The 55868-nt window shown below is 49.3% G+C and overlaps 2 protein-coding genes across 4 annotated transcripts; both read left to right on the top strand.

The window, feature by feature from the left end:
• The first annotated feature begins 18374 nt into the window (after positions 1-18374).
• Positions 18375-26170, top strand: GCK (glucokinase). 3 transcript variants are annotated; one of them, XM_037837583.1, is made up of 9 exons: positions 18375-18573; positions 19148-19302; positions 19545-19664; positions 20711-20806; positions 20967-21066; positions 22785-22968; positions 24036-24191; positions 24452-24685; positions 25022-26170. In XM_037837583.1, the coding sequence occupies exons 1-9, from the start codon at positions 18465-18467 to the stop codon at positions 25164-25166; spliced, it is 1299 nt and encodes a 432-aa protein (XP_037693511.1). In that variant the 5' UTR covers positions 18375-18464; the 3' UTR covers positions 25167-26170. The 3 variants fall into 3 exon arrangements, with proteins under 3 accessions (XP_037693511.1, XP_037693513.1, XP_037693514.1); XM_037837585.1 differs by lacking the exon at positions 18375-18573 and adding an exon at positions 18885-18939 and having other exon boundaries at positions 25022-25166; XM_037837586.1 differs by lacking the exons at positions 18375-18573; positions 19148-19302; positions 19545-19664; positions 20711-20806; positions 20967-21066 and having other exon boundaries at positions 22842-22958.
• Positions 26171-42752: 16582 nt separating this feature from the next.
• MYL7 (myosin light chain 7) lies at positions 42753-44975 on the top strand. Its single transcript, XM_037837582.1, has 6 exons — positions 42753-42803; positions 43031-43106; positions 43493-43597; positions 43964-44042; positions 44296-44344; positions 44874-44975. The coding sequence occupies exons 1-6, from the start codon at positions 42768-42770 to the stop codon at positions 44973-44975; spliced, it is 447 nt and encodes a 148-aa protein (XP_037693510.1). The 5' UTR covers positions 42753-42767.
• Positions 44976-55868: the final 10893 nt, after the last annotated feature.

Below are 55868 nucleotides of genomic sequence, written 5' to 3'. Positions count from 1 at the left end.
GAAAGCAGAAAGAACATGGACCTGGAAATGGTACACATCCCTTCTGGGTAGAAGGCCACACCACCAAATTGTAACCTTTACCATGAGGAATGAGTCCCTTTCCTTAACTGAGATGCCCAAGTGGGCCTTCATCATACGAAACTTTCTTCAGTCTTCTGTGTGATTTTGGGGAGTCTGGAAGCGGTCTGCATCTCTGCTCCTGTTTACAGGCCCCATGCACAGTCTAGAGCTGTGCAAGGAACCTGCTGGAAAACGCTGTTGACTGAATGAATGAATCACAGGAGTGATCGGGTGGCAATTCCATTTGGGGAAGTAAGAACCTTGCTTTTACTGTGAAAATAGACCATCTTTTTAGTCATTCTCTCTTCCAACAAAAAGCTTCATTGATTGAGTATGGGACTGACTGCTTCCGAAAGGCCGTGTCTCCCCCTCTTCTCCTTAGAACATTCTAGAATAATCGACAGGTGCCATAGTGGGAGCAGGTGCTTCAGACCTGCCAGAGATCGAGAGCTTTGGTGCAGCTGGTGTTCTAAACTCTGACTAGAGACCAAGGCATTCTTTGTCAGCAACGATAGCTGCAATTATTCAACAGTGGGTACATACTAAGAGTCTTATCTGCATGTTCTCATTCAAGCTTCTCAATGGCCCTGTGATATAGGGAAGTTGTTACCCCCATTTTACAGATGATGAAACTGAGGCCCAGAAGCATGAAGGAACTTGCCAAGGTTAGCGAGTGGCAGGTTGGCACTCAGACTCGGGCTGGGGACTCCACATTGCTGAGCTACCCGGGGTTACCCTCCCTCTCCACAAGGGGCTCCGAGTGACCCCCCACCTGGCCCAGCCTCCCCGTCTCCAAGGCACAGGACCTCTCCCTGTCCCCCTCACCTCTCAGGTGCTGGCCTTTGTACTTCTGCTGCAAACACCGGCCCAAGCCTCCAACCCTGCCTCAGTTTCCCAGGGCTGCTATAACAAATACTACAGACTGGTTGGCTTAAACAACAAGAGTTTATTGTCTCAGAGCTTTGGAGGCTAGAAGTCCAGAATCAAAGCATTAGCAGGCTCATGCTTTCTCCAAAATCTGCAAGGTTCTGGTGGTGGCCTGCTGGCCATCCATGACTCAGTCTGTGCCTGCATCCCATGGCCGTCTGTCTAGTATATCAGACTATGCTAGATTTCTTCTGCTTAAAAGGACTCTAGTCGTATTGGAATGAGGCCCACCCTGATCTCCTTTGGCGTCACCTTAACTAATAGGGTCTTCCAAGATCTCATTCACAAATGAATTCATTCACAGGGCTGAGAATACGTCTTCTGGGGGACACGATTCAATCCAAAACAAACACCACCCGCCTTCAGTGGTGGACACTTGGCAAAGCCCTCTGTAACTGCAGCCGTTCCCTCCTCTGCCACCAGAAGTGAAAGCCTCTGAACATCTCCAACATGGAAGCAGTAATAACGGGCATTTCCTGACCCCCCCTAGGGGCTCAGCCCTCAAGCTGCTTTCAGGCTAGTCAAGGAAACCAAACCGGTGACAATCCCAGAGTCAGACTGACCTGGCTGTGGGTTCCAGCCAAGCCACTTACAGCCGTGGGGTCTTAGTAAGTCCCATGTAGAGTCCAATGGGCAGGTTGGTGTAATTCATGTGAAGTGTGGCATGTGGAGACCATTGAGCACACATTGGCTTTGTTATTGTGATCCCAGGCTCATCCCTGCTGTCCCCTGGCTCATTTCCCCCATGCCTTTCTATCCCTTTCTATCCCCCCATGCCTTTCTATCTACATCCTGGCTGCAGGAGAAGGATCACCCACCCACCCAGCCCCCACTGCCAGGCCCAACTCTGGCGTGCCTGACACCCACACCCTACCAGCCCCTGGCCCCACCCTTAGCACAAGGGCACAGCCGGCCTGCAGGCTGCCCAGCTGCAAGCAACAGCTGCAACACTGCCCTGAGCTCTGTGCCCTCGTTGCTTCAGTGAGGGGGAGCCCCAGGGGTCCAGCTGTGTTGAGGGGTGGTCAGAGCGCAGGCCGGTGGGGGGAAGGCTGGTGCTCTGGGCTCCCCCAGATTCCAAATGGGAACTCCCTGGCCTTCTCTCCTTTTCCTGCCCATGAGATTTAGTAATTTGGCCCATTTAAATGTCCTTTAGAGTCTGGGCCTTACAGCCTCTGTGCAAAAAATATCAGATAAGGCCCAACCTTTTTGGTTTCTGTTTTAAACTTGATTTTTAAAATATCTCTCCATTAATGTATATTCATTGTAGAAAAGCACAGGAAATACAGATAAACTAAAAGGAAAATAAATTAGAATCACTCTTCTTCCCTCCATGGAGATAATCACTCTTACCATTCTGCTGAATTTCCTCCCATACGAATATTTGCATTTGTGACCAAAAAATGGATCATACTATATTCTATAATATATAATATATAATATATAGTATATAATATAATATAATATATAATATATAACATATAACATAGAATATAGAATATAACATATCCCTCTGTGTTACTCACCTATTGCTGTGTAACAAGTTACCTCAAAACTTAGCAGCTTAAAACAGCCAGCAACATTTACAGTCTCGCCCAGTCTCCTTGGGGTGGGAATTCTGAAGGAGCTCAGCTGGCTCAGGGCCTCTCCAAGGCTGCAGACGAGGTATTTACTGGCGCTGTCATCTCATCTGAAGGCTCAGCTATGGCTGGAGGGTCTGATTTCAAGGTGACCACTCAGGTGCCTCCTGCCTGCGGGAGGCCTCAGCTCCTCTCTGTGGGCGTCTCTGTAGGCCATGAGTATCCCATGCATGGCGGTTGTCTTCCCCTGGAACAGTCCAAGGAAAGCAAGGCAATAGCTGCAGTGCCTCTTCTGGCCTGGACTCAGAAGTCAGATTTCACCATTTCTGCAATATCCTGTTAGTCACACAGGTCAGACTTACTCAGAGTGGGAGGGGATGGCACGAGGGTGGGGACACCAAAGGTGAGACACACTGGAAGCTCTCATCATGGGTGGCAACCACATTCCCTTTCCACAGTATGTCATGGACATCTTTCTATGCCCATGGAGTAGATCAATCCTACCATTTTTAATTACTGCCTATAGCTGTGGCATAGTTTATTTAACCAATCCCCTATAGTTGGATATCTAGGTTATGTCCCATGTTTTGATTCTAGGATGAATAACCTTGAACATCTATCACCTGACTTGTCAGATTATGGTCTTGGAATAAATGAAAACGAAAATCAGGTCATGCCTATGATCAGCTCCAACTTGAGCAACCAATGGCTGGGGATTGCTGACTGTGACATAGAGCAGGGGTCCCCATCCCTCCTGACTCTGCTCTTTCAAATGCCTCATCTCTTTCTCACCCCATTAACAGGGAGCTCACTGTCAACTGAGACATGCTAACCCATTGTTGGACAGCTCTGCTTTTTTAGAAAGTTCTAAACAGAGGCCATATCCATCCATCCGCCTTGGGACAGCCCTTGGTTATGGAAGACTGTCATTACATCCTGGGTACCCCTGATCCTTCAGCCACCCCTCGAGAGCCATCGTCTCTGAGGCCCTGTCCTTGCTGGCCCTCTCCTCTGTCCCTGGCTGGGTTGATCTCTGGCTCCAGCCCAGTGCCGACCCACTGGAGTGGATCCTTCACTGAGGAATGACAGGCAGGGGTGCCTGAGGTGTGAGCATCTGGATCTGGAGGATCAACTAGTGTGGGGACATGGGGGTGCAAGGCCCCTTCCTGCCCTCACAGGTACCTGTGACTGAGGGGAGTTGGTCCCCAGAATGCTTGATGCTCAGAGGAGCAAGCAGGAGGGGCCTGGATGTGCCGCCAGCCAGGAAGGGCCAGCTGCCTCTGCCCAGCCTTCGTCTACGCCCTCCACTCCCAGAGGACAGAGGGGTGACAGACGTTCTAGGGGCAGCCCGCAGGAGAATTTTGACCCTCCTCACATGTCTATGTGTCAGGAACAGAAGGGTGGGCCCCTTGGCCTGGCTAGGGTAGAGGAAGGTCCTCCACTCCAAACGGTGACTCCGGGCCAGGGGCTGGGCAGGTGGTGACCCTCAGTGACCTGGTGAAGCTGTCTTTGCTCTATTTTGGGAAAGAGATCGATTGTGTCAAGGGGTTCCTTGTGGCGGCCACACTGGCCACCGGTGGGAGAGGCTGGCATCCCTGACCGCTTGGGAGCCCCAGCTAATCTTAGCAGCATCTGACAGGGGCAGAAGGGTGCCCTGGGGCTGCGCCATCTCAGCATTCACCCCTCCCCACCTTCAACCCTGCAAAAGAGGCAGGTGCACAAGTTACTCAGGAAAAGAGTCCCGGCATTTGGGGATCCCCAAGGAGAGCGGGCTGAGGTCACCAAAGCTGGTGGCTGACCCTGTCTTTTGTGCAGGGGCTGAGGACAGACAGCCCCTGGTGAATCCCCAAGCCTCTGCTCCAGCCTTTCCTGACCCTGTGCCCTCCTGAGCACCCCAAACACACACACACACACACACACACACACACACACACACACACACACCCTGCACCCCTTAGCAACCCTTGTTTGCTGCAGGCCTCCCTGCCCCCATGAATCTCCCGGACTCCCCTTGTGCCCTCCATCCCTCCCACGGCCTCCTGTGCCACTTCATGCACCCTGTGCTCCCCTGCACCCCACTTCTCAAGCATAGCCTCGGTTCAGGGCTGCTTCGTGTCCTGCCTGAAAGTCAGCCACTGCCTGGGAACTGGACCCGCCTCCCCACCCAAGCTCCACTCAGGCCCCAGACTTTATAAACACGTTTGACCCTGATTAACAACCTCCTGGGGTCCCCATCGCCTCCAAGATCAAGTCCAAACAAAGACGGCGCAAAGCCTCCTTTCCGGCCCCCTCCCCTTTCCCCATCTATCGGGCATTTCTAAGCAGATGCCTTTGTCTGCCCCCAGGGCACCCTGGGAGCTCAGGGGCCCTGCATCTCAGAAGGGCCATGGGAAATGGTGGAAGGAGGTACCCGCCCAGCCTTGGAGAGTGGAAAGAAGCCCTGTTTCACCTCCCGCAGAACCTCTGGGCAGCAAATCCCACGCTCTGCTCCGGGCTCCCCTACATAAAAGGCACAGCAGGTCACTCAGGGTCCCTGACCTCCTGGCCCAAAGCAGCTACCTCTTCCCTCCCTGCCCCCCTTCCTGAGCCCCTGAGCCCAGGGCAATTAAAAGAGTATTTCAGCACCACCTCCTGCCTCCTCTGGGAGCAGAAGCCCCAGGGCTGCCTGCCACACCTGCCACAGGTGAGCTTAAGGCAGGGAGACCCTGGGGTGACTCCACCTTCCAAAACACCTGCCCCTCAGCCTCTCAGAGAGTTGGTGACGGCTCAGCCAGCCTTGAACCTGGTAAGGGCCCCCTCCAAAAACCTGGCCCTTTCCTTCCAAGGGAGCCTGAACTCAGCAGGACAGAAGGGTTGGGGGCCAAGGAGAGGTAGGATTCTTAGTAGCAGATGTTACCAGGGAACCCAAGGGGTGGTGGCGGCTGGGCCCCTTGGAAGGGAGCAGACGGGCCTCTGGAGGTGTGCTTGTCCCCAGCCCTCTCCCCACTGCCCTCTCCTTATTGCAACCCCCGGACAGGCACGGCTAGCTCAGAGCGGGCCGCTGTCTGTGCGTTCACACTGGCTGGCTCCCTTCAGTTCCCCATCTGTAAACAGAGGCACCAAAAGAAAACTTGGGGTCACGTTTGCAGACTACAGCATTTTATCCAAGACACCAAATTTTTGCTGCAGCAAGGAAGCTGGATCACTTGGAAAAACGGAAGCAGCTTTGAGCTTCTAGGGATGACAAGTGATGTTTATAGACATAAAAAGGAAGTCAGCCTGACTCTTATGGATGGGATGAGGAGTTGTCTGTCTTAAAGGGGTGGGTTTAGGGCAGATGGACTTTATTTTATATGGGGTCAAATGGAATGAACTAGGGGCCTGATAGGCTCTCTGGGTTGGCCACATTGGTGGGGATTTCAAATATCAAAGGATAAGGAGGAAATGCAAGACGGAATTCAAAGACGAAGAAGAGCACAGGTTTCCTGGCTCTGAGGTCCCCAGGGCTTTCTCTATATAACTTTTTTTTAATTTTTTAGTTTTTATTGAGATTGTTCACATAGCATACAACTATCCAAAGATCCAAAGTGTACAGTCAATTGTCCACGGTACCATCATACAGCTGTGCATCAATCACAATTACTTTTTTCAATATTTAGAACATTTTCATTACTTCAGCAAAGAAATAAAGACAAAAAAAGGAAACTCATATCCTCCCATACCCCTAACCACCCTCCCTCCCTTATTGATTCATAGTATTGGTACAGTACATTTGTTACTGTTGATGAAAGCATGTTAAAATACTACTAACTGTAGTATATAGTTTGCAATAGATATATATTTTTTTCCTATACGCATCTCTATTATTAACTTCTAGTTATGATGTTATACATTTGTTCTGGTTCATGGAAGAGTTTTCTAATATTTGTACAGTTAATCATGGACATTGTTCTCCCCAAGATCTACTGTTTTATACATTCCCATCTTTTAACTTCCAACTTTCCTTCTGGTGACATACATTGACTCTGAGCTTCCCCTTTCCACCTCATTCACACACTTCTCAGCACTGTTAGTTATTCTCACAACATACTACCATCACCCCTGTCCATTTCCAAATGTTAAGTTCACCCTAGTTGAATATTCTGCTCAAAATAAGCAACCGCTCCCCATTCTTTAGCCTCATTCTATAACCTGGTAACTTATATCACATGTCTATGAGTTTACATGTTATAATTAGTTCACATCAGTGAGACCCTGCAATATTTGTCTTTATGTGTCTGTCTTATGTCACTCAATATAGTGACCTCAAGTTTTCTTCATCAACCCATTTTTTTTAAGACGGTTTTGTTCACATAGCATAGATTCCATCCTAAGTAAACAATCACTGGTTCCTTGTACAGACATATTTATGCATTCAGCACCCTCACCACTATCTATATAAGGACATCTCCATTTCTTCCACAAAGAAGGAGGGAGAGTCAAAGAAGGCAGAGAGACAAATGAAAAAGAAAAAAGAAAGAGAGAAAAAAAAATGTGACAGCTAGAAAGCAACAAGAGGAAAGACAGTATTATACTAAAGTAGAATAAAGAGTCAGACGACATCACCAATGCCAGGAGTCCCATACCCTTCCCCTATGTCCCCCCTCATATGCATTTAACTTTGGTATATTGACTTTGTTATATTAAAGGAAGCATAATACAATGTTTCTATTAATTACAGTCTCTAGTTTGCATTGATTGTATTTTCCCCCCAATCCCACCCTATTTTTTAAATAATTATATTGAGATATATTCACATACCATACAGTCATACAAAGCACACAATCAATTGTTCACAGTACCACCATATAGTTGTGCGCCCATAACCAAAATTAATTTTTGAACATTTTCCTTACCACACACACAAAAGTAATAAGAATAAAAATTAAAGTGAAAAAGAACAATCAAAGTAAAAAAGATCACTGGGTGCTTTTTTTTTTGACCCCATTTTTCTACTCCTCCATCCATACACTGGACAAAGTGGAGTGTGGTCCATATGACTTTCCCAATCACATTGTCACCCCTCATATGCTACATTTTTATACAATCATCTTCAAGATTCTTGGGTTCTGGGTTGTAGTTTGATAGTTTCAGGTATTTACTGCTAGCTATGCCAATTCATCAGAGGCTAAAAAGGGTTGTCTATATTATACGTAAGAGTGCCCACCAGAGTGACCTCTTGCCTCATTTTGGAATCTCTCAGCCACTGAAACTTATTTCATTTCATTTCACATCCCCTTTTGGTCAAGAAGATGTTCTCCATCCCACGAAGCCAGGTCCAGATTCCTCCCCAGGAGTCATATTCTGCCTTGCCAGGGAGATTTACATCCCTGGGTGTCAGATCCCATGTAGGGAGGAGGGCAGTGATTTCATCTGCCAAGTTTGCTTAGCTAGAGAGAGAGGGCCACATCTGAGCAACAAAGAGGCATTCAGGAGGAGACTCTTAGGCATAACCACCCTATTTTTAACACCTTGCAATGTTGACATTCATTTGTTCTACCTCATGAAAAAACATATTTGTACCTTTTACTACAATCGTTGAGCACCCTAGGTTTCACTGAGTTATACAGTCCCAGTCTTTATCTTTTATCTTTTGTTCTGGTGTCCCACATGCTCCTAACCTTCCTCTTTCAACCATACTCACAGTCATCTTTGTTCACTGTACTCACATTGCTGTGTTACTATTTCCCCAAATTGTTTCCCACACCTCTCACTCCTGTCTTTTCCTTTCTGTCTGCAGTGCTTCCTTTAGTGTTTCCTGTAGAGCAGGTATCTTGTTCACAAACTCTGTCACTGTCTGTTTGTCAGAGAATATTTTAAGCTCTCCCTCATATTTGAAGGACAGTTTTGCCAGATATAGGATTCTTGGTTGGTGGTTTTTCTCTTTCAGTATCTTAAATATATCACTCCACTTCCTTCTTGCCTCCATGGTTTCTATTGAGAAATGTGCACATAGTCTTATCAAGCTTCAATTTTACATGATGGATCGCTTTTCTCTCACTGCTTTCAGGATTCTCTCTTTATCTTTGACGTTTGATAATCTGATTATTAAGTGTCTTGGTGTAGGCCTATTCAGATTTATTCTGTTTGGGGTACACTGCGCTTTTTGGATCTATGATTTTATGTCTTTCGTAAGAGATGGGAAATTTTCATTGATTATTTCCTGTATTATTGCTTCTGTCCCTTTTCCTTCTCTTCTCCTTGTGGGACACTAATGACACGTATATTCCTGCATTTTATTTTGTCCTTAAGTTCCCAGAGACATTGCTCATATTTTTCCATGCTTTTTGTTGTTTTGTATGTAGGCTTTCAGATGCTTGTTCTCCAGTTCCTGAGTGTTTTCTTCTGCCTCTTGAGATCTGCTGTTGTATGTTTCCATTGTGCCTTTCATCTCTTGTGTTGTGCCTTTTGTTTCCATAGATTCTGCCAGTTTTTTTCCTGAACTTTCAATTTCTACCTTATGTAAGCCCAGTGTTTTCATTATACACTTCATCTCTTTTGCCATATCTTCCCTAAACTTTCTGAATTGACTTGGTATTAGTTGTTTAAATTCCTGTATCTCAGTTGAAGTGTAAGTTTGTTCCTTTGACTGAGCCATAACTTCATTTTTCTTAGTGTAGGTTGTAGTTTTCTGTTGTCTAGGCATCTGATTACCTGGGTCACCCCAATCAGGTTTTCCCAGACCAGAATGGGCTCAGATCTCAGAAGGAGGCAATAGTATCATGTCTCCCTGAGGGTTTGTCTTAGAAGATTGGTGCACCCTGTGAGGCCTCAAGTCACTGTGCTTTTCCTCCCAGCAGGTGGCACCTGTCAGCCTGTAGGTCCAGACTGGTGTAAGGAGGTGTGGCCTGTGGCTGTTTTTCCCAGGCTCTGAGGTCTGGTTCTGAATGGAAGGCGGGTAGTAGAGTTTGGTACCACCTTCTTCCTCTTAGGGAAAATACATCCCCTAGGGCAAGATCATTTATATTTGAATAGACTCTCTGCCTGTGCTATCTCTACCCTTGTCTGGGTCAGAGAACTGGGAACTGAAAATGGCTGAGGCTTTCTCCACAGAGCCAAAAAAGGGACAGAAAGCCCCCTTCAGGGCCAGTCCGCAACCACCCTCCAGCTCTCCAGGGTCAGTCATCACCCAGAGCCTCTGTCTGCTTGTTGGGGATTCATAGCTTGTATTGAGCAGTCCACATTTGTTAATTAAACTCCCAGTTGGAGCTCAGCCGAGCTATATTCGCTTGCTCAGAGAGTGCTGCTCTCTAGCATTGCAAGGCTTTGCAGTTTGGGCCACGGGGGAAGGGGGCTCCCAGCTTGGATCTGCAGTTTTTACTTACAGATTTTATGCTCCTATCTCAGGCATTCCTCCCAATTCAGGTTGGTGTATGATGAGTGGACAGTCACGTTTGTCCCCCCGCAGTTATTCCAGATTATTTACTAGTTATTCCTGGTTGTTTATTAGTTGTTCCAGGGGGACAAACTAGCTTCCACTCCTCTCTATGCTGCCATCTTCTTCCTCAGTTTCTCTATATAATTTTATCAAAGGCGTCCTGCCGTCTGTCCCAGGTCCCGGAGGTGGTATAACAAGCTAAAGGGCAGTGGGGGCAGGGGGCGGGAAGGACTTGTGTGTGAAGGGGAACATTTGTTCTCTTGAAGTCCTGCCCTACCAGCCCCCTCCCTTCAAGCTCTGACCTCCACCCTCTCCTTGACCTGTGCTTGCCCCAGTGGCCTCATCTGCTCTCGGGGCCTTTGGAACTGCCTGCACACTGCTGGCTTCCAAATTTACACCATAGCCAGACCCTCCCTGAGCTCAGCCTCTTATGCCCACCTGCTGCTTGACACCTCACCCGGCCCACCACCGTCGTGACCTGCCTTGGCCACTCTCCTGGCATCCCCCATCCCAGCAGGCAGAACCCCTCCTTCCAGCTACTCTGGCCAAACCTGTGGAGTTGTCTGGGACTCTTGTCCTTCACTCGCCTTTGAAATACATCCAGAACTTTCCACCTTCACCGCCTCCCTACTTCTGCCCATCCGCACAGTCTGGTCTCACTCTGCGGTTCTGGTCCTGTTAAAGACTGGGTCCCGGGTCAGAACCTCCCTGGGGCTTCTCATCCCCCTCAGTCCGGAGCCAAGTCCAGCAGGGACCCCAGGGGGCCATATCCTCCTGCTCTGCTTTCTCAGTGTCTGATCAAGCCTGACCTTATCAGTGGGGTTCGCCCGGACCACATTTTATAAAACAGCAATTGCCCCGCCCTTACCTCGCCCTGTTTGATTTTCTTACCACCCTATCCATTACTTGTCTATCAGGTTATTTTCTGTGGCTCCCAGCATGGGTCCACTCCCCGGGGGGCAGGGACTTGTCCTGCTCTCCACCACCCTCCACATCCACATGTGGCAGCCAGCTGGCGCTCAGCAGCCACCCCTGACATGAGAGCACCCGCCCTCACGTGCAGCCAGGCAGCCGGCTCCCCAAGGAAGTTGCTCCCTCTCTCCCTGGGAGCAGAAAAAACCTGCTGTTTGGGTTGTGGCTGTGAGCTCCAGTGATGTGTCCTGTTTACCTCCTGAGTGACGTCAGCAAGAGGAACATCTGCGAGCTGGCCGGCCCCTGCCAACAGCAGCCCAATGTCTCTCAGAGGCCGCTAGCAGTGGGATGGGGGGGAAGACAGGGCTGGCAGAGCTTGTTTGTCTCCTGAGGCCTGGACTGGGGAGAGGGGGAGCGGTGGTGGAGGTGAGGGGTGTCTTGGAGTGACCAGCTGCTTGAGGGGGTCTCCTGCATTTCCTAGGTTGCTCAGACGAGCTGTGTAAAAAGCTGCCTGCACACACTCCCAGCTGGAGACTTGTTAGAGGGGCTTCCAGGAAGGCACAAGCCAGCTCCCGAAGTCGTGTGCCCCTGTTGAGCAGGAAGCAGCCCACGAAGTGGGGCAGGAGTGGGTTGCAGAGCCCAAGTGTGGAGCTGTGAGCCATGGAAAGCCTTCGGCCTCTCTGGGCCTCATGTGACCAAATGGACCTGAAGGAGCACCTGCACCCTGGGGCAAATGTCAGGACCCTGGGAGCGACCCAAGGGGAGCAAGGTGGAGCCTGGCCCATGGTAGGTGCAGCTGCAGCCTCAGCTGCTGCCTCTGTTTCTGGAAGGAGCCTCCAGAGCATCCCAAGGGGCCTACAGGCCCATGAGATTTAGAAGCTGCAGCCTCAGCCAGTGTGTGGAGCTTATAAAATGTTCTGAATGTCCATTCTGTCCCTGCCTGTGGTCACTGAGTGCGCACAGCCTTGAGGGGCACGGGGGTCCAAGGGAGGAGCCCACCCAGGGACTTCCCAGCTCCTCCTCTGCAGTGTCTACGTGCTCTGATAGAGCCCTGGGGTGCAGACCCAGGCATGCTTGGAGGACATCCTCATCCAGGGAGCTGACGTCTTCTGGGGGCCATGTCAGCCCGCAGACACCTGGAGTATCGGACCACGGACATGGAACCTTCCGGCACCCTCCCCTACCCTGTGCTCACCAGGAGTGTGAGCCCTGTGGAGGGCTCACAGGTGTGGGTGTCTCCCCTCAGACCCTGGAATGGACAGTGGAAGGTCCAGCAGCACTTGGGGGGCAAGGGGGGCTTTGCAGACACATCTCCTGCTGGCCCCACCACTGCTCAGCTCCAAGTCCCAAGGAGAGGCTCCCCCAAATTCACACCCCCTGCCCAAAGTGGGCAGCCTCCCTACACCCCAGTGAGAATGCAGACCAGAAAAAAAAAACAGAAATGCCAAGTTTTAGGTTAAAATGTCTCTATTGCAATATCGGCAGCAAATTTAAGCTTTTGAGAATATTGTGCCAGACAAAATAGATGCACAGGCTGGAAACAACTTTACTGACAGAGCTGGAACCACACGGTACCTAAGATTCCCCTCTGACTCTCATTTGCACCACAGACACACCTCAAAAAGACACCTACCAGTACTAACTCCCACCCCAGGAATGCAACCTGATTTGGAAATAGGATCTTTGAAAATAGGATTAGTTAAAATGAGGCCAACTGGACTGCAATGGACCCAAATCCAATGGGACAGGTGTCCTTACAAGAGGAGGAAATTCAGACACTGACGGAAACTGGGGAGGAGGTTGTGCGAGGCAGAGATTGACGTGGTGCAGCCACAAGCCAAGGAGAGCAGAGAGCCCCTGAAAGCCGCAGTAGGCCAGGTTGGAGAGTCCCCTGAGCTTCCAGAGGGAGCAGGGACCTACCCACACCTTGATCTTGGACTTGCAACCTCCAGTTGTTCAGAGAATCAATTTCAGTTGTTTTAAGGGACCCGGAGGTTTGTGACAGTTTGTTAAGTCAGCCTTTGGGAAACTAAGGTAAAAACTCCCAAGGTGCCCTCTGACCAGGTGGGATGCATTTGACTTGGTGTGACTGCCAGGATTCCAGAAGGAACGTTCTGGCCCAAGAGCCGGCAAAGTCAGGGCTTCTCTCCTCTGTTAGTGGCTGGCAGGTGAATATTGCAGGAGGTCTGGGGGCTGGGAGGGGAAAACCTCAGCCTCCAGGCACCCTGCCCGGGCCCTGCCAGCTCCTCCCACGACCACCCGAATAAAGAGAATAACCACACCAGTTTATCAAGCGCCAACTGTATGTGCCACTGAACTAGCAGGTGGCCTGCGGTCCCCAGACCCGTAATTCTCAAGACCAGCTCTGCAGTTCACAAATGGGGAGATGGCTTAGAGAGGGCCAGAGGCCTGGCCTGTGAGGTCCTGTAGCTGTGCCCCGACCCCCCATGCCCCACTTCTTGACCTCTGCAGTGGTGGCCCCACCTTATTCAGAGCCCATGGCCGCTCAATAACTGGATCCGTCTGAGCCATATCGGGACAGCCTTGCAAAGACCTGCTGGTGACATCGCACACAGATCTCTGCGCACTCTGGGCAGGCTGGCGTGTGCTGCACAGGGACTTCCACGAGCCTTCGGGCACCTGAATGACAGACAGGACTGGCTGTTGCTAAGAGAGAGGCAGCCCGGTGCAGCCCTGAGCACAGATGGTTGGGAGAAGCCAGCTAATGTTACACTGTTACTGTTAGGCCAAGCTTCAGGCATTTTTTAAAAATTATTTTTTAGGGGTGGTAACATAAAGATACCATACTTTTTGCCATTTTAATTATTTTTAAGTGTATGATTCAATGGCATTGATTACATGCACAAGGTTGTGCTCCCGCCATCACCATCCACTACCAAAAACAATTGCCATCCCTCCAAACAGAAACTCTGCACCCATTAAGCAGTAATTTCTCATCCTCCCATCCCCCAGCCCCTGGTAACCTCCAGTCTACTTTCTGTCTCTGTGAATTTGCCTATTCTAGACATTTCATGTGAGTGAAATCATGCGCTTGGTGTCCTTGTGTGCCTGGGTTATTTCATTTAGCCTAATGTCTCTGAGGTCCATCCGTGCTGTCACAGGTGTCAGTGCTTCATTCCTGGTCATGTCGACTGTGTGGCGAGACCACGTTTTGTGTCTCTTCTGGCATATTTCATGCATGAAAGAAGGATGGAGGAGACCAAAGGCTGCGGCTGTGGGCCTTTGAGAACAAGCCTGGATTGTTCCGCGGAGTGCCGAGGGTGTCCTCAGGAGTGGTGTATGACTTTTCTTGGGTTTCCATAACAAATTTTTGACAAACTTGTGGCTTAATGCAATGGAAATGTATTTTCTGACATTTTGAGTGTCGGCCAGGCCCTGTGCCCTCTGAAGACCCAGGGAGAGAATCTTTCCTTGCTTCTCCTAAGTTCCGGTGGCTCCTGGCGCTCCTTAGCTGGTGGCTGCCCCACTCCCATCCCTGCCTCCGTCACCACGTGGCCTTCTGCTCTGTGTCTGAGCCTCTCTTCTTCTTACAGGGACCCCAGCCATTGTTTTTACAGCCCACTATAATCCAGTATCACCTCATCTTAATGAATTAAATCTGCAAAAGACCCTGTTTCCAATAAGGTCACCTGAGTTTCCAGGTGGATGTGAATTTGGCAAGACACTATTCAACCCAGGACAGGTGTGTCCCTCAGGAAACAGCCTTGGGGTGGGCTGTACATGGAATCCTCAGTGCCCAGAGCTGCAGAACATGTCTGCTTAGACAACACAGACATTTGATTCTGTGTGTTTTGTCATAGTCCTTGTCAGCCCCATCCCTTTCCAGCCTTCCCTGGGTTCACATTATCAGTGGTTCTTAACTAGGAACCTGTATCCCTAAGGAATGCTTTGGGCTGCAGGAAACAGAAAGCCTGGCTCACTATGGTTTAAGCATGTGCATGTTCCCTAACCAGGCCATGGAGGTGGGTGGTCCTAGGGTTGGCTCAGCTAGATGCCACCAGGGGCCAGGCTCACTACCTCTCTCTTCTCCACCATCTGGAGGGTGGTAACAGCTTTGGCCCCTCAAGCCTGTCTCCTCATGGCTGCAGGATGGCTGCCACAGTGCCTGCCATCACACCCTGATACAGCTATGTTCATAAAGTTAAAGAGTCCCCTTTTTCCTGCTAAAATCAGGCTTCCCTTCACCAATCATTGGTTAGAACAGACCCAAGTCTGAACCAATCACCAGCAAAAAGGAATGAGATTGCTCTGCTTGGCTTAGACCATCAGACTCTGCAGGGACAGGGGAGGGACCCACCTTCCTTTAATGTGCTACCCCCTGACCAAATCTGGGTTCTGAAAATGAAGGAAGAAGGGGCAAATGTCTATGTTGGCTCCTGGCTAGAACTTAGAGCATCTCCAAACCCCCTGTTTTAGTTTCCTAGGCTGCTGAAGCAAATACCATGGAACGGGTCAACAAAAACAATGGGAATTCACTAGCTTACAGTTCTGAGGCTAAAAGAAAGTCCAAATCAAAGGTGTCATCAAGGTGGTGCTTTCTCCTGAAGACTGTGGCATTCTGGGACTGGCTGCTGGCGATCCTGGGCTCCTTAGCTTGTCACACAGCAAGGCACATGGTGGCATCTCCTGGTCTCTCCCTTCCCTTCCAGGTTCCGTTGATGTTCAGCTGCTGGCTGCTCCCCCTGTGGCTTTCTCTCTGTGTGTCTGAATTTCATTCTCTTAAAAAGGACTCCAGAAATAGAATTAAGACCCATCTTGAATGAGATGGGTCACACCTTAACTGAAGTAGCCTCACCCAAAGGTCCTACTTATGGTTTCACACCCACAGGAACGGATCACATTTTTTTTTTTTTTTTTTTTTAATCATCATTTTATTGAGATATATTCACATACCACGCAGTCATACAAAACAAATTGTACTTTCGATTGTTTACAGTACCATTACATAGTTGTACATTCATCACCTAAATCAATCCCTGACACCTTCATTAGCACACACACAAAAATAACAAGAATAATAATTAGAGTGAAAAAGAGCAATTGAAGTAAAAAAGAACACTGGGTACCTTTGTCTGTTTGTTTCCTTCCCCTACTTTTCTACACATCCATCCATAAACTAGACAAAGTGGTGTTTGGTCCTTATGGCTTTCCCAATCCCATTGTCACCCCTCATAAGCTACATTTTTATACAACTGTCTTCGAGATTCATGGGTTCTGGGTTGTAGTTTGATAGTTTCAGGTATCCACCACCAGCTACCCCAATTCTTTAGAACCTAAAAAGGGTTGTCTAAAGTGTGTATAAGAGTGCCCACCAGAGTGACCTCTCGGCTCCTTTTGGAATCTCTCTGCCACTGAAGCTTATTTCATTTCCTTTCACATCCCCCTTTTGGTCAAGAAGATGTTCTCCGTCCCACGGTGCCAGGTCTACATTCCTCCCTGGGAGTCATATTCCACGTTGCCAGGGAGATTCACTTCCCTGGGTGTCTGATCCCACGTAGGGGGGAGGGCAGTGATTTCACCTTTCAAGTTGGCTTAGCCAGAGAGAGAGGGCCACATCTGAGCAACAAAGAGGCATTCAGGAGGAGACTCTTAGGCACAAATACAGGGAGGCCTAGCCTCTCCTTTGCAGCAACCGTCTTCCCAAGGGTAAAACTTATGGTAGAGGGCTCAACCCATCAAACCATCAGTCCCCTATGTCTGTGGTCATGTTAGCAACCATGGAGGTGGGGTAGGCGAATACCCCTGCATTCTCCACAGGCTCCTCAAGGGGGCACTACATCTTTTTTTTTTTTTTTTTTTTTAACTTTCCCTTATTTTTTCAAATCACCTGTATGAAAAAAAAAGTTAAAAAGAAAACAAACATACAGTAAAAGAGCATTTCAAAGAGACCATAGCAAGGGAGTAAGAAAAAGACAACTAACCTAAGATAACTGCTTAACTTCCAACATGTTCCTACTTTACCCCAAGAAAGTTACATAATATAGCAACATTTCAGTGAACTTGTTCCTACTACAACCATCAGAAATTAACAGACCATAGTCATTTCTGGGCATCCCCAGAACGTTAAATAGCTTATCTGTTCTTCCTGGATTATTGTTCCCCCTTCCTTAATTGCTCTCTACTGCTAGTTCCCCTACATTCTACATTATAAACCATTTGTTTTACATTTTTCAAAGTTCACATTAGTGGTAGCATATAATATTTCTCTTTTTGTGCCTGGCTTATTTCGCTCAGCATTATGTCTTCTAGGTTCATCCATGTTGTCATATGTTTCACCAGATCGAGGAACGGATCACATTTAAGAACAGTTTTCTGGGGGTGAATACAGCTTCAAACCACCAAACCATACGACCTTGTACATGAAACCATGTGTGAGAGAATGTGAACTTTTCTGAGGAGTGGCTCCACTATTCTTATCAGAATACCTTTCCTTTTTCGTTGGAAATGAAAATATCTTTATGATTTGTTTCCTTAACTGCTGACCTGAGATTAGCAGTGTATCAACTTGACTTTTTCTCCATGAACACACGCCATAGTGACAGGGACACACACACACACACACACACACACACACAGCGTCGGAGCAGCTGGGGACCCTCGCAGAGCAGAGGCCATCCTCGTGCCATTGTGCGGACCCTCCACGCCGGTGTCTGCGTTCGCAGTAACTGCGGGCTGGGAACCCGGCTCATGTGAGCAGGCGGCCCTGCAGATCCCTTTCCCTAACATTAAGAACTTAACCAAAGCCTCTTCACAGACCAACCTTTCCATATACCTCGACTAATCCCATATGCACATTGGAGCACGCTGGCCCGAATACTTCCTTGAATAAATTCCTAAACACCCAATGACAGGGGTTTTGAGACAGGGATGCCCGCTGCCAGCCGCCCTCCAGGGAGGCCCTTCCGGCTGGGTCTCCACGGCTCCCCCTGGCGGCACCTCCTTCCTCCCTCCCCGTGTGGCCCCTCTTGGCCTGGGGCCTGAGGGAGGTCAAGGAGGGCACCGAAGGGAACTGCCGTGGGAATGTGCTCAGGGGATGAAAGCCAGCTTCCCTCTGCTGCTGGGCCCACCAGCATGCCCTCAGGCTCAGTTTATTTAGGAACTGGTCTTTAAACCCTGCTGTGTCCATTTGTCACCTGGCTTTAACTGTGGGAAATAGTCTGAAATCACACAAGTTTTAAAGGGTCTTCCTGGGCTTTGGGTCAGAAGACAACAGGGATACTGCTATGTTTGTAGGGACACGTGGCCACGGGTCCTGCCCCTGCGCTCCTCCTCCTCCCATGCTGCCCCCGCACTCCTCCCCCCACCTCTCTCCTCCCCATGCTCCTCCCCATGCTCCTCCTCCTGCGCTCTCCCCCTCCTCCACCCGCGCTTCCTATCTGCGCATCCCCCCACCCCCGCCCTTCTTCTCTCCCTCCTTCCGCCGCGCTTCCTCCCCTCTGCCCCCCGGGATTCGCTCCCATCCACCCCAAGCAGCCCCTCCCCCAGGCCGGGCCTCTCCCAATCCCATCCCTCGGCAGGCGGAGCAGATCCTGGCGGAGTTCCAGTTGCAGGAGGAGGACCTGAAGAAGGTGATGAGACGGATGCAGAAGGAGATGGACCGCGGCCTGAGGCTGGAGACGCACGAGGAGGCCAGCGTGAAGATGCTGCCCACCTACGTACGCTCCACCCCGGAAGGCTCAGGTACCGCGGGGCGGGGCGCAGGGATGGCGCTGCGTCCCGGAGGCAGCTGTCCCAGCCGGACCCCTGCAGGTGGAGGAGCCCTAGTGTCCCCCAGTAGCCCTGGGACAGGCTCTCCATAGGCGAGTAGTGAAGTCCCCAATGGCGTGGGCCCCGGAAGTGAGCAGACTCTCAACCTTGGCTCAGCTAATCCAAACCCGGGTCCTCAGACTCCCCTGGGGCACTCGAGCTTCAGTAAAACTGGCTTTTGTGCCCTCACTTAGGAAGGAGCAGCTCAGGGTGGAACCAGCTCAGCCTGCCATGTGGCTCTCACCGCCTCCTGTACCCATCCTGAGCCTGGGCCATTTCACCAGGTCTTCACTGGTCTCTGTGCGTGAGGAACTGCAGCCCACAGCCAGGCTTTTCCATGGACCATTCCCTAATCCTGCCTTTGACCCCATCACAGTTTTCCCAGGGGTCCCCCAGGTTCCTATGCAGCCCTCACCCAGCCCCTCCTGAGCCTTCCCCTCCTGTCTTTCTGGCCTTGGGGCTGCCGGTGGAGCCCACGAGGCCAACAAGCTTCTCCTTGTGGTTGCAGAAGTCGGGGACTTCCTCTCGCTGGATCTGGGCGGCACCAATTTCAGGGTGATGCTGGTGAAGGTGGGGGAAGGCGAGGTGGGGCAGTGGAGCGTCAAAACCAAGCACCAAATGTACTCCATACCCGAGGACGTGATGACGGGCACTGCTGAGATGGTCAGCATCTGGGTCGAACGGGGCGGTGGGGCAGGGGGTGTGCCAAGGGAGACCCTGGGGACCAGGGCAAAAACCGATGACATCATGGTCAGGGGTGCACCTCAGCCCCAAGCCTCCAGGGGAGGGGATGGGGGGGCCAGGCTTGAGGCCCAACCTTGCTGGGTGCAGCCAGGGGCCGGGCTGACTGCCCACCTGCCCGCCCTCTGAAGCAAGGGTGGCACACCTGGGTGTGCATCTTCCAGCTCTTTGACTACATCTCCGAGTGCATCTCCGACTTCCTGGACAAGCATCAGATGAAGCACAAGAAGCTGCCCCTGGGCTTCACCTTCTCCTTTCCTGTACGGCACGAAGACATCGACAAGGTGGGGCCAGCCTGCTGCATGGTGGGTCGGGGAGGACGTCCAGAGAAATGGGCCCCATGAAATCTGCTTCATTCTGCCTTTAAATGCAGCCCTGCCACATTGGGAGAAAGCCCGAAGCTCTGAAGGGGAAGTGCCAGATTCAAATTGTGGCTCTGTCACTTTAAGCCCCACCATTACCCTATGGGGCCTGTGCTATTATCACCCCCATTGCAGATGAGGAAACTGAAATTAAATAAGTTGGCTACGGTGAGAAGTGGCAGGGCTGGAACTCAACCCTCACCATTGGCTCCAGCAAGCATACACTTCATCTCTATGCGATACCGTGCCTCTTGTTAAATCGGGAGCTGCAGAGAGCCTGAGTTTATCCTACCCATAAGCTAACAAGTTAGCCTGCCATGGTTACACACACACACACACACACACACACACACACATACATACACAGATTGCAGATATAGACATGCAGATTATACATGCATACACACAGATTATACACACACACACACATACACACACATATATAAGACACAAGACCTTTGGGCCAGAGACAAAGAGAGTTTATTACTCACAGCCAAAGCAGCAGCCAGAGCAACATCTTGTGCTAGTCTCCCAAGCTCCAATACCCACAGAGAGACTTGGTGAGGACCATACAGTGGGGTGCATTCAGGAGAGGAACTCCAAATTAGAAAACTGATCATAGATAGAGCTGCTGCCCTCCAGACTCAGTCTTTATTCTGGAAGGATGTCTCTAAGCTTTTACTATATGAACATTCTTAAACTGGCTGGAACCCAGCCATGCAGAAATATGAGATATTTGTTGAGAATTGTCTCCCAACCCCTCTCAAAGTTATGGGACTGCTCAGAGCCTCACTTTCCTCAGCTGAGAAATGGAGCTGCATGTCCCTGTGATCAGAGTTAGCTCCCTGACCCTTCACCCCTGCCAGAGTGAGGTAAAGGGCCAGCCGTGGCTCCCTGCCCCCGTGCCCACCCTTCCCTCCCCCAGCATCCTTCTGCAGAAGCCACTGAGGACCTCCCTTTCCCCACAGGGTATCCTTCTCAACTGGACCAAAGGCTTCAAGGCCTCAGGAGCCGAAGGGAACAACATCGTCGGGCTCCTGCGAGACGCTATCAAGCGGAGAGGGGTGAGTTGGCACCTGCGCCTGCCCCGGGACTGCCCCCCCCCCAGGCGCTCCTGGCCTCCCTTGCTGGGCTGGATGGACCCCGAGCAGGCTGAGCCCTGAGCCCCCTTCCTGCCCCCAGCCTCGGGAGCCCCAGCATTGCCTCCTCTGTGCTTCTTGGCAGGACTTTGAAATGGACGTGGTTGCCATGGTGAACGACACCGTGGCTACGATGATCTCCTGTTACTATGAGGACCACCGGTGTGAGGTCGGCATGATTGTGGGTAAGAACCCCCCCCCTGCTTTCCAGGGCACCCCTCTCCTCCCAGAAGGCTGTGCCAAGGCCCCTGTGCATAGCAGGCTGCACAGAGCAGGGGGCTCCCAGTCGTCTGAGAGGCCCCGCAGGGGGCAGCAGCCAAGTCCAAGGACTTACCAAGTGACGGTGATCGGCAGGTTCCTGGGAGGAGAAGCTCTTGGGGAGGGGACAGGGTGTCTCCTGAACATGGGCGCTATTCTCTGGGGGAAGAAGCACTCCAAAAGGTAACAACTACTGCACCCTCAGGAGTTTCAATTAAAACACTCTATCTAGAAAATTGACTGAACTAGACGGATTTGTCCGAGTGGTCACCAAAAGTGACATCATCCCTTTCCTGGATGGTCTGACCATGGCTGGGGGGGCCTGGCCTGGCCTTGCCCGGCCTGAAGGTCAAACGGGTACCAGGATGAGTGTCGGTGCTGGCGCCACCAAGTGGCCTTCCACTCCAACTGCGGGCCTTTCCCAGGAGTTGCCGAGGTCATGCTCTCGCGCGTTCACTGAGGAGCTATAAGGGGAGATCAATTATTTGCTGGGAGCACAGAGGCCTGCGCTTGTTTTCTGGACTTTCTGGGCCCTGGACATCTGAAATCGGGGTTAAAGTTACCGGTTTCAACAGCCCTTCAGAGCCAACACTACAGAGCAATGTGCTTGTATTCTCAGGAACCTATCTCTATATTTGCCCTCCCCCAAATCATATATATACATATATATGCAGGTGTACATATATGTATATGTAGGTATATATGTGTATGTATATATGTGTCCACCTAGGTATGTATGTGTATACGATTTAAATGCTGACCTGACCTCACTTGGTCTCCCTTGTTTTTTTAAATATCTTTTACTTTCCTTCTACCATTGAGATGGAAAGTGGTCTTTAAGATCAACATCTAAACAGAGGCTCCAGAGTTCCTGGCTGTGGCCCCGGGGTCTCCTCTCCCAGGGCCTGGGGCCACCTAAACAGGGTGTGGCTGCCCAAGACACCCTGACTTACACCCTCACCAGGCCAGGCTATAGTTGGTCTGCCCAGGCAAACCCCTCCGAGGGCGGAGATGGTAAAGGGGTGACCACCTGAGCCTCTGACGTGTTCCCATGGCCCCTCTGGCTCTTGGGGGCAGTTGAGTTTGCAGCCCCAACCACCTCACAGGCACACAGCCCATGCAGTCTCACGGGCCTCACCCCCAGAAGGGCCTCAAGCTTGGCTTGATGTCCTGGTGTCATTATTTTGAAATTCTTATTAATTTGTGAACAAGGAGCCTCACATTTTCACTTTGCACTGGGCCCTGCAAATATCACACCTGGTGCAGCCTGCAGTTGTCCATGAGGGGCTCAGGAGATGAAGGGGTGGGGGGCATGCTTGTGTCCAGTCTGGAAAGGTGGGCAGGCTGCACTGAGCCCAGGTCTTTCCATTCCTCCAGGCATTGCAGGGAGGCCCTTTGCATAGTATGGTGGAAGGGGAGGCACAGAATAGGGGGGCTCAGAGGAGGCTAGGAGGACACAGGGCAAAGGGAACTTCCCTGCGGGTAGGAACGGGAGAGGCGGGGAGTTCCCCCACCCCACCCCAGGTGCCCTGCCCCTGCTCTACTTCCACACCATCCAGCAGCAGGGAAAGGGGGGGCAGCCACAGTAAGGTGAGGCCTGACACCACCCCCTCCACCACCGCCCCTCCCACCCCCACCGCCACAGGCACGGGCTGCAATGCCTGCTACATGGAGGAGATGCAGAACGTGGAGCTGGTGGAGGGGAACGAGGGCCGCATGTGCGTCAACACCGAGTGGGGCGCCTTCGGGGACTCTGGCGAGCTGGATGAGTTCCTGCTCGAGTACGACCGCGTGGTTGACGAGAACTCCATGAACCCGGGTCAGCAGCTGTAAGGACCTCCCCGCCCCGGCGCCCCTCCCCACTCTCCACCCCCGCGCTCTCAGCCCCTGAAGAGACGTGCTTGGGCAGTACCCGGTCGCGTGCAGCAGCAGATGGGCGTCCTGACCTCCGCCACATAATGGCCTTGTTTTTAAACACATTTGGGGAAAGCAAATTGACAATCCCTTCCTCAGAGGGCTCGTGGGTTCATTCATTCTGTTCACAGTCAGGGCGGCCCCTCCGTGGACTGGGAACAGCACAGATGGGAAGGCTCGGGCCTCAGAAAGAGCGTCCCCCCTCCCAGCAGATTCACAGTGACCACTGTCACAGCAAAGGCTCTGGGAAATCTGCGGCAAAGATTGTGTTGAACCCAGAGCTCCCCAAAGCAAATATGTTTCCGCATTCCCAGGAGTGTTGATATTGTGCGGAACACACACACCTTGCTTGGAAGGCAAGTCACAGAGCTTGTCGCTGACCCCGGCTGTCACTCAGCCGCCTTCCACTGTGCACCAGGGTGTGCTAGCTGCTTCTTTGGCTTCAGCTCTTTTGTTCACACACCCCTACTAAACCATTAGCATTAAATGTATTCCAAGATGCGGAGACTGAGGCTCACGGACATTCACCAAGTTCTTGACCAGCTCCGCCGGGTACCAAGAGCTGACGTCTTAGTGTGCACCCGTAGGGGGCCCCAGCTGTCACGTGGAGTAATGATCCCAGCACCTCTCACCGGGATTGTGCTTAGCAGGGCCTGGCCAAAAACCGTTTCAGAAGGATGCCACGTGGGTCCTCCAGCTCCCGGCTCCCTTTCCACTGCCCTTGCCAGCAGCAGGCCCTGCCCTTAACCCCCCAAGCAGGCTCCGCATCCCTTAGGTGAAGCTGTCCCAGGTCACAGTGGCCGAACCGGGCTCGAACCCAGACTTGGAGCCACAGCGGGGAGTGGGGTGTCCCCAGGCTCTCCCCGGAGAAACGTGGAACCTGGCATGGCGTCTCCACCTGCACGTGGGCACCCGCGGGCCGGGCTTGTTTGCGCACAGCCGCCCGGCGGTGACCCGGCCACCCGCCCGCCGTCTGCCTCAGGTACGAGAAGCTCATCGGCGGCAAGTACATGGGCGAGCTGGTGCGGCTTGTGCTGCTGAAGCTCGTGGACCAGAACCTGCTCTTCCACGGCGAGGCCTCGGAGCACCTGCGCACGCGCGGCGCCTTCGAGACGCGCTTTGTCTCGCAGGTGGAGAGGTGCGTGGAGGGCGCGTGGATCCGGCTGGAGAGCCAGGGGGCTGGCTCAGGCACCTTGTGGCTACGCGCGACCCATCCTTGTCTCATTTTAAGATATGAGAGATGGGGGAAGGAAAAGTCAGCTATTCATTTATAGTAGAGTGAAATTTCCAGGGGCGAGTCGGGGTGGGTCCGGGGTTCCCGGGGGCTGAGTCCCTCTTGGGGATGGGCAGGTTGACGGGGCCCGCGGCGACCCTTCCGCTTCCACCTTCGCCACGCAGCGACTCAGGCGACCGTAAGCAGATCTACAACATCCTGAGCACACTGGGGCTGCGACCCTCGGCCACCGACTGCGACCTGGTCCGCCGCGTCTGCGAGAGCGTGTCCACGCGCGCCGCGCAGATGTGCTCGGCGGGGCTGGCGGCCGTCATCAACCGCATGCGCCAGAGCCGCAGCGAGGAGTCCATGCGCATCACCGTGGGCGTGGACGGCTCCGTGTACAAGCTGCACCCCAGGTGAGCCCGCGGCGGGCGGGAGGGCAGAGGGGCGCCTGGGGTGGGGAGATGGGCGCGCCGCAGCCTCCCTCGCCCGCTGGGGCCCACCCTCCCTGTGGATATGTATCCTGACCGGAGCACTGCGGTAGATCCCTGCGGCTCACGGTTACAAGAATCCTCCATCCTCAGCCATCCTCTTCTCCTCTTCCTCCGCGACCCAAACACTGGACAAGGTCCCTTGCCCCAGGCTGCCTGAGTTCCCTTGGAGTCTCCCCCTTGCAGGGCTTGGTGGGTGGGAAGGGCAAGTGTGGGAGAGCTAGGGGAAGGAATGGCCAGCCCTGATCGCCTCCTCTCCAGCTTCAAGGACCGGTTTCACGCCAGCGTGAGGAGGCTGACGCCCAGCTGCGAGATCACCTTCATTGAATCCGAAGAGGGCAGCGGCCGGGGGGCAGCCCTAGTGTCCGCAGTGGCCTGTAAGAAGGCCTGCATGCTGGCCCAGTAAAAGCAGAAGCTGCTGCCCGGCCCTGGACTCGGGCTTCCGCCCAGACAGGGCCCTCCAACAGGTGCTGCCAGCCTGGGCCAGGTCTGGATGCCTTCCTTGTATGGACTGCAGATGCCCATCCATCCCTACTGCCAGCCCCAGGAAGGCTGGGAAAGGCCCCACCCAGGCACCAGGCCTCTTCTCTGAGACAGTGGACCGACTGCCCAGGAACATTGGCTGGGCCTTGGGGGTTGGGAGCTGGAATGAGAGGAATGGAGACCCCCCCGCCAAAGCTCCTCATGTTTCTTGCTTGAGTCCCACCACCCAGAACAGAGTTGCCCGCTCAAGATTTTGTTGGATCTCTGCATTGCCTGCATCTCTGAGCTGTCAGCCTGGCGGACCCAGACCTGGCCTGTGTCTGGGGAGGGGGCTGCCAGCGCTGGGCACTGCTGTAGCTTCCCTGGGAGCTCATCCCACATGCAGGCAAGTCTCTGTCTGGCTTGGCTAGACTGCCTCCCTGTGGGGTGGGCAGCTGCTGGTCAACCAGGCCCAGGGGAGCAATGGGAAGGGGACAGCTTGATGGAGGAGGCTTCCAGGACTGTGGGTGCCCCCCAAGAGGCCTAGTAATAATGACCTTGCCCCTCCTATAACTCCAAGTCCTGAATTGCTTGGCCTGGTTTCTGGTCCTGGAATGGACCCTCATGGAAGGTGCAAGAGACAGAATACCTGCCTGAGGGGTGGGACCAATTCTGCAAGTGGGGAGCCCACACAGGGGAGAGGAGGCTCAGCCACACAGGAAGGTCAGGAGCCCCCTGCTTTTTATCACATGGCATCCTGAGCTCCCACAACTGCTGCCCTAGGAGGAAACCCCAAGCAGCCCCAGCACCACCAGCCTCTGGCATCCAGACCTTCGTCCTTCTCCTTACCAGCCTTCTCATGTACCACGCCACCCTCCCCGTACCCAACCTGTAACTGGGTGGGTTTTTTTTCTTTTATTTAATTTTTTTTTTTTTTTTTTTTTTTTAATTTTTAGAAGCACTTCTCCTTCCCCCATCTCCCAGTACCCTCTAAACTGCTTTCTATCACTGGGAATTTGCTATCTGTAGTCATCCCTTGTAAATGACAGCATATAGGTTTTGTCCTTATATGACTTGCTTCTTACACTGAGCATAATGTTTTCAAGGTTCTTCCATGTTACGGCATATATCAGAACTTCATTCTTTCTTATGCCTGAATAATATTCCATTGTGTCTAAGTACCACATTTTGTTTATCCATTCATTTGTTGATGGACACTCGAGTTGTTTCCACCTTTTGGCTCTTGTGAATAAGGCTGCTATAAACACTGATGTACAGGTAATCTGTTTGAGACCCTGTTTTTGCTGTCTTTGGGTATATACCTACTGGTGGAATTACTGGATCATATGGTAATTCTGTATTTAACTTTTTGAGGACCCACCATATTGCTTTCTACAGTGGCTGCACCATTTTGCACTCCCACCAACAATATATTAGAGTTTCAATTTCTCTGCATCCTCTACAGCACTTGTTATTTTCCATTTTTTAATAATAGCCATCCTTGTGTGAGGTGGCATGCTGTATTGAATCTGTTATGTACTGCACAAAAGCCATGTTCTTTTAATCCACTTTTGGGGGGACAGACCTACTGTGGGTGGGTCCTTTTGATTAGATTATTTCCATGGACATGTGACCCCACCCATTCAAGGTGGACCTTCATTAGTTTACTGGCATCCTCTGAGAGGGGATAAAAGACAGAGACATTTTGAAGAGAGCTCAGAGATCCTTAATGGGAAAACAGAGACATTTTGGAGATAGCCTTTGAAACCAGAACTAGGAGAGAAGTTAAGAGATGAAATCCAGAGTTTGCCCAGAGAAGCTAAGTAAGAACTACAGATGTTGAGAGAGAAAGCCATGGAATCAGAAGCTGAAAGCAATGCAACCTGGGAGCAAAGTCGTTTTGAAATGCAACCCGGGAACAGCAGACACCAGCCATGTGCCTTCCCAGCTGGCAGAGGTTCTGGATGCCATCGGCCTTTCTTCAGTGAAGGTATCCTCTTGTTGAAGCCTTAGTTTGGACACTTTTATGGCCTTAGAACTGTAAATTTGTAACCTAATAAACCCCCATTGTAAAAGCCAATCCATTTCTGGTATTTTGCATTCCAGAAGGTTTAGCAGTCTGGAACAGGTGGTATCTCATTGTGGTTTTGATTTGCATTTCCCTAATGGCTAATGATGTTGAGCATCTTTTCATGTGTTTATTGACTATTTGAATATTTTCTTTGGAGAAATGTCTATTCAAGCCATTTGCCCATTTTTTTTTTAATTGAGTTATTTGTCTTTTTGTTGTCACATTGTGAAAGGTCTTTATATTTTTTGGATAGTAAGCCCTTATCTGATATGTGGCTTGAAACTATTTTCTCCCAATCTGTTAGGTTGTGTTCTCGCTTTCTTGATAATTTCTTTCAAGGCACAAAAGTTTTAAATGTTGATGAAATAAAATTTATCTGTTGTTTATTTTGTTTCTAGTGCTTTTGGTGTCATATCTAAGAATCCACTGCTAAGTCCTAGATTATGAAGATGTGCTCCTATGTTATCTTCTAAGAGTTTTATAGTATTAGCTCTTATATTTAGGTCCTTGATCCATTTAGAGTTTATTTTTGTATATAATGTGAGGTTGGGGTCTACTTTCATTCTTTCGCATTTGGAGATCCAGTTTTCCCAGCACCACTTGTTGAAGAAACTGTTCTTCTCCCCCGTGTGTCCTTAGCACCCTTGTCAAAAGTCAACCAGCCATAGGTATGTGGGCCCTTGTCAAAAACCAATCAGTCATAAATGTGTGGTTCTATTTCTGGACTTTCACTTCTGTTCCATTAATCTATTTGTCTATCTTTATGCCAGTACCACATTGTTTTGATTGCTGTAGCTGGGTAGAGCAATTTGAAATCAGGAACTCTGAGTCCTCCAACTCCATTCTTTTTCAAGATTGTTTTGGCTACTCAGGGCCCCTTGAGATTCCCTGTGAATTTTAGAATTGGTTTTTCCATTTCTACCAAAAAAAAAAAAAAAAGGCTGCTGGAATTTTTACAGGGAGTGCATTAAAATTTGTTGAATATTGCTTTGGGTAATAGTGACATATTGAACATATTAACTCTTCCAATCTATGAACATGGAGTGCCTTGCCATTTATTTAGGTTTTCAATTTCTTTCAGCAATGTTTTGTAATTTTCAGTATACAAGTCCTTTGTATCCTCAGTTAAATTTAGATGCTATTGTGAATGGAATTGTTTTTCTTAATTTCTTCTTTGGATTATACGTTGCTAGTATATAGGAACACAATTGGTTTTTGTGTGTTAATCTTGTACCCTGCCACTTCGCTGGACTCATTTATTAGTGCTAATAGTTTTCTTGTGGATTTCTTTGGATTTTCTATATATAAAGTAATGTTGTCTGCAAACAGAAATTGTTTTATTCCTTCCTTTCCAAAATCCAGAGGTCTTTATTTCTTCATACAGCTTTGAGTTACTCTCTAGTGTCCTTTCCTTTCAAAATGAAAGATTCCCTTTGGCATTTTCTTCTTTAATCCATTGGTTGTTTAAGAGTATGCTGTTTAAGTCCCACATATTTGTAAATTTTCCAATATCCTTCTGTTATTGATTTCTAGCTTCATTATTGTCAGAGAAGTTACTTGGTATTTTTAATTTTGTTAAGATTTCTCTTATGCCCTAAAGTATAATCTATCCTGGAGAATGATCCATATGCACATGAAAAGAATATGTATTTTGCTGCGTTAGGTAAAGTTGTTTTTTTAATGCATATCTGTTAGACTTAATTGGTTTATAATATTGTTCAGGCCCTCTGTTTCCTTTCTGATCTTCTGTTTAGGTGTTCTATCCAGTATTGAAAATAGTGTATTATAATCCCCAACTGTTGTTGAACTGCATATTTCTCCCTTCAAGTCTGTCAGTGTTTGCTTCGTATATTTTAGTGCTCTATTGTTAGGTGCATATTTATTTATAATTGTTAAATCTTCTTGTTAAGTTGACCCTTTTATCAATTTTTGATGTCCTTCTTTGTCTCTAGTAACATTTTTTTAACTTAAAGTCTATTTTGCCTGATATTTTTTTTTTCATTTTTATTGAGATTGTTCAGATACCATACAATTATCCAAAGATCCAAACTGTACAATCACTTGCCCCTGGGTACCCTCATACAGCTGTGCATCCATCACACTTAATTTTTGTTCAATTTTTAGAAACTTTTCATTACTCCAGACAAGAAATAAAGTGAAAGATGAAAAAAGAATAAAAGAAAAGGAAACTCTACTCCTCCCCTATCCCTAATCAACCCCCCTCAATTGTTGACTCCTAGTATTGATATAGTACATTTGTTACTGTTTATGAAAAAATGTTGAAATACTACTAACTGTAGTATATAGTTTGTAATAGGTATATAGTTCTTCCCTATATGCCCCTCTATTATTAACTTCTAATTGTATTGTCATACATTTGTTCTGGTTCATGAAGTGATTTCTAGTATTTGTACAGTTGATCATGGACATTGCCCACCATAGGATTCAGTTTTATACATTTCCATCTTTTGACCTCCAACTTTCCTTCTGGTGACACATATGACTCTGAGCTTCCCCTTTCCACCTCATTCACACACCATTCGGCGCTGTTAGTTATTCTCACATCTTGCTACCAACACCCCTGTTCATTTCCAAACATTTAAGTTCATCCTAATTGAACATTCTGCTTATACTAAGCAACCACTCTCCATTCTTAAGCCTCATCCTATATCTTGGTACCTTATATTTCATGTCTATGAGTTTACATATTGTAATTAGTTCCTATCAGTGAGACCCTGCAATAATTGTCCTAATGTGTCTGGCTTATTTCACTCAGTATATTGCCCTCAAGTTTTTGTCATCAACCCATTTTTTTTAATATGGTTTTGTTTAAACTCACCATACATTCCATCCCAAGTAAATAATCGATGGTTTTCTGCATGGTCATACATTTATGTGTTCACCACCTTCACCACTATCTATATAAGAGCATCTACATTTCTTCCACAAGGCAGGAGGGAGAGTCAAAGAAGGTAGAGAGGCAAAAGAAAGAGGAAAAAAAAATGACATGTAGGAAGCAGCAAAAGGAAAAATAACCTTAAATCAAAGTAGAATAAAGAATCAGACAATACCACCAATGTCAAGTGTCTAACATGCCTCCCCTATCCCCCCCTCTTATCTGCATTCACCTTGGTATATCACCTTTGTTACATTAAAGGAAGCATAATACAATGATTCTATTAGTTACAGTCTCTAGTTTATGCTGATTGCATCCCTCCCCCAATGCTTCCCCATTTTTAACACCTTGCAAGGTTGACATTTGCTTGTTCTCCCTCGTAAAAGAACATATTTGTACATTTTATCGCAATTGTTGAATACTCTAGATTTCACCAAGTTACACAGTCCCAGTTGTTATCTTTCCTCCTTTCTTGTGGTGTCTCACATGCTCCCCATCTTCCTCTCTCAACCGTATTCATAGTTACCTTTGTTCAGTGTACTTACATTGTTGTGCTACCATCTCCCAAAATTGTGTTCCAAACCACACACTCCTGTCTTCTATCACCCTGTAGTGCTCCCTTTAGTATTTCCTGTAGGGCAGGTGTCTTGTTCACAAAGTCTCTCATTGTCTGTCAGAAAATATTTTGAGCTCTCCCTCATATTTGAAGGACAGCTTTGCTGGATACAGGATTCTTGGTTGGTGGTTTTTCTCTTTCAGTATCTTAAATATATCACACCACTTCCTTCTTGCCTCCATGGTTTCTGCTGAGAGATCCGCACATAGTCTTATTAAGCTTCCTTTGTATGTGATGGATTGCTTTTCTCTTGCTGCTTTCAGGATTCTCTCTTTGTCTTTGACATTTGATAATCTGATTATTAAGTGTCTTGGCATAGGCCTATTCATATCTCTTCTGTTTGGAGTACGCTGCGCTTCTTAGATCTGTAATTTTATGTCTTTCATAAGAGATGGGAAATTTTCATTAATTATTTCCTCTATTATTGCTTCTGCCCCCTTTCCCTTCTCTTCTCCTTCTGGGACACCAAGGATACGTACATTATTGTACTTTGTTTCATCCTTGAGTTCCTGGAGACATTGCTCATATTTTTTCATTCTTTTCTCCATCTGCTCCTTTGCGTGTAGGCTTTCAGGTGTTTTGTTCTCCAGTTCCTGAGTGTTTTCTTCTGCCTCTTGAGATCTGCTGTTGTATGTTTCCATTGTGTCTTTCATCTCTTGTGTTGTGCCTTTCATTTCCATAGATTCTACTAGTTGTTTTTTTGAACTTTTGATTTCTGCCGTATACATGCCCAGTGCTTCCTTTACAGCCTCTATCTCTTTTGCAATATCTTCTCTAAACTTTTTGAATTGACTTAGCATTAGTTGTTTAAATTCCTGTATCTCAGTTGAAGTGTATGTTTGTTCCTTTGACTGGGCCATAACTTTGTTTTTCTTAGTGTAGGTTGTAATTTTCTGTTGTCTAGGCATGGTTTCCTTGGTTATCCAAATCAGGTTTTCCCAGACCAGAACAGGATCAGGTTCCAGAGGGAAGAAATATTCAGTATCTGGTTTCCCTGCGGGTGTGTCTTAGAAAATTGCTCCACCCTTTGATGCCTCAGGTCACTGTGCTTTTCTGCCCAGCAGGTGACGCCTGTTAGCCTATAATTCTTGACTGGTGTAAGGAGGTATGGCCGTGTTCCCCAAGGCTCTGGGGTCTGGTTCTGAATGGAAAGGGCCCCACCCCTTTCCTCCTAGAGAAGACAGAGCCCCCAGATGGAGGTCATTAGCATTTCAATGGTGTCACTCTCTGTTTGTGCTGTCTCCACCCTTCCCAGAGTCACAGCCCTGGAAACTGAAAATGACTGGGGCTTTCTCCACTGAGCCAAAAAAGAAACAGATAGTCCCCTTCAGACCCAGTCCAAGGCGACCCTCCGGCTCTCCCAGGTCAGTCGTCACCCAAAGCCTCTGTCTGGTTTTTGGGGCTGCATACCTGTAGTGAGCAGTTCACACTCGCTACTTAAAACCCCAGTTGGAGCTCAGCTGAGCTATATTCGCTTGCTGGGAGAGGGCTTCTCTCTGGTACCACGAGGCTTTGCAGCTCTGGCTATGAGGGAGGGGGTCTCCCGACCTGGTTCCGCAGGTTTTACTTACAGATTTTATGCTGTGTTCTCAGGCATTCCTCCCAATTCAGGTTGGTGTATGATGAATGGATGGTCTCGTTTGTCCCCCCGCAGTTGTTCTGGATTATTTACTAGTTGTTTCTGGTTTTTTGTAGTTGTTCCAGGGGGACTACTTGGCTTCCACTCCTCTCTATGCCACCATCTTGCCCGAGTCCCTATTTTGCCTGATATTAATATACTCACCCCATATGTCTTTCAGTTACTATTTGCATGAAATATTTTTTTCATCCTTTTGCTTTCATCCAGTTTGTACCTATGGATCTAAGAAAGGTCTTGTGCTGGTTTGAATCTATTATGCCCCCACAAAAGCCATGTTCTTTGAATCCAGTCTTGTTGGTGCAGCCTTGTCATGGGTGGGAACTTTTGAATTTATGGAGATGTAACCCACCCAACTGTGGGTAAGATCTTTTGATTAGATTATTTCTGTGGAGGTGTGACCCTGCCCATTCAAGGTGGGTCTTGATTAGTTTACTGGAGTCCTTAAGAGAGCTCAGGGGCCAACACAGACCCAGACACCTCAAGATCATACAGAAAGATGTTTGGAGATGCTAAGCTAAGAGATGAAGCCCAGAGTTTGCTCCAGAGAAGCTAATAGAGGACCCCCAGATACTTAGAGAGAAACAACCCAGGAGAACAGGCAAGGATGCACGGGAGCTGAGAGAGAGAAGCTAAGAGAGACAGAAGCCCAGAGACATTTTGGAGAAAGCCATTTTGAAACCACCAGGAGCAAAGGACCAGCAGACACCAGCCGCATGCCTTCCCAGCTGACAGAGGTGTTCCGGATGCCATAGGCCCTTCTTCAGTGGAGGTATCCTCTTGTTGATGCCTTAGTTTGGACACTTTTATGGCCTTAGAACTGTAAATTTGTAACCTAATAAACCCCCATTTTGAAAGCCAATCCATTTCTGGTATTCTGCGTAACAGCAGCTCTTGCAAACTGGAACACCAGGCAAAAAGTTCCCCATGAATTTTATAGGGACTTACTTACAGGAAGATTTTTCCCAATGGCAGCCAGTTGGGAAATAGAAGTCAATGATCCACGTAAACAAGAAGAGGATTGCCTTACATACAGCTCAGCAAAGCCTCACTTTATCTGGTGACAGTTGGTTTCAGCAGAGCCTCTCGAGAGCTGGTTACAAAGAAACCTCAGCTGAGTCTCGTAAAAGTTGATAACCAACAGTAATTAGGCTCCATGACTTTCAATGTCATTGAGTGTCTGTGCTCTGGTCACTTGGGCTGCTGTGTGCTCAAGGCTCCATCCTTTTCCCTAAGGGAGAGGGATTGCCAACCATGAGCTGCCACACACCATCTTTATTACAAATCCATCCTTCTTTGGTTTCATTGTAAAGAAAATCAGATTGATCATTGGCTTCTGTCTCTTCTAAAGCAAAGTCATCCATTTGCTCTTAATAAATCATGAGTTGAATATTGGGGAGAGAAAATTTTTAATTCTATGTCTGATATAGGAGCTAATGAGAAAGATAATTTTGGAGTCTTATTCTTGGTCATTGCTTTAGCTTCTGTATCTGCCATGTTATTTCCTTTTATTAAGTCTGTCTCTCCCTTTTGGTGGCCAAAATAGTACATTATAGCTACTTTCTCAGGTAACATTATGCTTCCAGTAGGGCCAGAATTATATCTGCAGGTCTAATTTGTTTTTCTTTCAGACATCAACAATCCCCTTTCTTTTCAAATGCTTCCATGAGCATGAACTATATTAAGTACATATTAAGAGTCCATATATATATGCTCTGCTTCTTTCCTAAAAGCCCTAGTGAGTGCAATAAGTTCTGTTCGTTGTGCTGACATACCTGGTGAAAAGGCTTCACTTTCTAGCGACCTCTGGAGAGTTACCACTGCATATCCAGCTCTCCAGAGTCCTTGTTCCATGAAGCTGCTTCCATCAGTATACATCTCCAGTCAGGATTTTCTAGGGGCTGATATGAGAGGTTGGGACAGCTGGAATAGACTTCATCAATTATGTGAATACAGTATGTATGGGTTCACCCTCTCCACTTGGGAGTAAGAAGGCTGGGTTTAAGCAGAAAGGAACATTTAAGGTGATGCTTGGATTATCTAACAGGATGGCTTGGTACTTTCCTAATTGGCCAGCTGTAAACCAGCATCCACCTTTCTTGTTCCAATGAACAGCAGTAAGACGCCACAGGGAGTGTGGACGGTGGTGGGTTGGTTGCCCTAGGGGGAATTTCTCGGAGTCTTTAAGAATGTCACAGGAGCCGCCCCTGCTCTTAGAAACACTGGCCAACCGTGGGTCATACTGCTTAGCTGTTTGGCGAAGTAAGCTACTGGACACCTGGCATTCCCTAATATCTGGGTGAGGACACCAAGTCCGATTTCCTGTCTTTCATGAACAAAAAAGGTCAGATGGCTTTCTTGGGTCTGCGAGTCCAAGGGCTGGAGCTGTCATGAGTTTTTCTTTTATAATTTGAAAGGTACTTTTACATTTAGCAGTCCAATTTAAAGGCTCTTGATCTAATCCCTTCAGAGCCTCATATAATGGCTTAGCTATGAGCCTGAAGTTTGGAATCCAAATTCAGCAAAACTCTGCCATTCCTAGAAATCCCCTAAGTTGTTTTCTAGTGGTTGGCTCCACCACTCTGGCCAGGGCCTCTCTTTGATCAGATAATAAATTTCTTTGTCCTTTTGACAGTTCAAAGCCTAAGTACTTTACTGAAGAGTGCAACATTTGAGCCTTCTGATTAGAAACCTTACATCCTTCTGTGAGGAAGTTTAAGGCTTGAATTGTATTTTTATAAGATTCTTTTGTTACAGTTGCAATTTAAATGCCATCTACATACTGTAACAAAACCCCTGCTTGTAAGTGTGGTTCTCTTAAGTCTCTAGCGAAGGCCTCTCCAAAGATTGTGGGAGTGTTTTTAAATCCTTGTGGAAGAACAGTCCAGTGATATTGCTGTTTAAATTGGTAACAGGATCTTCCCACTCAAAAGCAAAGAGCTCTTGAGATTCTGGACTGAGGGATGTCCAATAAAAGGCATCTTTTAAATCCAGGACTATAAAAATGCTGAGATGCCAGGGTAGCGAGTAAAGTATATGGATTTGGAACTAGGATGAGTGTCTTCTACAATTTGGTTAATAATTCAGAGATCTTGCACAAATCTGCATTCATTTAAAATACCCAGCTTTCACACTGGCAATACTGGAGTATTGTATGGAGATTGACAGGGGCATATTAATCAATGTTTTAAGAATGTTTTAATTAGTGGTTCAGTTCCTTCCCTGGATTCTTGTTTGAGCAGATATTGTTCAACGTGACAAATGGGTACCCTGCACAGCTTTACCTGAACCCGTTTTGCTGACGTTCCACCTGCCCAGGCTTCTCGTTTCACTGCTTTCAGGATTTCATCCAGGACTGGGGCAGATTCTTCACTTCTTCCCACAAACAGCAATGCAGCTGTGCATTTAATTTGTTTAGCAAACCTCTTCCCAGTGGGGGAACTGGAAATTCAGGTACATATAGGAAGCTCTGTTTTTAAATGAGTATTTCCTAGTTGACATTCAAGAGGCTGTAAAAAAAAAAAAGGCTTATTATTATTGGCTCCAGATTTTCCAATTACCAAAACTGTGTTTGGGGAAAGGGCCCCTTGTTTCTGATTTTAAGATGGAATATATGGCTCCAGTTTATTAAAAAGTCTATTAACTTTTTTTCCCACTAGTTTAGATACCCGGGACTCATGGTGGGAGATGATGATATGACTGTTAAAGTTGGATGGTGCTTCAGGCCCCATTGATCCAGGTTACTGTCTGCAGCTTCCTGTTGGGGCATTTGTAATTTGGGTTGCCCAGCCTCCCTGGAAGCTGGGACAACCCCTCTTCCAATGCCCTTCCTCCTTGCAGTGGGCTCATTGTCGTTGTCCTAGAGGACAGCGAACTTTGGATTGGTCCTCGGGGATCCCGGGGGTCTTACCCTTCATCGATCTTCTCCTTTGGTCGATCAGTCTCATCTCAATCCTGAGAACCCTGGACTGATGGCTGCTCCCAGCAAGGTGGCCTGATGTTTCATCTGCTGTTCTTGAAGATGATCTTGATTATTAAGGATCTTAAATGCAATCTCAACTAGTTATGACATAGACTTTCCAATTTCTGTAGTTTCTTCCTTATGTCTGGAGCACTTGGGCTAATAAAAGTCATGTTAATTAGCCTCATGTTATCTGGGTGTTCAGGATCCAGGTAAGTGTATGGTCTATATGCTTCAAATAATTGCTCAAGAGAAACAGAGGGGTTTTCCATGGGTCCTTGTTGGATTTCTTGTACCTCTCTTAGGCTTTTAGGCTTTGAGGCCCCTTTCTACATCCCCATAATTATACACCCTTTGTAATGATGTAGTTTGGCTCGATCTCCTTCCTAATTTGGGTCCTAGTGCAGCTCTGTTGAAGGGATGGCTAAGACTCCTTGGACTTGAATTGGGCTGTTATGTGTAAATTATGTAGCCTGTCCACTTCTTGTGTAGCCTCTTCAAGAACCATCCTACAATCCTCCGGAGTGAGAATCACATTTAACAATGCCTGGTTATCTTCCCAGGTTGGATTACATGTAGCAAAAATAGAAGCAAAGAGCTCCTCCATCTTTTGGGGATCCTCTGATAGGAAGGCATACCAACTTTCAGATGAATAAGTCAGAAGTGGAGGAGGGAGAATGTACATATACACATCGTCTTGGATTGCCTGGATCATCAATCCCAGCTGGCACTTGCCTTAATAGGAATGGCCATGCCTGCAATTGGAGAGGTCCCTGGCCAAATTGAGTGCCCTGGGGTGGGGAGACCGCTCCTGCCCTCCTAAGTGATGAAGGCCTTGAGGTCCCTCTCTAAGGCATAGGGAGGTGGAGGAGCAGAGGGTTATTCTAAATGGAACAGTGGAAGATCTGCCTCTGGATTGGGATCAGGCAACACTTGGTTTGCATGCTTGAATCCCCTGAGCTGTTAATATGCTTTTTCTTAACAGCTGGATCATGAGAGCTTTCTTTCGGAATCATAACATGACATTTCTTCTATAGACTCTTATTCTGGAATAAATACATAAAACATGGAACAAATGATGTTTCATCCCATATCTCCTCTCTTTTACAAAACAATGCTAACTGTATCATAGTCTTATGAGCGAGAGAACCAGTCTCAGGCCACTTTTCTCCTAAATCCAAATCATATTGTGGGCAGACTGTATTACAAAAATATATCATTTGACTCTTTTTCATAGACTTGTACCCAAACCATTCCCATTTTTTAATAATGCACCCTAATGGGCTGCACTCTGGAATGCTACTAGCATTTCCCATTTTAATAATTATCAAATATTATTAATTTACAATAACAGATTTAACTCAAATATGTCAAAATTTTTCAAAGTGGTGAAATATTTACAGACTGTTAAGTAAGTATGTATTCTGGTTTGCTAAAGCTGCCAGAGTGTAATACAGCAGAAATAGATTGGCTTTTACAATGGGGGTTTATTAGTTCACAAAATTACAGTTCTAAGGCCATGAAAGTGGATGATACCTTCTCTGAGGAAAGGCCAATGGCATCTGGGGTTCCTCTGTCACATGGGAAGGCACATGGCTGGCTCTGGTGATCCCCCCAGGTTTTAACTTCTGGTTTCAGTGCTTTCTCCAAAATGTCTCTGAGCTTCTGTATCAGCTTCTCTAAGCTCTCTCCAAAATGTCTCTGCCTTTTATCCTCTCATAACGGTCTCCAGCAAGGGGATTAAGACCCACCTTGGATGGGTGGGGTCACATCTCCATGGAAACAACCTAATTACAAAGTCCCACCCACAATGGGTGTGCCCCCACAAGAGTGGATTAAAGAACATAGGCTTTCCTGGGGTACATAATAGATTCAAACCAGCACAATATCTGATTACGAGAGATAAGTTATATGTATATTACAATTTCAGACTCAAGACAGAATCAGAATGGTACCCAGAAAACAAAAAGTTGTAGTGGTCAGAGCAAAGGAGAACATTCTGGAAGCGGGACCTAGAGCCTCAAACCCTGGTCCAGGGGCCTTGAACCCCATACTGTCTGCCTTGATGATTTACTCAAGACGTCTGGACCTGGGACTGTTTCTTCCTTTGAAACTTCAAAGTGCCGATGAGCCCTGGGAGCCTGCAGAGCAGGACACCGGCCATAGGCCTCTAAACTAGTAGGTCAGGCTGGCTGCCTAGACTTAGTTACCATGGTCACCCATCCAGCCGAGGCACCTGGGTTCCCTCCAGAGTCACCAAAATTGTTACCCAACCGGATTCATTGACTGTTGTGCATGTAAGCCAATCTATGACCCCAGGGTTTCATAGAGAGAAGTTTTATTAAAGCACACACTGTGTAGGAGAACAGGAGGCAAAAAAAAAAAAGTCCTCAGAACTCTCTCCCTGAGTCATATGAGTTTGGGGTTTTTATGGGATTAGACAAAAGGAGGTGAAGATGGTGACTTTGGAAGTGTGGGTCTAAGAAGTTCTTTCAAGAGCTGGAGTAAGCACTAGTTAACAGTTTACAGAATTAACATAAGGCTAAGAAGTTCTTTGCATTATGTTGCAGTTTACAGCAATATTGTATATAGTTTAACATATGATAACTAAGCTAAATAAACAGACTGACGAAAAACAACAACAATAACAACAACCTGGCCAGGACAAATAGATTGCTCCCAGCTATAGAGTATTATAAAACATAAGATAACAAGTAAGGGGTAGAAGTAAACTAAAATTGCATTTACATTTAAAATCTTGTGGTCAGTAGTTATGACAACAGCAGCTACACAGTTACAAAGGTAGCCAACCAAAAAATGTATATATAAAAAATAAAATAAGGAGGCACACTGGCTCTTTATGCGTATGGGCCAGAAGAAAACACTGCTGCCTAGAGCTCTGCACCGGGGGTAGCATCTCTGCTGGGCCCTCAGGGAGTTGTCAGAATAAACTGCACAGGAAAGAGAAAGAAAACACAACCCCAAAGAAAAAGGTGCGCTGGCTCTTTAAGTCCTGGTGGCTGCTGGTATGAAACCAGAAGCCTCAGCTGCCCATACCCAGAAGGGGGGAAAACAACCAAAGAAAGTGCCCTTGCTCTTGTCTGGGTGGGTGCTGGTGGGAGGCCAAACTGCCTTCCAGAGGGCTGAAACTGAGGCCAGCTTCCACCCTGGTGGCTCAGAGATCCCCCAGACCAAACTTGACCCTCGACCCCGCCTTTTGGAGGAGGAGGCTCCCTCTGCCAGCCCCAGCCCTCGCCTGTTGCCCTGGAATCCAAGCCGCATTGCCACGGCCACAGCTTTCTGCAACCATGGGGCTGAGCAGTGGGGCCAGGTCCCTGGCACATGCTTTCACCTACAAAAGCTGAACTCTCTGCACCTTGTGCTTCCTCTGGCCATCCCATAGTCGAAATGAAAAGGTGGGTCTTTCCAATAAACATTTTTAAACTTTTGAGCATGGCCTTGTCCACCATTCTTCGAGCCCGGAGTGGGAGGATGTGGGGAACAATCTGTAGGCGAGTCCACCTGCAGATGCTTCCGTAAGCCCAGATGTTTCCTGGACTTCATGGTCCCCTCTGTCCTGCTGGGCCCAGGGAAGCGTGAAGCTGATGGCCCAGACTGTAGGAACCAGAATTGGGGGAGGGGAGGGTGTCAGGGCTACTGGACCGTTTCTGGGCCTTTCCCAAGACCCTGTTCACCCGCCCATGCCGCCTTCTCCGAAAGCCCTGAAAGCAGTGCTGGCAGAGGAGTGGGAGGGTGTGTTAGTTTCCTGGGCTGCTCAAGCAAATACCATGATGGGGTTGGGTTAAATCATGAGAATTCATTGGCTCATAGTTTTGAGGCTAAAAGAAAGTCAAAATCCAAGCATCATCAAGGCAATGAGTTCTTCTCAAAGACTGGCATTCTGGGGCTGGCTGCTGGTGATCCTTTCTCCTCCCCTTCTTTTCTGGTTCCATTGACCTTCAGCTTCTTGCTTCCAATAGCTTTCTTATTGTCTGAATTTCATTTTGCTTGTAAAGGACTCCAGTAAATAGGATTAAGACTCATCCTGATTGAGGTGGGCTCACACCTTAACTGAAGTAACCTCATCAAAACATCCTACCTACAATGGATCCACACCCCCAGGAATGGATTAGGTTTAACATGTTTTTTTTCTGGGGTACACACAGCTCCAAGCCACCACAGAGAGCATTGCTCAGGGAGGGGGACAGGAGCTGGTCTCTTCTGGACCATGTGGGTTGTCACAGTGATTGGGAGCCAGAGGTACAAGATTTCACACGATGTCCAAGACCCCTCCAGCTGTCAGGCGAGTAAAAAGTCTATTGCAGTTAGACAAGCCCAATATGTGACCTTAAACACATATTTTTTAATTTTTTTGATGGATAAATTTTTTTTTCAATGAGAGCCATCACCCCGTAAATCAAGGAAAGACTGTATTTCTGTTCTATTCAGAACTTAACCCAAAGCTGTGATTTGGGAAAGTCACATCCATCACTGTTCATATGCTCCCATTTCATGGAATTGCTTCCACTCATCTTCATTCTCTTAAATCCAATTATTCACAATAAATTGGTGCAAGCATCTAATTTCTTCCTTAAGTCTTCTCACATACTCATGTTCAGCATTAATACACTGAAACACATTTTATTATAAATTTCTATATATGTCTTCTTTATATTATAGCTTAAGGCATTGTATTGATTTTTTAAAAAAAATTCTCTGTGTAGGTAGCTTGTATAGTCTGTGAATTTTGTTTCAGGAGGGGCTATAGGGGAGGGCTCTCTCTCTGCATTTCTCAGCCCAAAGACCAGAGAAAGTCACCAACAAGCAACAGGCCCTGCCCCAGGGTGAGGGGCGGCAGGGTGGGAGCAGGCTTGCAGAGCTGTCTCGAGGTGGAGGGGGGCGGGCAGGAGCTCAGCCAGTGAGGCCCACATCATCTACCTCTAGCAGCCACGGTGGAACCAGGAGACTTCTGCTCTGTGACAGTAGATGGGTGACACCTCCCAGGTACCGCCCCCCAGCTGTTCAGGCAGGCAGCACCCACAGCAGGGGTCCATGGCGGTCCGGGGCAGCCACCCTAGCCCCACCCAGCATGATGGAGACAGCACCCGTGCCATCTGCCCGTCAGACCCCCCGGGGGACACACACATCCATACAGCTGGTGTCCTGGAGGATCCAGAGCCCTGGAGGGAGGCATCAGACTATAAACAGCTCAGTGCCCAGGCACAGGGGCGACAAAGCACAGCTCCCTGCAGGGGGCATCCGAGGGCTCCTAAGGAGGTGGAGTTTAAGATGGGACTTGAGAAGGGCAGAGCTGGAGGTGTCCACAGGGAGGTGCTCTTGGCAGGGGACAGCAGCTGCAAAGGCCTGGAGGTGGGGGAGCAGCCAGACCCCACTGATTTCCTTTAATCCCCACAACCCCTGACCACAGCCAAAGCCAAGCATAAATTCTGCTTGGGGAAGGTTGGGGGAAGGTTGGGGGAAGGGGGGGGTGCACACAGCCAGCTCAGGATGGCCTTCTGCTACCTGATCAGAGGGGCATGAGGCAACGCCAATGGTTGTCACCAAAACCTCTGGGGGTCCCTGGGGTTCAGGCCAGAGACCACCCTCAGAACCACCCACCTCCCTCCCAAGCCAGCCCTCTTGGATGGGGCATAGTGATTCTGGGCTGTACCTGCAAGAAGACGCTGTGAGGGGCACCTGCTGTGACTGGCAAGGACCCGAGGCCAAATTTAGGGGGCCCTCTATTGGGCATTTAAATTGCTTGGGGCTTCTCCTACCTCCTCCCTGGGATGGTTGGACACACAGCATTGAGTGAGTAAATGCAAGACCCCTATGGGACACATGGCTGGAGACCGCCCGGACCCTCCTGTCCCCCGCCCCCCAGGCCAGCAGGACAGCCAAGTTTGGGCCTGTCCTCTGCTCCATTCCTTATTTGGCCCTCCAGGTGATAAGGCTGCCACATAAAAGGGGGGCTGCAGGGCCCCAAGCTGTAAGCAAGCCGCATTCCAGAGAGGATGGTGAGTACCAGGCGGGGAGACCGGAGGCCACAGGTGCCTTTGTGTCTGGAGAGCTGAACCAGCTCCCAGAGGCCCCAGAAAGGGCCTGGCCCTGGAAGATGCTCTCTCCAGACTCCTGGGCCTGTAGGGGCCCAAGAGGTGGCTTCCAGGGACAAGGACCCTAAGCCAGGCTTTCTGGGGAATGGTCTGGGGCTGCCTGGATGGGGTGGGGGCAGCAGCAGGACCGTGGGGAACACCGGAGAAGACACCTCCCCACCCATGGTGTTGCAGGCCAGCCGGAAGGCGGGGACCCGGGGCAAGGGGGCAGCCGGCAAGCAGGCCCAACGCGGCTCGTCTAACGTCTTTTCCATGTTCGAGCAAGCCCAGATCCAGGAGTTCAAGGAAGTGAGCGCCCCACCCCCACACAGCCTCGGACCCCAGCCTGTCCCGGCTGCCCCCCCAACCCTAATATGCACCACTTCTCTGGAGCCCTGGCAGCTCGTCCAGAGCCCCCCAGAACTGCCCCAGCCCTTGTTTCTCACACCAACCAGGGCTCCCCCTCATCTCTTGCCCTCCTGAGGTGGGGGGGGAAGGGGGTGTCATCACTGAGACACGGTTTCCCCAACTCCCAGGCTTTCAGCTGCATTGACCAGAACCGAGATGGAATTATCTGCAAATCGGACCTGCGGGAGACCTACTTCCAGCTCGGTGTGTGGGCCCCGACCCCCAAACCCTCCCAGCCCTGTCCCCACAGTGGAAGGGACCGGCTCAGATGCCCACCCCAAACTGCCCCAAGCAGAGCAGCTCTGGATGACAGGAGACCAATGAGAGAAAACAGACATCCCCACCCCAACTCCAGCCAAAGCCCCTCCGCCCTCTCCCCCTCCCACTGCTCCCCATCTCCTCACACCTCCTCCCCCTCTTTTCACACCTCTCTTTCACTTCACCTCCCGGCTTCCCTTCCCTCCTCCCCCCTCCCTGCCCCCACCCTGAGCTGCCTCTGTGGCTGGGAAGGAGGGGAGGACAGCCTGGGCCCTGCTCTGGGGTCCCCATGGTCTCAGATCCATGTGGTGCCCCCCCACCCTGAACCCCAGGGAAGGTCAGTGTCCCAGAGGAGGAGCTGGATGCCATGCTGCAGGAGGGGAAAGGCCCCATCAACTTCACCGTCTTCCTCACCCTCTTTGGGGAGAAGCTCAATGGTGAGCCTGGGGCAGGTTGGGGGGCCTCCTCTAGCCTGCCAGGCACAGAGCCAGAGTCCCCTCTCCCCCACCACCTCCGGCCTGACTCCTGCCACTGCCCGCCCTGCACCAACAGCAGCCACATGCCCAGGGCCCACCCAGGGCCCCAACTTGGCCCCAACCTCCCATGGGTCCACAGAGCCTCTGTCTGGGGTCAGAAAATGTGTCTTCAGTATCCACCCCCAAATCTGGTTCCCAAGCTCCTGGCCAGGCCTGCCCCAAGGGGACACACCCCCCTCCTGGCTTCCCTCTGTCTTCATGGAAGTGGGCTTCTCCTGGGCAGGGGCTGGGGCTGGGGGAGGCTCACCTGGCCTCCTCCACCCCCAGGGACAGACCCTGAGGAAGCCATCCTAAGCGCCTTCCGCATGTTTGACCCCGATGGCAAAGGGGTGGTGAACAAGGACGAGTAAGTGCAAACCCGCTCCCCAGTGGGCGAGAGGGACTCCCTGCTGGGGAGCAAGAGGGGCGAGGCTGGACCACTCCAACCCTCGTGCTGTGAGGGTCACCAGCACCCCCAGCTGTGAGGGTCACCAGCCCTCCACCTGCTGTGAGGGTGGCCACCTCCACTTTGGGGGCTTTCCCTTCTCACAAGCAATGGGAGCCTTCCGTCACCCACCATGGGTACCTGGCCCCTCACTCAGCCATGCCATTTCTACCAGGTTCAAGCAGCTGCTCCTGACACAGGCAGACAAGTTCTCTCCAGCCGAGGTGAGACTCCCCAGCTCCTTCAGCACCCCCTCCAGGCCCTTCCAGGGTCCTCACCTTGCAGGGCACTGGGGATGCCTCAGTGAGGGAGACAGACCCACAGGGCCTTACTGGGACCTAAGAGATGGTGCTCAGACCAGGACACTGGGGGCCTTCCTTGAGGAGCCCGGGAAGGTGAAGGAGAGCACGGTGTGTGCAGAGGCTGGGGTAGAGGTGGGGAGCAGTGGCACAGGTGCGGTGGGTGGACAGGGAAAGGGGGGGGGCATCTCCACGGGCCCAGGGCGGCTCTTCAACCTGTGTCCTCCATTCAGCCCCTCCTCCATCCCCTCACCCCATTCTAGATGACATGTCAGACGACAGAAAAATATTGCTCAGAGTGTGTGATTTGGGATTGAAAAGGCAGCTCCAGGGTGGCGGTGTGCAGGGTCTCAGGTGTCGCTTCACGTCACAGCCAGAGCCCCCCTACCCCCAGCCCCCTGCCCCCGCTGACCGGCTGCACTTGGAACTAGGTTCTCACCTGTGCCTCCCCCAGGTGGAGCAGATGTTTGCCCTGACACCCATCGACCTGGCGGGGAACATTGACTACAAGTCCCTGTGCTACATCATCACCCACGGAGACGAGAAGGAGGACTAAGGGGGGGGTCACCAACTTGGGGGCACTCAGTGCCACCTCAATAAATGCTGTTGCCCAATTAGACCCGCCGTGGTGGCCTGTCTGTGACAGATGGGGTGGGGACGAGTGGGGGGGATCTGAAGTTCTCATGGGGGGCCTGCATGGGTGCTGCCGTTGCTGTGATAAAACCCACCACCATGGTGAGCCAGGCCCTTGCAAACACGCCAGGCTTGTGTTTTAGTAGGCTGAGGCCCAGAGAGGGTAGGGACCTTGCCCCAGCCCCAGGCTGTGTATCCAATGAAAGGGAAGGGTGGGATTTACACTCACCTCCTTCAGACCTGGGAATGAGCCACAAAGGGGTCACTTCCTTGAGGTTGTGCAGAAGGAGGTGCCTTGCCAGGCAGTCATCAAACCCTCTCTGCCCACCAACCCATCTGGTGGGCAAGGGGGTCCTGGGACTCTGCCTGCCCAGGAAGCTGACCCATAAAGCCACCTGGGACCCACTGCCCTCTCCCATCTCAGCCTGCCAGATGGGAAAAGGCACAGAGGAAAGCACAAGCAAACTTCACATTCGAAATATAAGCCGAGATCACCAAGATGCGGTGGGGAGTAGATATCAGGGGAGTAGATATCAGAGTACATGCACATTTTCAAAAGCAATGCTGGAAAACTGGCTTCCTGCCTGGTGAGCCCCTCAGGCAGTAAGGGGACTAAAGGGCCAGATAACTGAAGGGTGTTATCTGGTGAGAACTGTCTGTGTCCTGGGGGGGCTCCCCAACCCTCACCTCATCTGCAGAAACCAGGGCTGGAGGACAGGTGGCAGTGGGAGGGAGGGGACACACGTCCTCTGCTTTGCCTATTCAACAAACTGATTCCATAAAGCAAAGGGTTAGCTTTATAATCCAAGCCTCTATGGGGAAAAATTGTAAAAGACTCTGAAATGGACTGAAAAGATTACAGGTGCTTTCAAAAGGGCGTCGCCTAGCAGACTCTTCTGGGTTATGTGACTCTTTGGGATTTCGGCACCCTTCACAGCAATTGAGCTATTTTACACTCTCCATATCATAATAACTAACAGTAATGCAAATGGTTCTTGGCCATAGACACAGATGGTGGCTTCGAGTGACGTACCCCAGAAAAATATGTAATCTTGATCCATTCCTGTGGGTGTGAACCCATTGTAAATAGAACCTTTTCATGAGGTCACTTCAGTTTGAGGTGTGGCCCAACTGAATCAGGATGGGTCTTAATCTTATTACTGGAGACCTTATGAAAAAGGCCGGGGAACAGCTAGAAGCTGGAACTCAGCAGAACCTGGAAGCAAGAGAAGATAGCGCCATGTGCATTGCCACATGACGGAAAAGCCAAGGAACCCCAAGAATTGCCAGCCAGCCAGAAGATACTGTCCGTAGGAGGAAGCAAGCCCTCTAGTCTCTGAAACTCTGAGCCAATGAATTCCTGCTGTTAAGCCAACCCATTGTATGGTATTTGTTTTAGCAACTAAGAAACTAAAGCAAAATACAAATATATTTTGTCCAGTGGTTGTCCAATTGCTTTCCTTCTATGCAAGAAGCCAGTTTTCCATCTGCTAAAAAAATTAATTTCAACATCCCTCAAAGCTGTACTGATCTGCTCTTTAGATTCTTCTTTGAACCAGTTGTAATAACATCTTATTGATACCCTCATTAATTTATGAGTAAATCAAATATTTGACAAGGGGTTCATTTCTATACAAGTCATGATTTTACTTTCTTTTTTAAATGATCTTTTAACACTCCTGGTGTAGTTATCTGGTAAGGTTAGTCCTTCCTATATCAACACTGTGTTAGTTTGGAGTAAATTGGGGGCAGAGTGTGTGTGTGTGTGTGTGTGTGTGTGTGTGTGTGTGTGTGTGTGAAAAAGAGAGAGGGACAGAAACAGAGGAGACAAACCTAGAACATGAGTTAGGGCTGAGCTGTCCAATATGACAGCCACTACTCTCCTGAGCTCCTGAGCATTTGAAATGTGGCTAGTCTGAATTAAGATGGGCTGCAAGTATAAACCACATACCATATTTTGAAGATTTAGTACTAAAGAAATGCCAAACATCTCATTAATGACTTTTGTATTGATTACATGTTGAAATGATAATATTTTGGATATATTGAGTCAAAAATTAAAAACATTACTCAAGTTAATTTAACTTTTTTTTTTTTACATTTTTACTGTGGCTCCTAGAAAATTTTAAATTACGGATGTCACTTGCATTTCTGGCTTGTGCTAAGTTAGACTGTTTAATGTACTTATTTTTTAAGACTGTAATTTCTGGAGACTTTGGGGCAGCCACCCAGATTCAAGCCCAGCAAGCGGGGATCAAATACACCCATGCTCTCTACCAGCAGCGCCTGGAGTAGTGGCTCCCAAGTCCCCAAAGAAAGCTGACCACATCTGAGCAGTAACGGCTCTCAGTGTTCTGGTAGTACAGGTAGAAAGGAGAAAACTGTTTTGTTTCCAGGAAGTAGGGATCTTACAAATATGTGGGAGCCAGACTTTTTAACTCAAGGCTTCCTTCTGTTATGGCTACTGAGCCATGAAAGGGCAAACGCGGCTACTTTTACACAGCTGAAGATGTTTGCAAAAAGATGATTCCCTGAAGATGTTAGCAAAAAGTTGGGTGTAAGGTGGGCATGGCCAGGGAGCTCCATCCTCTAAGGTGGTGTCAAGGAAAAAACTGCATAGACCAGTGAATGATAAACAGGCCAGGATGACTTTATTCAAAGCTATATGCAATAGAGATGAGAGAGAGACCAGAAAGCTATTGTGAGAGAGACAGAAAAGGAAGTCTATTGTGATAGAGGGAGGGAGACCAGAAGGCTGTGACAAAAGGGGGGATAGAGAGAGAGAGAGAGAGAGAGAGAGAGAGATCGTTCAACTCTGCCAAAGCAGAGGATAGGAGAGATTTCAAGGTGAGGGAGGCCAGGGGCCTAGAGAAAAGGAGAAGTGCATCTAAAGTTTAGTCAGCCAAGAAGTGAAGGCTGATTTGGACAGTAACAGTGAGTGGGAGATATCTTAACCAGCACTGTTTTCCAGGATCCCAAGCTTCAGGTGTGATTCAACACTGTCAGGGGCCGACCACGGGTGCCATCCGCCTACTGAGAGCAGAATTTCTGGGGGACGGTGGGGCGGGGGGCACACGCCCCCGATGCAAGCCCCAGGCCCTGCAGCTCGCCTTGAGCGCAGCCACAGTCTTGGACACGCCAAGGACTGTTCATCCCCGTCCCCAACCACCCTCGCCTGTCGGCTGTAGGGACTGACACGGGGAAGGAAGCCGTGGCCCCGATGGGGAGGGAGCTCGGTGTGACTCAGACTCTGCCAGTGCACAGAGCACCGTGCTCCCGCACCGCCTCCCCCGCACCCCTCCCCACGCAGGCCCCCTCCCACACCTGCCGCCAGGTAGGTGCCAGGTGGTTCCGGGCGTCCCGGGCTCACTGCGGGGGCCGCGTGCGCACCCCCTCCTCCCTCTGCCGCTGCGGAGCCCCGAGCCATTGCGGTGCCAGGACGCCCCCCTCACCACGTGTCGGTACTCCCCAGATGTCCTCGGGGCCCCGTCTCCCTCCCGGGCAGCCCTCCCAGCTCGGATCCACCCCCTTCCCTCCAGGGGCTCCGCAGGTCCCCAGGGGCTGCGCCGATCGGAAGCTGCACCTGGCTTTCCTCCATCCCCGCCCCACCCCGGGGACCCCCTTCCGCACCCTCAGCGGAAACCTCCCGAGGTTGCCTGCAGCCTCCTCCCTGGGCGGGATCCCCCCAACCCGCAGCTCCACCCCGCCCCGCGGCTGGTGGGAAAAGCAGAATCTCAGGCCCACCGGTTACTACTGCCCCAGCGTCTGCCCCAGCCGTGCTACCAAAAACACGGCCCCCACCCGCTCTGCTTTGAATGGTATCAAGCAAAGATGGCTGTAAGGGCAAATACAAATTAAAAATAAGAAAATTTTAATTATTCCGGGTGCAAATGCTCCTTTCTTGGAGCATTAAAGAACTTGTCATTGTACGTTCTTTCTCTGTCTCTTTTTTAAAAATGCATTTTCAATTGTGAAATTTAAACATATATACATAACAATGATAACTTCCAAAATACGATTTAACAATAGAGAGCAAATTTTAAAGAATGTTATGGCTTACAGTTTCACCATTTAAGTTCTTCTAGCTATTCTAAAATCCTAGCATCTAAAAACAAACAAAAACAAAAACAAAACAACTTATTTGTATAAAGATTCAGTATTCAAAATCCTTTGTTAAATACCTTCTTGTCTGTTGCTACCCCTTCCTCTCGTTTAATCACTTTCTCCATCTTCAGGTTTGTCTAGGCAGTGCCCACCCTAATTTGTTCATTTGAAAAGGGGTGTCATTATGGGGAAGGGGGCTACATCTGTTTGTTGTTCTTGAAGAGGCTGTTACCTCTTGGGGGTCCTGTCCCACGTCGGGGGGTGGGGGAGAATGATTAATTTATTTGCAGAGTTGGGCCTAGAGAAAGTCCACGTTTGAGAAACAAGAGGTTATCTCTGCCTCTTTTTACATCAATCTTTTTAAAACCAAATCAAACGTCTTGCCAGGTTTACAACCAGGAGTGTTTTTCTCCAGGACCTGGGAGCTATCTCTTTGAAATGGAAACAGGGAGGAAGATAGAGCCCTCTCTCCCAGCTCAGCAGGAGGACGGGAGCCTAACTTTGGCAAATGGCTCCAAGTTGCAAACCTATCTCCTGTCATACAGAGGCAATTAGTAAACACTGATGGCTGCCCCAATTACCAGGTGAATTGAGGATGATCTACCTGAGAGGAATAGTGCAACTAGTACTCTTCTCTGAGGACTAGTTATGGTTTATCTTGAGAACACGTATTTGATGGGTTGAGTCTGCCCAGCTGAACAAAAGGATGAGCTCTCTTTCTGCCTCTGCAGTTTCTTTTGTGATTGCCTGTCTGATTTAATGCTTATTCAATAATAAAACTCCTCTTTCTCGTCTACTTTTGTGGAGACATTTTCCTAGGTTGGCTGGAGATTTTGTTTTGATTTGTTTTTTTTTTTTTTTAAACAGTTTTGTTTGCACATTATACAATCTATCCAAAGTGTACAATCAGTGGCTCTCACTATAATCACAGAGTTGTGCTTTCATCACCACTGTCAATTTCAGAACATTCTCATTGCTCCAAAAACAAAAACACCATATCCCTTAACCCCTGCCTCCATATTATTGACACTTAACCTTGATATGTTACCTTTGTTACAATTGGTGGAAGAATATTACATTATTACAGGTAAACATAGTCCATAGTTAGCATTAGGTGCATTTTTCCCCATATACCACCCCATTATGAACACTTTGTAATAGTGATGTACATTTGTTCTAGTTCATGGAAAAAGATTCTTACATTTGCACTATTAACCAGAGCCATCATCCACAACAGGGTTCAGAGATTTTGTTTTTAACTGTTTCCCCAACGTTGCCTACTGGTCTTGCCAGTGGGAGCAGAGCAGACTCGTCCCCTGGTCGGGGCTGGCTCGGGAAGAGTCAGTGGCTCATGCCCATGATCAGTGATCAGCATGGGTCGAGGCCCCTGCTTTGTTGTATTTCCTTATTCCTGTGGCCCCTTCCCCCACCGATCCTCATCGTCCCAGTCACCCCACCCCCTCCGGCCCCTCACTCTCCTGTCTGCCACGTTCTTTCTTTAGACATGTTAGCATCACTGATAAGGCTAAAGCCTGCCTCTTAAACACTTTCCGCCTCTGGCATGAGAAATATTTAATCTCCAAGGAAGCTTGTGTTTAGCCTTCTGTGCTTTTTTAAAGTGTCACTGTCAGGGACTGATGAGTGCCTCCTGTCACCACGGTCCCCTCGCCCATCTACCTTCCAGTCCAGACCCTCTCCCGCAAAGGCTGAGGGTGGAGTTTCCCACAGATCCAAGGGAGGGCCTGAGATGGACCAGCCGGGGCACGTAGCTCTCTGATGTTCTAATTTTACTGCAGCAGGAATAGAGACGTGGAGAATCCAGACGTGTCTAGTTCAGCTGGAGAGACTAGTGAGTGACAGGCCTTAATATACCCCCCTCTTTCTTTGCAGGCTGCTTTCTAGATGGAAAGGCTGGGGCACGGAGACGCAGTGGGAAATGCACTGCATTTCCAGCCAAGGTCAAGGGGCTGGGCTTCTGGTCCTGCCCAGCACTGTGAGCCTGGGTAACCTTAAAATGACCTGAGTGACCCCCCCTTTCTGAGGCTCAGTTTCCACCATCATAAGGGGGATGTTAATATATCTGACTTTCACAGACGCTCAGTTAACACTGCATTAACTGCTGCCGGTGAGTTAACTCTAGCCTCCCTGCACCACGCCCACCCGGTGGCCTGCTTATCCCCAAGGCTGTCTCCTTGGGCCCCTCAGCAGTAGCAAGTGCAGGTGCACACCTGGCCTTCTTGCTGGCAGGTGCGGCCGGCCAGGTGGGATTGTGTGGTAGCTTTCTTCCTCGGGGACAGATGTGTGCACCCGCCTTTGGCCACTTTAGGCTCTGAAGAGAGGGTCACGCCGGAGGGTGGGGGACCCGTGGGCTGGAGAGAGTCGGGGTCCCTGACCCTGTGGGACTTCACAGGACCTAGATCTCCCTTGGTAGTTTACAAAAAGAGAAATAAACTTGTATCTGATGTGAGCCACTGTTATTTGGAGTATTTATACTTACAGCCGAACCCTGTCATTATCCCCATGTGAAAAGAAATAAAACAAAATAGTTACTATGGCTAAGAGATTTAAAATGGAGTCGGGAGGCCATTATGCAGGTTACCTTTATGTACATCTCAGCCAGATATCACAAAGTGCCAAAACCTAAGGATATCTGGGCACCAGAAACAAACCATGAGATAAAGAACTCAGAATAACTATCTAACCTGAAGGACATTCAAAGTGCTTCAAATTATCAGCCAATCACAAACAACTTACATAATCCATTCCTTTAAAAACCCTTACCTGCAAGTGCCAAGAAGGGACACAATTTGGTTTGCTGCCTTTATCTGTGCTCCCTGAATTGCAATTCTGAGACCCCTAACAAACACCTTTGTTGCCTTGCAGCTCAGTTTGCTGTTTTTCGGTGGACACTCATTTCATAGATAGAGAAACTGACACACTACCGGTCCAAGGTCATGCACGGTCGTGAGGTGGCAGAGCCAGGATTTGAGACCAGGCCATCTGGCTGCAGAGTTTGTGCTCTTAATTTCAGGCCATAGGGATCTCCAGAGCTGAGCGTAGCACACAGGCTGTGATTCTGGGGTAAAGCACCCTCTGGAGAAGAATAAGCCAGCCTGGGGGTGGCCCTGGACAACCTAGTATCTAGAAGTCTCCAAGCCCTAAATATACCCAGAGCTTGAAATGAAGATGTCTACATTATCCAACCTCTTAACAATACCCACCCAAACCCTCCCAAGCGCCTCTTTTGAGGTCAGCGGCTCTGGGAAAGGGCCCCCAGGCAAGTCCTCTGAGCTCTAATTCTTTGGAACCATCTGGCACATTCACAGGGGAGGGGCTACCACCCACGTGGTTTCCTTTCTCTGATTAAAGTCAGGTGGAGGGAAGTGCAGGCGGATTGGGGAATGGGGTTAGGATCCCCAGGCAGTCACTGGGTGACCTAACAGCTTCCTAACAGAAGGGTCACATGAGGGCCTGGGACACTGAGGCAAGGCCAGGGGGAGCTGCACCCCTCTTTACCGTGCTGGCCTGGAAGCCCCGGCTCAGCTTGCCACACCCGTGGAGTAACCACATGCACAGGGAGTAGCTGGGAGTGAAGCAAGCTGAGCTCCTCTCTTACGGGTACTATCTCCCCCCACTGTTGGATCTGGGCTAGCCTGGGATGTCGATGACCAGTGGGAGCCCTCAGGTGGTCTCATGGTTCTGTCCTTGTGTTCTTGGGACCCTGAGGCCCACACACTGGGCCAGAGCCCAGGATGAAGGGTCACGTGGAGAGAGAGGCCTGGACACCTGTAAAGGAGATGTTCTTGGAGCACCCAGGCCAGCCAGATGGCCTCCTCCAGGAGTGAGCCCAGGCAGGACAGGCCAAGGAGCCTCCTGGTCAACCCGCAGAATCACGAGAAATAAGAAACCATTGTTGTTCCAAATCAGTAAGATTTGGTGTGGTTGGTTTGGCAGCAATAGGTAATACATCATCTTATCCTTTATCCTCATAAAGACCAACTATAGCACTGCCAAAGCTTTAAGAAAGATTAACCAAAAACCAGGATTATTTTATTTTCTGCATTTTGACCTTTGGTTGCAATAAGCAGAGACCTAGCCAACACATTCCAACAGCCACTCGTTCCCCAGGCACCTTGTGGTTCTTTGGTTGGAGAGCTCCTGAGACCAGCTCCTCTGCCCAGAGGGTATCCAGGCTAAAAGGCTATTGGGCCAGCAGCTGGAGCAGCTCCAGCTGGGTGATCCAGGCTGCTGGCTTTCCAAGAGCCTCCCTGCCCTGGAGTGACCCCCTTCCCCATGCTGAGGCTCTGCCATTGCACCTTAGATGACAAAGTCCTCTACTTCAAGGCCTTTGGGATCTGGCCATTCCCAACCCCTGCCCCCACCTCCTTGGGCTGGCCTTCAGGTCTCAGGGCAGAAATGGTTTTCCTCCAGGAGGCCACCCCCTCACTCTTACGCCCCTCTTAGTCTGGGCTTTCCTGGCCCACCCTGACTCAGCTGTGCCCCAGCTCACAGGACTCAGTCCCACCCCAGGATGTCACTGTGAGCTCCACCAGGGCAGGGGATGTGTTTCTCCTCTCTGTCCCTAGCTCCAAGTCGCACCTTGTAGGTGCTTAGGAACTGTCTAATGATGAGCAAAGTGACACTTTGAATCCTTCAGGCCCTTGGGGCCAGCAGGGGAAGGTGAGCAGAGGAGCAGGGGCCTCGTGGGGACTGCAGGCCATCAAGTTTGCCATTTGCTGTCCTCCCCAAGGGCTGTCTGATCGGCACCTGCTGTCCTGCTCCCAAGGAGGTGCAGGATGGGGCCAGGATGTGATGGGGAGAACGCTGCCCGCTGTCTCTACCCTGTCGCCTTCCCTGCTGGTTTTCCCTGGTCATTCCCCCCTCCTGTGTCCCTCTGCACCGAGGACCTGCACACACTCTTCCCTTCAGAGGCCCTTTCCTCCTGACTCCTCCTCATTGCCCTTGTCCTGCCACCCCCAGCGTCTGGAACAACCTCCGACCTTCCATCTGCCAACTTAATCTCAGCCCCCGCCTCTCCCTCAGCAGGCCTCCTTGCTGTCTGTGGAACATCGCCACAAAGATGTGCTGCTGACACCCAGAGCTAAACAGCTCCAAAATAGAACCTTATCAACCCTCCCTGCCTCCCCTCCCACCACCAGCAACACCTCCCCACCCCTTCTCCCAGGAGCCATTCTTTTTCTAAATTTCAAATGTCTGAGATTTACAAACACTCTGTACTTGACAAGCAACAACACCCCTTTCCTCCATCTCTTCACCCTGACAGCCTCCAATCTACTTTCTGCCTCTATGAGTTTGCTATTTCTAGATATTTCTTATAAACGGAACCATACAATATTTGTCCTTTTGAGCCTGGCTTGTTTCTCATAGCATATTGTTTTCTAGGTTCATCTGTGTCATAACATGTATCAGAAATTCATTCCTTTTTAATAGCTGAATAATATTCCACTACATTGATGTACCACATTTGGTTTAGCCATTCAACTCTTGATGGACACTTGGGTTGTTTCCCCTTTTGCCTATTGCAAATAACGCTGCTATGAACAGTGGTGTACAAGGATCTGTTCAACTTTTTAGGTATATACCTAGGAGGGGAATTGCTGGGTCATATGTTGGTTCTATGGTTAACTTTTTGAGGATCTACCAAAATGTTTTCCAAGCTACCAAAATGTTTTCCATTTTCCATTCCCACCAACAGTGCACAAGAGTTCCAATTTCTCCACATCTTCACCAACACTTGTCATTTTCCATTCCTTTTTATAATAGTAGCCATTCTAATGGGTGTCAGGTGATATCTCATGGTTTTGATTTGCATTTCCCTAACGACCAATGATGTTGAGCATCTTTTCATGTGCTCATTAGTATATTTTCTTTAGAGAATGTCTATTCAAGTCCTTCACCTATTTTTTAATTGGGTTGTCTGTCTTTTTGTTGTTGAGTTGCAAGAGTCCTTTGTATATTCTGGATATTAATCCCTATTAGAATATGGTTTCCAAATATGTTCTCCCATTCTGTTGGTTGTCTTTCACTTTCTCGATAATGTCCTTGGATGCACAAGAGTTTTTAGTTCTGGTGAAGTCGAATGGATCTACTATTTCCTTTGCTGCTTATGCTTTGGGTGTCATAGGATTCATCTTTGAACTGGTTATGACTCTTCTTTCTCTGCTTTGTCCTCCAGTCCAGGCTTCCCCCCTAAGCCCTCTCTGGTGCTGCCCCAGGGACCTGCCAAGGTTTCCAGACACATCCTTGCTTGGACCCTTTGTGACTCTCTATGGTCAGCTCCCTCCATCCCCCCATTGCTTTAACTGAACAACACTTTGCTAAATAAAGTGTGGCTGAACATAGATACAGTCAGCCATTTCAGAGGAAGTCAGGATTGGAAATGTAGTTATCCAGGAAGGATCTGTGGGAAATCTTTTTGTTTAATGGTTAGGACCCCCTTGAACTGCAGACAAAGCCGACAGAGTTTTTGAGAAATCTGTATGGCAGAACCACAGCCAACCTGGACTGAAAGGAATGGAGAAGGGCTGAATTGAAAGAAAAACGACTTCAAGGGCAGAACCAGGGAAACTGAGGTCTGGACCAAAGAGATCTTCTCAGGCCAAGAGAGCAGGCTGCCCATGTGTGTGGAAAGTGCAGGTGTACCCCTGCCCTTGGAGGGGAAGGCCATATGCCCTGCTGCTTGGAGGGGGCA

The sequence above is a fragment of the Choloepus didactylus genome, chromosome 5 (genome assembly GCF_015220235.1).
Source record: "Choloepus didactylus isolate mChoDid1 chromosome 5, mChoDid1.pri, whole genome shotgun sequence".
In the NCBI taxonomy this organism is placed as follows: Eukaryota; Metazoa; Chordata; class Mammalia; order Pilosa; family Megalonychidae; genus Choloepus; species Choloepus didactylus.
Note: the sequence above shows the minus strand (reverse complement) of the source record. Positions and strands in the feature narration are given on the sequence as shown.

Bases quoted from the DNA above. Each gene is read 5' to 3' on its own strand.
- GCK (XM_037837583.1), top strand. From the start codon at position 18,465: ATGAGACGGATGCAGAAGGAGATGGACCGCGGCCTGAGGCTGGAGACG. The intron at 19,665-20,710 runs GTGGGGCCAGCC...CTTTCCCCACAG, and splicing joins GGCACGAAGACATCGACAAG to GGTATCCTTCTCAACTGGAC. The intron at 24,192-24,451 runs GTGCGTGGAGGG...TTCGCCACGCAG, and splicing joins TTTGTCTCGCAGGTGGAGAG to CGACTCAGGCGACCGTAAGC.
- MYL7 (XM_037837582.1), top strand. From the start codon at position 42,768: ATGTTCGAGCAAGCCCAGATCCAGGAGTTCAAGGAA. The intron at 42,804-43,030 runs GTGAGCGCCCCA...CCCAACTCCCAG, and splicing joins AGATCCAGGAGTTCAAGGAA to GCTTTCAGCTGCATTGACCA. The intron at 43,598-43,963 runs GTGAGCCTGGGG...CTCCACCCCCAG, and splicing joins CTTTGGGGAGAAGCTCAATG to GGACAGACCCTGAGGAAGCC.